This window comes from Anabrus simplex, chromosome 8 (assembly GCF_040414725.1).
Source record: "Anabrus simplex isolate iqAnaSimp1 chromosome 8, ASM4041472v1, whole genome shotgun sequence".
Taxonomy (NCBI): Eukaryota; Metazoa; Arthropoda; class Insecta; order Orthoptera; family Tettigoniidae; genus Anabrus; species Anabrus simplex.
The window spans coordinates 177,225,872-177,297,960 of record NC_090272.1 but is presented as its reverse complement, the minus strand read 5'-3'; positions in this window follow the sequence as shown (position 1 = coordinate 177,297,960).

The window sequence follows — 72,089 nt, the reverse complement described above, 5'->3', positions numbered from 1 at the left end:
TCAATATGTGTGAAACATATAATAACTTAATTAATACGTATCATATAGATCTTGACTTTGCTTATGAATATGACACATGTGTAAATATATTAAAAGAATTTTACTCGTCGAAGTGATTTGTTTATATGTATAATATTTACGCCGGCCCCGTGGTGTAGGGGTAGCGTGCCTGCCTCTTACCCGACAGCCCCGGGTTCGATTCCCGGCCAGGTCAGGGATTTTTACCTGGACCTGAGGGCTGGTTCGAGGTCCACTCAGCCTACGTGATTAGAATTGAGGAGCTATCTGACGGTGAGATATCGGCCCCAGTCTAGAAAGCCAAGAATAACGGCCGAGAGGATTCGTCGTGCTGACCACACGACACCTCGTAATCTGCAGGCCTTCGAGCTGAGCAGTGATCGCTTGGTAGGCCAAGGCCCTTCAAGGGCTTTAGTGCCATGGGGTTTGGTTTGTATAATATTTACATGATTTGGTTGCAGTTTTTTTTGTTTGATGTATCAACAGGCTTCTGTATATGAGATATTGTTTGATCCATTTCATATAGAGCATTATCATCTCATTTACATAGCATTACCATATTTTCTTCTTTTTGGTATTTCTGTGTTATTTGTGTTTAATAATTTGTAAAGGTCACCTATAATTGAAGTGCGTCTCTGTTGGTAGCACATTTATTTAAATAAATAAATAAATAAATAAATAAATAAATAAATAAATAAATAAATAAATAAATAAATAAATAAATAAATATTGTTTCCCCGTCAACAACGTGTACTACAGCTAGCTCTTATTATATTAGTTCGATGGGAATGAGACGTTATTGGCGCTTTCAACGATAGCGACAATATTGTACTTCATCGACCTCAAAATGGGGTGCGTTCTTCGTTAGATTTTTACCCACCCTTTGAAAACTCCACACGCAATTTTGGACTCAAGAGTTCGGTCACTTCCTCTGATCCAGTCTGACATTCTACAGTATAGGCCAGAGGTAGAGGTGATTTTAGATACATTTTTCTACCTCATGCGGACAGCTACATGGGCACAAAGTCTGTTAGTACATCAAAGGCAATGAATCCCTTCAGTATGCGGCGGCTTTTGTGGCTTTATGACGGTAATATGGGAAGCCCAGTGCTGGCGGAAGAACTACGAAAGGAGATTACGTGTCACATCCGTTCGGCCAGTGTTAATCCTGGCCTCTTCTGCACCCTCACGATTTGCATATTTCCTGCTTTCATCCGCTGATCATACTACGAAAATAACTTCCGGATTTCCTTCGTTTATTTCTAGCAATTACGGGTAGGATATGCCTAAATGATTAAGATGTCTCCCCAGAGAATGATGGCTGATATCCGGAGATGCTATTTTTCTATTACTCATGGTGCAGACAAACCTCCATGGCGGCACAAAGTGAAAGGGTGCTACTGACACGTCATGACGCCTTATTTATTTTGTACAGAGATTCAATAATTATAAAGTAATTTCTTAATTAGTCCATTGGGGGAAATATTAATTTATAGGAAGGGGAGTTAGGGATTGGAATAACTTACCAAGGGAAATGTTCAATAAATTTCCAATTTCTTTGAAAACATTTAAGAAAAGGCTAGGAAAACAACAGATAGGGAATCTGCCACCTAGGCGACTGACCTAAATGCAGATCTGTATTGACTGATTGATTGATTGATTGATTGATTGATTGATTGATTGATTGATTGATTGATTGATTGATTGATTGATTGATTGATTGATTGATTGATTGATTGATTGATTGATTGATTGATTGATTGATTGATTGATTGATTGATTGATTGATTGATTGATCTGTTCATTACTTATCGTGTTGATTGTAATGAATGTTCTTTAAAACATTTGGGGCCGGTTTCTTCAATGAATGTTAGGTGTTAACACTGCTGTTAAGTAGACTTAACACACAATTTAACAAAATGACCGTCTCATCAAGCAAACAGAAAAAAAATCAAATAGGTTAGAGTTTTTCACAGTGAAACTTATTAGTGTCTCCAGTGCAGGATTAATAGTTCTTAGATATTATGATTCAGACTCATTCCATGTAACTGTAGGCGATTACGCTCATGAAAGACAAGAGAGTGTAGAATTGTACAAAGAGTTTCCACAGCATAGGCAAGGCATTACATTATTTTTCCCCTCAGTAAAACAATGCCCGAAAATCATTCATGATGTAGATCAATTATCACATTTTCCCAGTGTTGTAGGATCCTTAGATTGCACTCATACAAGAATATATTGAATGTTGTGGTATAACAGTCCTTTCTTTTATTTTTCAAGCACATAATTATAGTTGTCACAGGCCTCCTACTGCACATGTTTACGTCTTAGCGGTCTCCGCTAACCACAACGTATAATTAGAGCCCGGAAGTTAGGCAAAATGCCATTTTTGTCTGGGTAGATATATCGAATATATATATCAAAGGGTCACATAGAAACAATCATGTTTCCGACCGTTTGGGAACGGTAGGGCCAGTTATTATTTTGCCTATTTTTTTTCTCTTTGCTTTACGTTGCACCGACACAGATAGGTCGTATGACGACGATGGGACAGGAAAGGCCTAGGAATGGGAAGGAAGCGGCAGTGGCCTTAATTAAGGTACAGCCCTAGCATTTCCCTGGTGTGAAAATGGGAAACCGCGGAAAACCATCTTCAGGGCTGCCGACAGTCAGATTCGAACCCACTATCTCCCGGATGCAAGCTCACAGCTATTTTAGCTTCCGTAGCCTATTTGAGATTTTAATGCTTTATTGCCCTTATTAAGTTGCTCTGCCTTTGCTGGCAGGACGTAGTGTTTACAGTGCACTATGTCTTCTAGTATGGGCTAGAGCAATATTGTTACTTTCATTGATCTGTCTCAGCTTTATCCTTGGCTGTGACAAGATGAAAGTGACTGAGGTATGAGTGATGCCAGTAATACAGTTCCTTATGCAGCCAGTCCCTGCTATGAATGGTGTGAAAATGTTGCTCATAGGGTCAGTTGGTGCATGCATTTCAGTGGGCTTGGCAGACTGATATGTAATAGCAACTTCTGGCTCGGTGAGGAAAGCAACGGGAAACTACCTCACTCCTCATTTCCCTAGTACGCCTCTTCAGTGATGCCTAGGCCATTTATGACAGCTGATGGCGGAGCTGTTGAGGATCCAACCAGCCTTCGGGCTGAGGACTAAACATAACATTAAGTTCCTGTGGATATTTTCTGTACTTATTTATATATTAAAATTAATCAAGGGAAAGAAAAAAATATATAATTCCAACGTGCTGTATTAATAATAAAGACAAAATAATTAGAGCTTAATAGATAAAAAATAACATTTACACAAAAATAATTTTCATATTACTAAAATCTCTACTGAAATCTCCACGAGCCAAATGGCCGAGAGGGTTGTCCCGTTCTTGATGCGTAAAATTTAGTGCTGGTGGTGATTATTGTTTTAAAAGGCAAAATAACTTGGTCCTCTGATAACACTAATTAAAAGTAAACTGGAAGAGGTCCGATACTTCGAAAAATAAAGGTATCGGCAAAAGAAAGGGAAGGCCGACGAAAAGATAAAAAATGACAGACTCCCTGGGCCTCGCAAATCTAATACCGTCGGGGTCGGAAAAGAACAAGAGTTGATCAAGGGAGGTCAGACAGGAAAGGTAAGAGCGAGGAACCAGACACAAGTGGACTCAGCTAAGGGAATCGTGGTCGCCAATCCACACTCGCAAGTTGAGGGATCCTGGTCCCACTTATAGTCGCCTCTTACGTCAGACAGGGGATACTGTTTACGTAATTCAGTCATCCTCACCCACAGAGGGATGTAAGACTAAGTGCTAAAACGTGATGCAGATGTGTGTTACGTAGCTTACATTAGAGCATCTTTATTACTTTAGTGGCCATTTTTGTCATTATAAATATCAATTTTAATTATTTTACTGCCTACTTCCTAAATGTTAAGTACATGTTTGCCTGCCTATTTTTAAAAAAAGAAATGTCTGAACATCCGGGCTCTACTTATAATAATGTCAACGATGTGTGACAAAATACTATTCCACCATACCGCTAAGAGCGCTTTGTGTAAAGAAACAAAAGACGCCCGCTGCCAAACGCGTTCAGAAATCTGACGGAAACGTATTAATTTGTCTTTCGTAACAAATGTTGGAAATATGTCCGTGAATTAACCAACCTGTTAAATTATTAACAATGGTTAGTTAACATTTGTTAAGTAAAATGTAACACAAAGTTGAAAAACCGGGCCTAGGACATTTTTCGGCCTATCATGTTTGGTCATCTTCAGCTGTATTCAACATTGCTCTAAACACTTTCAAGAATGAAGTGACTTTACAAAGGTACACAAATAATTTAAAAAAAAAAAACACATTGATTTTGCAATGAAATTAGTGTCCACGATCTCGCTTGATAACAACAACATCGAGGGCTGGAAGACAAGACATTTATCAAATATCAAGAAAATTATTAGAAATCACCCAGTTTATCTACATGTCATCAAGTTCCGAACTGGTATCATAATCTAATACATTGCCACAAAAAGCTTATCAACGTTCTAAAAATCCAATACTTCCACTCTAGTCACGACAACAACATGCCAGAAATTTATTAATACTCAAATGATATTGACTTTACGTTCTACTAACTACTTGTTCAGTTTTCGGAGACGCCGAGCTACTGGAATTTAGTCCTGCAGGAGTTCTTTCACGTACCAGTAAGTCTACCGACACGAGGCTGACGTATTTGAGTACCTTCAAATACCACCGGTCTGAGGCAGGGTGGAACCTGCGAAGTTGGGATCAGAAGGCCAACGCCTCAACCATCTGAGCCACTCAGCCAGGCAGAAATTGATTAGAGTGACGTCTTTACATTGTGTCATTCGATTTGCAAGGAGGAATCTATAAGAACATTGTTTATCTTACAAATCAGTAAAGAAACGCCCTTAAACAAGCGGGCACACATTTTATTGCAAAAATCAATCTGTAGATTTAATAATTTTTTATTCATGTATCTTTCTTATGACATTTCACTTTTGAAGTGTTTAGACAGAGTTCACTGAGGTTGTCTTTCTTGTACCTAGGCTTCAGTCCTGCTTCTGATGACAATGTGGCAGCTCAAAATTATGTATTTATTAAATTAATTTATCATATGACATACAGTGTACAACGCTTATAAACCAGACCAGACCAAACTAAACCCCATGGTGCAACAGCTCCGAAGGGCTATGGCCTACCAAGCGACCGCTGCTCAGCCCGAAGGCCTGCAGATTACGAGGTGTTATGTGGTCGACACGACGAATCTTCTCCGCCCTTATCTCACCGTCAGCTTCTCAATTGTAATCATAATCACGTAGGCTCCGTTGACAGCGAACTAGGCCTCAGATCCAGGTAAATATCCCTCACCCCGGGCTGAGTGGCTTCTGGTCCCAACTTGGCAGGTTCGACCTTGGCTCAGTCCCGTGGTGTTTGAAGGTGCTCAAATACGTCAGCCTCGTGTCGGTAGATTTACTGGACACGTAAAAGAACTTCTGCGGGACAAAATTCAGGCACCTCGGCGTCTCAGAAATCCGTAAAAGTAGTTAGTGGGACGTAAAGCAAATAGCATTATTATTACTAATATCCCTCACCTGCCTGGGAATCAAACGCGGGGCTTCCAGGTAAGAAGCAGGCACGCTAGACCTACATCGCAGGCCGGCTCATACAACGCATACATATAATGTAAAATTGAAAAGCAGTTACAAAATGCTCAACAAATGCAAATGCGCCGTGGTGTAGCAGGCTTCACAGCCGACAATCAAGGTTTTACCAAGTGGTGACATCAATCAAGTCTTCTCGTTGCCTGCATAATACCTGACAGGACATGCGATATGGCTGTTTTTCATTCCCACAGTCACAGGCGGCTGACTGCTTTAAGTCCCACTTTACCATCGACATAGCACAGGGTCTGTGATAGTTCGTATCTTGTTAACACGAGCCCTAAATGATAGAGACTGTGAAATCAAGGGCATCAGGCTTTCTGCTTTGTAAGGGCCTGCCACTGTGGAGGCATCTTGGAGGACCATTGTTCTTTCCATTTTTGCTTCAAATAGAAAGCATTTGCAGACAAAACGAAACCTGGAGATATTGAGGACTTTCTTATTGTTAGTCGAGATGGATGGTTACAGGTAGTCGTGTGGATGTGGGTTGCACTATGCATTAGATAACATTAGTTTTGTAGATTTGTTCTTCGATAGTTTCAACCAGTGTTGTCAATACAGATAGCCTGCAATCTCCAGTTCTCCATTCAAGGAAACTGACCAACTCATTGTCAGTAAAGAAATGTCAAAATAACACAGTTTATAAATAATAAGTAATTTATTCTGCCAAGACGAGCGCTGGTCAGCCAGATGTCCTGCAGTAATAGAGTAACACGTCGTCAGCGTGGAAAAATCCTCAGCCATGTTGTTTGGCTTTCTTGATCGGCTGCGTTGCCTTTCAGATCAGGCAACACTTCATGTCGTCAGGTGGTACAATTCGTGTTGCTGTAAGCTTTTATCCAAGAGTCTGTGTGTTCGAGCCCTACCATCAGTAGCTCATGAGATAGTTTTCCGTGGTTTTTCATTTACACCAGACTAACTTCAGAGTTGAATCTTAATTCCAATTAACTTGGTAACATTCGTATTCACGTAAAATCTCACGACCGACTGCCACACCGACTTCCTTTTAGGGACCAGTTTCAACTACAGAGTTAACCATTGTATCCCACTTACAAGAGGCTTGGATACAATTTCCAGATCATCTTGAGATTTTAATTCTGGACTGGGGACAGGAATGGGATTCATTCAGACTTATGAAAATAACTGACGGGTTCTTTTTCTTGCAACTATCAGTTCATTACTAGAGGCATCTGTTTTTCGCAAAGAGCAAAATCGCGAAAGTTTGCGAAATTTTGCAAATTCGGCTCAAAACACGAAGCTATTTGCCTTCAACCAAAATCGCGAAATAATTGACTAAATTATGTGGATCCATGAAGCACGATGAAAACTGATTTAGGAAAGGATGAAATCTCTTATCTAATAAATGTTCTAGAAATCTAGAAATGTTCCTTACAGTAATTTTCCATCCTACGAGAACGTTCAACATCACAATATATTGAACCATACACAGTGTTTAGAGATCTAGTTTGTAGTTCATATAGAGCAGGTAAAGATATTGATGTGGTGCCATTCTTATTTCCCCGAAATCGGAAAATGAGCATTTTGGAAGCTGTAGTGAAGGATCGCAGCCAGTAATGTAATGTTGATAGTACTGTCAACTTATTTTTAACATAATATGTGATAAGAGAACTTCCCTAACTCCCAGTAATACGGAACTCATGGCATCTCTGTCTTTCTAAGACTGATGAGTAAGTTATGTACATAGGCTGAGCCCCACTTGTTAAAGTTCATCATCATCATCATCTGTTTACCCTCCAGGTTCGGTTTTTCCCTCGGACTTAGCGAGGGATCCCACCTCTACCGCCTCAAGGGCAGTGTCCTGGAGTTTCAGACTCCTGGTCGGGGATACAACTGGGGAGTATGACCAGTACCTCGCCCAGGCGGCCTCACCTGCTAAGCTGAACAGGGGCCTTGTGGAGGGATGGGAAGATTGGAAGGGATAGGCAAGGAAGAGGGAAGGAAGTGGCCGTGGCCTTAAGTCAGGTACCATCCCGGCATTCGCCTGGAGGAGAAGTGGGAAACCACGGAAAAAACACTTCTAGGATGGCTGAGGTGGGAATCGAACCCACCTCTACTCAGTTGACCTCCCGAGGCTGAGTGGACCCCGTTCCAGCCCTCGTACCACTTTTCAAATTTCGTGGCAGAGCCGGGAATCGAACCCGGGCCTCCGGGGGTGGCAGCTAATCGCGCTAACCACTACACCACAGAGGCGGACTTGTTAAAGTTACAGGATGAAATACTTCCAAACAACCAAGCTATGACATATGTAACATGTGTTTTTAACAGGGGCTGCCTGGCCGAGGCTGTAAAGGCGTGTTCGGTTCGCCCGGAAGGACGTGGGTTCAAATTCCCGTCAGGAAGTTGCAAAATTTAAGAAACGAGATTTCCACTTCCGGAGGTGCATATGGCTTTGAGGTTCACTCCGCCTACACCAAAAATGAGTACCAGGTGACGCAGAGGGACGATACAAGTAGATCGTGATCGAAACTGACAGGAAAGATTTAGTAGCTGAACTTGGCTTCCGATACCAATATACCAAGTATAGGAAGCAACACTAAAGGAAAAGGCGGCCAGGCGTAGAGGTAACCACTCTACCCCATCATGTGCCGAGGTTAACAATTGTGGAAGCCTTTACCTTCCACTCCTCCAAGGGCCTTCATGGCCTGTACAGAGGTGACTTCGCTTTTGCTTTTGTGTTTTCAACAGAAGCATAACTGGAATGTTTCTCGTATATATGTAAAAAAACAAAAAAGCAATAATGATGTTTTACTACAAATATGCTATCAGCTTCCTTTTTGTTCAGCTTTTATTGCTGGATATCAACATTCAGCGAAATTACTGACGAAATATTACTGAATCTCCACACCCCCTCCCCCCTCCCACATAAATAAAGGTAGCAACGTGACGCAGAGGGACGATAAAAGTAGATCGTGATCGAAACCGACAGGAAACAGTTAGTAGCTGAACTTGGCTTCCGATACCAATAGACCAAGTATAGGAAAAAAACACTAAAATGGATACACATATATGAAGACTCTGACAATCTTAAATGAAAGGGACTTCATTTAAGTGAAACGAAAACACATAATAAAAATTGCCTTACCCTCGTAATAAAAAAGCAAGTAAAGCAAAGCAATCTCCGTATAGGCAATGAAGGCCCTTGGAGGGGTGGGAGGTAAAGGCTTCCACTATTCATAACCTCGGCACTGGATGGGATAGAGTGCTTAGCTCTACGCCCGGCCGCCTTTGCCCCCAGGAATTAACCTGGTACTCATTTTTGGTGTAGGCTGAGTGAACCTTAGTGCCATATGCACTTCCGGAAGTGGAAATCTCATTTCTTAAATTTTACGACTTCCTGACGGGGATTCGAACCCACGTCCTTCCGGGTGAACCGAGCACGCCTTTATCGCCTCGGCCAGGCAGCCCCTTATCCTCATAAGAGAGAAGAAAAGAATATAATGGGGTATGTTACTTACGTACTGTATAACATAGCCTACAGGTACATCAGAATATGTATGGTTGAGCCACGTAAGGCTCTCTCTCTCTCTCTCTCTCTCTCTCTCTCTCCCTTTTTTACAGTATCATCAGAATGAATTAAGAATGCCACCGAATTAGGAAGTCATCTCTCTCATGCAGAAAAAGGCTATTGCAACAGGGTATTAGAGTATTACCCTTGTATATTTTAGGTCAATGAAGTGACCTCGAATCAAAGTGTCTTCCTCCTTTTTTACCACATTACCTCCCGTTTTTTTGTTTTTCTTTGTTTTCGTGGGGACAACAATCCCCAAAGAAAAATCTATTATCCTTGAGGCACAAGGAAAACATTAGCAAATAAGAAGTCAGGTGAGGGCACGTGAGCGAGGTAAGGAAGTATGCATAGAATACATACATGGAGAAAACATAACAAATACGAAATGTCCATGGTTACCTTCAAAATATACAAATGAAGTTAAAAGATGGCAGAGCCAAAAATAAAACGAGAGAATGGCTGGGGAAACCAGAAACAAGAATGAAGTAAGAAAAGATACAGGACATCTGACACAAAAAAATAAAAATGTAGATCCAGATATCAAACTCATTCACACGAACACACTTAGAGAGGGCGGAGGGACAAGCCGATAAAGCATGTCGTAATAGTTCACAAGTATAACCAAAACAATCAATTTGCTCGTGAATCCGGTCTGGTAAAACAAACACAGAACGTGCACCACACCAGTAACAACGTATCATGCAGTCAAAGCCCACGTTATCAGTACACATCCATACCACACACCAAGAGTGGACGAGCAAGAAAACACCAAAGGATGTCAGAATCGAGAAAAATATAGAATGCCCATGCGTACACAAAATAGATTTCCACACATGTATACATACAAACGAACCAATCAAACTGAGCAGAAAACATAACGGGATCTACACTGTCCTTGGTTTCCGAATAAAACATAAAAATTGGCAGACATACGAGAATATAAGATCAATGAGAAACAAGTCTGCAATAAAATTACAGTAGAACTAATACGTAGCCCCAGAAAACGCTTAAAGACATCCACGGCAAATCTTGGTAGGAACAAAAATAGCAAAATAATAAGTAAAATAACATAATTACCTGATGGATAATAAGAACAAGAAGTCTCTCGACAGAACCGAGAGTTTCACAATACTATATTTTAAAACGGTTAAAGTATCTTTTATAGGATAGAAAAGCCATGTCAGAAACCTCAGTCGCCATTTCCTTTTTCAAAACTGAACAAGAATAAACAAGAGGGCAGATAAAAAGGACAAGACTAGGCAGAGATAAAAAATGACGAATCTCAGAGTGAGAGTCGCAATCTATCGACATAGAGATGAGTTGTTCGATAATGCAGACATACACTTTGGATGATCAGCGATATTGAGCCGATACTATAGATGGCAAGGCGCGATACATGTCAAAGAAGGGAAATAGTATAATGAATAGTAAGTGTGGTTGAAATAAAAATAGCGAAAAATATGCAGTACCTAAATAACTTATAAAATATGGGTTTTATGTCTTGTCATAATGTATACGGCAAGGGATTATAATTATTGTACATACATTGTATAACTTACCGATGTTTAGAATTATAAGGCTGAGGATGACCCCCGGTTGAGTTGAACGGGTCCCTTAAATAGTGAAATGATGTCCAGAATACATGCCAATGCGGATAAAACAATGAAGTTCTTACCTTACGATACATTATTGTTTCTGTGAAAATACCTTTACAACAGTGAAAAAGCCTGTAATATTCAATAACCAAAACGTACGACACAAAGAACTGAGAAATGCAACAGCCCTCAAGACGAAACACGTACACTTTTATCACAGTGTATTCAATCTGTTCTGTAAGAGTACTGTACAGTACAGTACATAACAAACGGAGAACTGTTCCCTTACAGGTATTGTTCAAAATATCAACCGCCATGATCACGGCATCATTGGCTTCCGGTGTTAAAGACCTCCTGCGGGACAAAATTTTGACACCCCGACGTCTGTCAAACTAACATTTTCAGCGCAATACATATACAAAGCTAACTGGAGCAACAAACCAAATGAAATAAAATTACCCTGTAACGAGCGGCTGGAGACCACGGATTCCTTACCCCTGAACAACTTCCGAAAGTTTGCCGGTGGAATTCAGGTTCATCCAGTATATCGCTAACTTTCGTAGTAGTGGAAGTATCGGGCGGATTGGCCGTGCGGTTAGGGGCGCGCAACTATGAGCTTGCAACCGGGAGATAGTAGGTTCGAATCCCACTATCGGCAGTCTTGAAGATGGTTTTCCGTGGTTTCCCATATTCACACCAGGTAAATGCTGGTGATGTACCTTAATTGAGGCCACGGCCACTTCCTTCCAATCTGTGTCAGTGCGACGTAAAGCTGATTGTGGTAATAAAAGTGCAGGGTGTAAGAATAGCAGGGGCGGGTCAAGGCATTCAGTTGACAAACAGATTACACTAAATGTAGGGTGAAGCAGTATTTATTCAGGAGATAGCGGGTCCAAACCGCACAGTTGGCAGCCCTGAAGATGCTTTCCCACAGTTTCCCATTTTCACACTACGCAAATGCTGGGGCTGTATCTAAAATCAGCCCACGGCCGAATCCTCCCTACTTCTAGCCTTTTCCTGGCCCATCGTCGCCATTAAGGCCTATCAGTGTCAGTGCGACGTAAAGCAACTTGTAAGTAGCCTACTGTACTTACGTAATAATGAAGGTTAGTGGAGGGTATGATGGCATGAAGAGCTACATCGAACCAGTACGAATACTGACGGCCAGCAACATCAACAACTTCATATGCTGGAATGTACGTATTTACAAGAACACTACGTATTTTGTACTTCTACTGATAAACAAAACTATTTGTGGACAAAAATTGTGGGATCTTACGATCTTGTAATACATTTAGCAAAATTAGCTGAAAACCAAGTTATAACAAAGCTTGGTTTCAACACTGAGGAAGCAGTAGTGGATTTCGTCAATCGACAATGATTGCATGAGTTCCTGTAACTTTACGTAGAGTGGAGGGAAGGGTTTTTGTAGCATGGCGTCACCAGACTGTGGGCGGAGGACTCGTCTACAAAGCCCTTTGATAGGATACAAAGCCCATTCTCTGATGAAATACAGGGGTAGGTAAAGAAAGCACAACTTACTTCACAAACACCATTGTATTCGGAATGCTTCCATTCAATTCCATCCCCACCCTAGGTAAAGTTAAAGAAAAAAAAGAACACACCAGCCGACGGGAGACTGTCACCAATGAAGATGAGCTTTTATCTTTCCGTACAAGTTCATTGCTCGCAATAAACAAAAATTTTTGTTACAAATTAGAAGCTATTTGACTGCCCTTCGGTGGACGGTAATATTTTTCTTAATTAAGGAAAAAATAAGCGCGAAGTATGCATGTTCCTCACATTTAATATTTTATAAGCAAAGCAAAGGCAAAGGCAAAGGCCCTTGGAGGAGTGGAAGGTAAAGGCTTCCACCATTGTTAACCTCGGCACGTGATGGGGTAGAGTGATTAGCTCTACGCTTGGGCGCCTCAGGGTCATATGCACCTCCGGAAGTGAAAATCTCGTTTCTTAAATTTTACGACTTCCTGACGGGGATTCGAACCCACGTCCTTCCGCGAGCACCGAGCACGCCTTTACCGCCTCGGCCAGGCAACCCTTAATATTTTATAAGACTTAATCTATATATAACGCTAACGTGTAGGCCTATATTTCACAAAACTCGAGCTTTTAAAGCAGAGGGAGTTAAAAGGTGCAAATCTTGCAAATCGTCTCAATAGTACAGGAAAAATCTTGCATTTTCCGAAAAGCCAACGGAAATAAGATTTCTGGGGATACACTAAAGACGATGGGTTGGGATAGAGTACCGTATCTGAAGTACTTATTTGATTGTTGTTTGGTTGCAGGAGCTATACCAAATGAATGGAGAGTTGCTATAGTAGCCCCTGTGTATAAAGGAAAGGCTGATAGAAGACAGTTCGGTTTTAGGAAAGGTTATTCCACTGAAGCTCAACTTGTAGGATTCCAGCAAGGTATAGCAGATATCTTGGATTCAGGAGGTCAAATGGACTGTATCGCGACTGACCGGTCTAAAGCATTGTATAAGGTGGATTATGGGAGACCACTGGCAAAAATGAGTGCAAGTGGATTAGACAAAAGAGTGACTGAATGGGTTGCTATATTTCTAGAAAATAGATCTCAGAGAATTAGAGTAGGCGAAGCGTTATCTGACCCTGTAATAATTATTAAGAGGGGAATTCCTCAAGGCTCTTAAAGCTCTTGGACCTTTATATTTTCTTATATATATATAAATGATATGAGTGAAGAAGTGGAAACAGAGGATGATGTTATTCTGTATAGAGTAATAAATAAGTTACAAGATTGTGAGCAACTGCAACGTGACCTCAATAATGTTGTGAGATAAACAGCAGGCAAAGGTATGTTGATAAAAGAGGTTAAAAGTCAGGTTGTGATTTTCACAAATAGGAAAAGTCCTCTCAGTTTTAATTACTGCGTTGATGGGATGAAAGTTCCTTTTGGGGATCATTGTAAGTATCTAGGTGTTAATATAAAGAAAGAAGGGATACTCACATAAATGGGATTGTAAATAAAGTCTACAGATCTCTGCACATAGTTATGAGGATGTTTAGGGGTTGTAGTAAGGATGTAAAGGAGAGGGCATACAAGTCTCTGGTAAGACCCCAACTAGAGTATGGTTCCAGTATGTGGGACCATCACCAGGATTATTTTATTCAAGAAAAAATCTAAAGGAAAGCAGCTTTGTCTGGGTGATTTCCGACAAAAAAAAGTAGCTTTACAAAAATGTTGCAAAGTTTGAGCTGGGAAGAACTGAGAGAAAGAAGACGAGCTGCTCGACTAAGTGGTATGTTCCGAACTGTCAGCGGAGAGATGGCGTGGAATGACATTAGTGGACGAATACATTTGAGTGGTGCCTTTAAAAGTAGGAAGGATCACAATATGAAGGTAAAGTTGGAATTCAAGAGGACAAATTGGGGAAAATATTCATTTATAGGAAGGGGAGTTAGGGATTGAAATAACTTATTAAGGGAGATGTTCAATAAATTTCCAATTTCTTTGAAATCATTTAAGAAGAGGCTAGGAAAGCAACAGATAGGGAATCTGCCACCTGGGCGACTGCCCTAAATGCAGATCAGTAGTGATTGATTGATTGATTGATTGATTGATTGATTGATTGATTGATTGATTGATTAATTGATTGATTGATTGATTGATTGATTGATTGATTGATTGATTGATTGATTGATTGAGAATAGATTTACAATAATTAATAATAATCTATCGTGTAGTCACCGGGATTAAATGCATAGGTTCACTGTCGCTAGGCAACATACATAAGATAGGCAATACAAGTGAAGGAGCCATTCTAAGTCCTTGGCAAAGAAAGTCATTTTCGGTCCCCAACACGAGGAGCCATATTTAGTAGGTAATATTCGGAACTGCTTATTTGCGTGTTCGTGTGCGATGACAAAGAGAGATTTGAAATAGTATCCTTAGATAATTTTTTTTACATGCCTTCATGAATTATTTCATTACATTTTATCGTTTCGATTATGTATTTTACCCGATAGTCGTTTCATTCACTAAAAATTTTCACGCATGACTGTGTCAAAGAGCAATTCTTGCTCCGAGAAATTAAGCTGTGAACATCATCAACAAGCAACTTTTACTCGAATTACTCGGTGTTCTGAAAATGTACAAGTCTATCAACACGACATGTAATACACATGAGGCTATCAGCTACACGACAGAGCTTTTGAACAACTGGAGTACCCTCGAACATCTATCTTGGAGTTCAAGATTGTGGCGCCATTTATCCTTCTCAGGAATGCGAATCCTCCTTCCCTTGCAACGGAACACGCCTCTCAGTCAATAAAGTGATGCCGAATATTATTGAAGACACTATCATGACTGGACATGCCGTGGGCGATGTAGTATTCATTCCTGAGATAGGCTATACATCTCTGCTCTAAATGGAAGGGCACTTAATATAGTTTATCTGGAAACCCCATAGGGAAGAATTAGTTTGTTTTTATGCAATATGGTCTTTTACACTGTTTTAATATTATTTGTACCATCCACCAAAGCGGTATTCTAAGCACTGAAGGGAACAATACAATTGAAAATAATGTAATTCATGCAGTTTATGTAAAAACTGTGTGTCTTAATCAATATAGGCCTAATGCTCTTCTACTTTTAAAGACATGGTTTTAAAACATTTAACGGTTGAATTAATAAACGCGGGCGAAGCCGCGGGCACATGCTAGTTTTAATTATTATCAAAATATAATTCACCTTCCACGTAGATACAAACCCCGTGCATACCCACAACAAATATTATATCTCAATTGCTTCTGAGAAAAGTAGCCATATACCAGCTAGGAACCCATACAATACCATATACACATCTTCTTTTAGTGCGACTGTACATTGCACTGACATCCATTTAGAGCTTGCATCCGACATTCAATAACATTTTAGAACAAATTGTTATTTAACAACTATTCTTAATTTCATTTTTCAAATTACAAAAACTATCACTGAAAGAAGCTGTAAGTGTATATTTTACATGAAAATATTTCAAATGAGCAAATGTACCCGTGCTTCGCTACGATATTCTACCATGTATACGGATTTCTACGTAAATTACGGTACAGTACGCGCTGTGAGTACTGCTTGTCTCTTAGCGCTATCCGAAGGAAACGGGGAGAACGCCATACGTTTTTTACGATGTAAGATGGGCATTGGGAAAGTTTTGACGATAATTGCAGCCCACATTTCTTACTGCCATTCACAATCGAGTTCGGGAGTTCCTACTATAACGGCAGGCCCACTTGCCAACTGTCATTCACAATAAAGATGGACAGTTTTCATTATAAATAAAGGCCACTTTTTCTAATGACAGTCACAGTAGTGGTTAGTGTGATTAGCTGCCACCCCACGAAATTTGAAAAGTGGTACGAGGGCTGGAACGGGGTCCACTCAGCCTCGGGAGGTCAACTGAGTAGATGTGGGTTCGATTCCCATCTCAACCATCCTGGAAGTGGTTTTCCGTGGTTTCCCACTTCTCCTCTGGGCAAATGCCGGGATGGTACCTAACTTAAGGCCACGGCCGCTTCCTTCCCTCTTCCTTGTCTCTCCCTTCCAATCATCCCATCCTGCACCAAGGCCCTTGTTCAGATTAGCAAGTGAGGCCGCCTGGACGAGGTACTGGTCATCCTCCCCAGTTGTATCCCTGACCTAAAGTCTGAAGCTCCAGGACACTGCCCTTGAGGCGGTAGAGGTGGTATCCCTCGCTGAGTCCGAGGGAAAAGCCAACCCTGGAGGGTAAGCAGATTAAGAAGGAGAAAAAGAAGAAGAGTGCGCAAATACATAGTGCGAATATACAGTACATTCCTACAGTAGGGCACAGAAAGGTTCATTTTCCTTTACACATCAGCACAGTAAAATGAGCACAACGAAAATTTCAGCAATGTCTTTCTGTATGTTAAGAACGTGTTACAGGTATGTTTGTCAGTGATTCTTCCCTGTATTGGACAATAATGCTAAACATACCCACATTTATTTCAAATCCCGGTCACTCCATATGAGATTTGTGCTGGACAAAGCGGAGGCGGGACAGATTTTTCTCCGGGTACTCCGGTTTTCCCTGTCATCTTTCATTCCAGCAACACTCTCTAATCTCATTTCATTTCATTAACCATTGCCCCAGAGGAGTGCGACAGGCGTCAGCAGCCCAGTCGGCACAATTCCCATCCTCTCCGCCAGAAGGGGGCTTCATTCATTCTATTCCTGACGCCGTCAAATGACTGGAAACAGGCTGTGGATTTTCGTTTCCATACCCACATTTATCACCGAGTTACAACAATAAATTAATTACGGATACAACAGTCTTAACTTTACAGTTTCTAAGAAACTTTTTCAGTTCACTAAGGCATGAAAAATAACATTATTAAATCATTTCATATCTGCCTCTGTGGTGTAGTGGTTAGCGTGATTAGCTGCCACCCCCGGAGGCCCGGGTTCGATTCCCAGCTCTGCCACGAAATTTGAAAAGTGGTACGAGGTATGGAACGGGATACACTCAGCCTCGGGAGGTCAACTGAGTAGAGGTGGGTTCGATTCCCACCTCAGCGATCCTGGAAGTGGTTTTCCGTGGTTTCACACTTCTCATCCAGACAGATGCCGGGATGGTACCTAATTTAAGGCCACGACCGCTTCCTTCCTTCTTCCTTGTCTATCCCTTCCAATCTTCCAATCCCCACCAAGGCCCCTGTTCAGCATAGCAGGTGAGGCTCTCTGGGCGAGGTACTGGTCATCCTCAGCAGTTGTATCTCTGGACAAAATGTCTCACGCTCCAGGACACTGCCCTTGAGGCGGTAAAGGTGGGATCCCTCGCTGAGTCCGATGGAAAAACGAACCCGGAGGGTAAGCCGATTAAGAAAGAAAGAAAGCATTTCATACACATGTCTGTTTTTGTACGTTCATATTTTCCCCCAAAAATGATTTTTTTGTGACACAGCCAAGCAATTTTGCGGCGCGGCTCACCCTTCGAGAACTGTTGTACTGTGATAACATCTAAGCCTCAAAGGCGAATATTACAATAAAAAGTGCTCCGGAGAACTTAGTTTTATTCCAGAGAGAAATATAATTTATCTAACAACCTATACCGGCCTTAGCAGTAAACTAAACCGTCAGTGATGAGGTACACACTGTCACAACTAATATTACTTTGAGTATTCAATTGATACTGAGCTTTCAACACATTGAATCGCGTATTACAGATTTTTATAACGAATAAATATTTCGGTAGCTACAGAACAAATCCCTCTGCCTGATCGAAAACTTGCTTATTGATTGCTGGCCTTAAATACAGTCCGCTTCAATGGAAAGCTTCACAAAGCGGGTAATCCACGATAATCTATTCATCGGAACTCATTCATAACATTAGAATTTAACTATTGTTTCGTAATTGTGCGACCTGAAGGGAATTCCATAAAGTATTCTGTTTATACCACCGGCGATATTGACAGGGAGAGGTTCAAACAGCTTTTGTTCTCTGGCTATCCATTGTAAAACAGGTATGATATCGGCTGACAGCGTTTCAAAACATTTTATGAACAATTAAATATGCTTGGAATCCTGTCTCCCACGCACTTCACGAGGCAGTGGATGAGATACACTCATTTGTTTTATCTTGAGGAACACAAAATGTATATACGTATATAAATTCCCTTATTCTGTCTGTCATTCACAGCGATATTGAGAAAACCAGAAGGTTTTAACAGCTGACATTGCTACCAGTTATAGATCGTTATGTCTTCTTTACAGGGAAAATACAATGAACCTCTCGATACCACGACTTTTGTAAGTTTTAAAAATATATTTACGTTTCTATCAGTGAAATCGTTGTCGCATATTCGCCATGATGATGTAAGTTTTTTTGACATGATGTCGAACTCTGTACATCGTGGCTCCTGTTGCCTGTCACAGATATGTTTAAGAGACTTATGCCCGGCTGCAGGAAGGTCCACCAAATCAGTCCTTAATGACAGATCAGCTGATTGCCAATCAACTTTAATTCCAGAGTGCGTTGCAGAAAACCTAAGCCTCTATCAACTTTTTCCAATTTACTGATTGAAGATCCGAGAAGGAAATAAATCTGGCAACAGCGCAATTAGTGACCACTGCCATGTTGATTCCTTAAGGATGGTGTCTATTTTATCCTCTTTGATGTCTGGCAAATACATCAAAGTGGCAGTGAAGCAGGGAACAGCTGACCCTGATCATGTTTGAGTAAGGTGAAAAAAGAGCGGATTTCGAAGCTTTCGTTTGATTTAATTAATTTTCGACATTATGAGTGATATTCACACTAAGAAAGTGAGAGGGCCTAATTTTTCGTTGAATGATAGAGCCCTCTTACTTAATATGGCTGAGGGATACTTGCATGTAATTGAAAATAATAAAGAAATCGGATGCTGTGTGGGCAAAATTTCAAAAAGAATAAACAACCATGCTGCGGATAGGTTGAAGTTTTGTCATATTGGCTTATTAATTCTAAGAAGTCTGAGTTTAGATGGATATTAATGTTCCAGAGATAAGTATTTATTTCAAGATTTGATTGATATAAATTAACTCGTTCCATGTTCAAGATTCAGGTGATAGACCTATGTGAGAATAATGAATACGTAAAACAAAATAGTACGTCACTCAAATCGCACTTTCTACATGAACTTGAATTTAGTCATCATTGGAACGTTCAATCAGATGCGTTTAATGAAAGAAATGCATCCTTGTGTTTAAAGACTGACTGGAGAATCAGTGATCGATCAGCATGAATTTGCTGGTCAAATCTGATGGTAGATTGACCGCCGATCAAACACGGATTGCTGTTTCTGCAACCAACATAGGATGATTGCCAATCAAACCCACACTGCCAATAAAACTCCAGTCAAACTTTGATTGGTTTTTCAGAAACTTGGCTTTAAACTGGTACCGGTTATGGGTTACAAGAACAATGTAATGATGACCATCATACCCGAACCGTTCAGTGAAAAATACTATCTTTCAGTGAAATGAATTAATAAATTGTCTGTCCATTCTAAGGTTTATCTCTATCAATAAGTACAAGACAGAACATCGCACCTTGTGGCCGTGATCGTTAAGGAGAGAAGTCTATATGGTCTGTCACCGTGGTAGCGTCCCGTTTGTAGAAAATATTGTTACCGTCAGAATGTTGGCCGGAATAGTAGGGGAGTTGGTGTTATAGAATTTCTAATCACTAAATTGCGTGCCGAAAGCTTGTATTAAACTCCAAACCTCTCCTCAGTGTACATATATATAGAGTGAGGGCATATGACGCTGTTGATGGTGGTTCGTTTTCGACAGCTGTATGCAGCTTTCTCAAGAATATGGGATCCATAGACGTCAAATTACAACTCCGAGCTACAACTGCACTTAATATGTTTTTTAAGGAAATACTGCAATACCTGTTTTGATTCCATTCGAATGTCGTATAACCTCCAGAAGCCTGGCGTCCTTTTAAGAGGACACTGTTCAAATATGGATCTTTATTTATATTTATATTTATATTTATATTTATATTTATATTTATATTTATATTTATATTTATATTTATATTTATATTTATATTTATATTTATATTTATATTTATATTTAAAAAACTAAATAAATAAAAATTTAGCAAGAGTTTGTATTACGAATTTTCGGAAATTCATTGACCTTGGTGTGGTATGCCTTTCACTTAACTATCCCCCACCAAGGCACTGTTAGGGAAGTAAACACGTTTATGAGATTTGACCAAAAGAAAATGGTCTGGGACTCAGGAGGATAAAACCTGTAAAATGTAACCTTTATTCACGAGATACATTGATCGTCCATTTAGAATTTCAAATTACTTTATAGATACCTAGTAATTTCGATTGCTGAATACAGGCTTATTCACTAGTATATCGTCGTTGCCGGGATAAAACCTCCTTGTGATAATATTTTTGGAGATATACTGACCCGCAGCACATGCATTATGAAGAGCGAGAATGCCTTGACGATATTCACACAATACTGCACCTTAGATGACAGAACCTTACCGACCAAAGTTCTAAGCTAAAATATTCCACATAGGAGGTTTTGTTCCGGCAGCGACGGTATTATAATTGTCTTCTAAAATACTAGAATTTTAATAACTAATTGTGTTTACCACAAAGTTATCACAATAAAACATCACCCCAAAACTTTGAAGTTATGGCACTCAAGATCAGTCAGAGGCACAATTACGCATATCTTGGTCGAATTTGTCGATTTCTTCAACAAAGTCTAAATGAAAAAAGGATGACATTGATACCGTTGTTCTCGCAGCACTGAACGAATCTGTTAGGATATTGAGACACCATCATCTGCATTCGTCGTAATGTTAAGGCACATTATCCGCAGGAAATTTCAGACTGCTTTTAGGTGTTTATATTTCACTTCCTTTATTTACAATTGTTGTAGACTATTCATATATAAATTTGTTGTAGTGTTTTGTATTTCAGGTCCAGTCGTCATAGTGGTGAAGGTGTTGTCCAGTTAAAAGTGGGCCATCGTGAGTGATAGGCCTGGCATTATTGGAGGCTTTTGTGCTTCTCAGTGCGGTGTTTCAAGCTTCCTCACTGATTTTTGGTTTTCCCAGCATCTTTTTCAGACATTGGGCCTAATTGTTGGTAGCTACCATCCTCTCTCAGCTGAAGGCTTATGAAATGTGGGTGGAACACGAAATGTTTAAAATCCCATGGGTAGACCAAGTCACCAGTGAAGAAGTACTTCGTCGTGCAGGAAATTATGGAAAGTTTTAAACCCTCGCAAAAGGCAGGACAGCGGCTTATGCCAGTCAAAACGTTTGAAATGACAGATATAGTCTGATACAACTGATCATAAAAGGTAAGATAGAACAGACATTTTGCTGACAGCAGAAACGATTGTCCTTGGCGCAGAAACTCCGGCAATGGTTCACCATCGATGATTCGGGAAATGTAAAATAGGAAACATTGCTCCATCATGGGTACCAGCCCTCTCTGAAGAGTAGGCAACCAAGCAAGTTGGCCGTGCGATAAGGGTGGCGTAGCTGTGAGCTAGCATTCCGGAGATGGTGGGCAAGAACCCCGTCGTCAGCGTCCCTGAAGATTCTTTTCCGTGGTTTCCCATTTTCACACCAGACAAATGCTTGGGCTGTACCTTAATTAAGGTCATGGAGACTATCTACCCAATCCTTCCTCTCGTAGCCGTAAAGCTCCGATGTGTTGCTGCGACGTTAAAAAAAAGAAAGACATATCTGTACAGTTTCCACTATTCGTAAACTCGGCACTTGGTGGCGTAGAGTGTTTAGCTCTATGCCCGACCGCCTTTGCCCCCAGAAATTAACTTGGCACGGTACTCATTTATGGTGTAGGCTGAGTGAACCTCAGGGCCATGTGCACCTCCGGAAGTAGAAATCTCATAGCTTAAGTTTTCGACTTTCTGACGGGGAATCGAACCCAGGGTGAACCGAGCTCGCCTTTACCGCCTCGGCCAGGCAGCTCCTGCGACGTTAAACAAATACCACAAAAGAATGGAGAGGGAAGGAAGGCACTGGAAGAAGCCTTCTTCTCTTCGGCCGCTTGTTCCATAACGTGGTGGGATCGTGGATGCAAACTAAGTAGCATATCTGGATATGGCCCTGTTTTACGGACGTATACCCTCTTAACGCCAACCCTATTTGGAGGTAAGGTAAGGGTGTATTCTGCCCTAAGGCAGGTCCGAACCTCCGCAGAGGTGTGTCTTAGCCGTACGGTAGGGGATGTCAATTCACTTTCGCTCCTCCATTCCCTTACCCCTCACCAACAGCGTGTAGCAGCCCATCCAAATCTCGGCCACGCCCAATGTTGCTTAACTTCGCAGATCTTACGGGATCCGTTGTTTCAACAAGGCTACGGCCGTTGGTCTATTTGAAGGGATGTAACAATAATTATTGCATGTTTGTGTAATGGTTGGTAGTGTAGTGTGTTGTGAGTTGTGATAGTGGTGATTATTATTTTAAGAGGAGGTTTAAACGGGCAAACATCCCCTCTTAAAATTAAATGGAAGGGAGAAAGGTACAGGTTCAATCTTTCGAAGGATGAAGATATCGGCATAATAAAGGAAAAGGTCATGAAAGGGCTTGAAAATGAAGAACTCCGTGGGTTTCGCAAACCGAATGCAGTCGGGGTCGGAAGAGAACTAGGCTTGACCAAGGGAAGTTGGATAAGAATGATGACTGTGGAGAACCTGACACAAGTAAGTGGAAGCGAAGTCAGACTTAGTTCGGGCCCCTATGTTCGACAATCCACGTTCCCAAGTAGGGAGGCCCTCGGGTCTCCCTTTTAGTAACCTCTTACGACAAGCAGAGGATACCGTAGATGATTCTTACCATCGCCACCCACTGGAAGGAAGAAGAAGAACAAGTAGAAATTGAACATTTTAATGTGAAAATTTTGTCAGCACTATCTCTCCGAGAAATGCAGTTGAATTGTTTTTGTTTTTTTTCATCCCGTAAAAGCCCTACTTTCAGCATTTTCCCCAGAACTGATGGGAAAGCATAAATGTAGACTTGTTACCTTTAGTTTGAAGCGAATGAGTGAAGATTAAAATTCAAGGCCTTGCTCAATAGGTCGCATGAATATTCTCTACTGTGGTCTAAATACTGAATATTCACCAGCATGTTTGCGTTTTAGTGGGAGTCTGCTACGTGATGTGACCACATTGACGTTTCAATTTTTTGCATTGCGTTTATTGATAGTTTGCTTGCCACTGAAGCTGAAGAGTCCCTTATACAGCGTCTACATAATATACTAATTACATTAATACAGGGTGCCTCATATATACGAAGGTCGTTCGGGATCCCTGGGAACGATGTTTGAAGGGTGATTAGCTTATGAAAAGCCATGTCTCCACCAACGAACATGCTCAGTTGGAAAGCCAGCATTTCTATCTACAGCCTGACAACGTAATTTCTATTGCAGCAGACTTTTTCGCAGAGCTAGCATGTCTATCTTAGCCCACTCCTCCTGGCAGGCTTTCTAGAGGTCGTTGATAGTGCGTGGATGTACATTTTCCAAGGCCCTTTTTAGGAGTCCAAATGCACAGTAGTTCATGGGTGACCCATCCGGTGTCTTCACCGGAATGTCAGTAAAAGAAATTGCACGGATTCCAGTTTCCATCTCCATTCTCTCTAAGAACAGACAAGTCGAACGAGAGGTGTGGCTGGATGCTTCATCTTGATGTAACCATAGCTGATTTGTCACCCTCCCGTACAGTGCTGGGATATCTGCGTTGGAAATGGGATAACCTTTATACAGCCTTCTTGCGTTAGTGGGACGTTCTGAAATGTGACGAGGCAACAGCTTGTGAACTCGGCGCATATGCCACTTTTCTATCAGCGCCGCCAGTGGCCTTCAAACTCGTCACCAGAGGTCCCGAATGTCCTTCTGTAACTCATGCTTTCCATTTTACATGTTCATGAGGGAAAAAATCCAATGTGGCGGCTTTAATGCATCTTAAATGTAGAGTATATCTCAGGGAAATTAGTCTACCTTTATATTAGTCAGGAGCTGCCTGGCCGAGGCGGTAAATGCGTGTTCAGTTCACCGGGAAGGACGTAGATTCGATTTCCAGTCAGGAAGTCGAAAAAAATTAGGAGACGAGATTTCCACTTGCGGAGGTGCATACGATCTTGAGGTTCACTCAGCTGACATCAAAAGTGAGTACCAGGTTGATTCCTGGGAGCTGAGGAAGTTGAGTGCATAGCTGATTACTCTACACCACGAAGTGCCAAGGTTACGGATAGTGGTTGAAGCCAGTTCATTTCACGTCTCCAAGAGTCTTCATGGGCTGTACGAAGATGACTTCGCTTTTGCTTCTCTTTATAATCGTTCTATGTTTTCAGCCCTCAGCGGGAGAATCGAGTTACGTATGCACTTGATTACACGTATCATGTTGTCTTTCAACTCGTCCAACGTTGGAGTGAATGTAGCGGAGACTTCCTTTTTTTTACGTCGCTCGACGGCGTCAACTCGGCTCTCCAGAGGCCAGACATCTTTATTATTACCAATATAATGCTGTAAGTCCATCTCTGCGGTGTAGTGGTTAGTGTGATTAGCTGTCACATCCGGAGGCACGGGTTCGATTCCCGGCTCTGCTACGAAATGTGAAAAGTGGTACGAGGGCTGTAACTGGGTTCACTCAGCCTCGGGAGGTCAGTTGAGTAGAGATGGGTTGGATTCCCACCTCAGCCATCCCGCAAGTGGTTTTCCGTGGTTTCCCACTTCTCCTCCAGGTAAACGCCAGAATGGTACCTAACCTAAGGCCACAGTCGCTTCCTTCCCTCTTCCTTGTCTATCCCTTCCAATCTTTCCATCCCTCCACAAGGCCCCTATTCAGCATAGCAGGTGAGGCCGCCTAGGCGAGATACTGGTCTTTCTCCCCAGTTGTATCCCCCGACCTAATGTCTCACGCTCCAGGACACTGCCCTTGAAGTGGTAGAGGTGTGATCCTTCGCTGAGTTCGAGGGTTTGTGGAGTAGGGGCTGCCTAGCTTAGGCGGCAAAGGCGTGCTTCATTCACCCGGCAGGACGTGGGTTCAATTCCCGTCTGAAGTCGAAGAAACAACTGTGGCTTGGGAGTTCTTTTACGTGCCGGTAAATCTACCAACACGGGTCTGGAGTATTTGAGAACTTCAAATACCATCGGACTGAGCCGGGATCGAAGGGTCAGAAGGACAGCGCTCTACCGTCTGAGTCACAAAGCCTGGCTTCAAACAAAATGGAAGGACCCTGTCATCTCCGATCTTAGAGGACTGGTTTGGAGGAGGTTCTCATGTGAATGGAGAAGGTATATCTACAGCTTTGACTCCGTATCCTACTCAAAATCAGTTACTTATTTACTTACTAAATATCTCTGTGACCGGCAACTTGGACTTGCGGTTACGGGCGCGCAGCTGTGGGCTTGCAGCCGGGAGATAGTGGGTTCGAGCCCCACTGTCGGCAGCCCTAAAGTTGGTTTTCTGTGGTTTCCCATTTTCACACAGGGCAAATGCTGGGACTGTACCTTAAATAAGGCCACGGTCACTTCCTTCCCATTCCTATCCCAACGTCGCCATAAGACCTATCTGTGTCGGTGCGACGTAAAGCAAATAGCAAAAAAAAGAAAAAGAACTCTATGTACTGTTTCCTAGTTCAGCCAGTATGCCTGATCTACACTAATAAATTGAAAGAACATGATTTATACAAGAGGATGTAATTAGGAGGAAATTACCTTGATCACTCTTTCCTGCTAGCAAATGGGGCCTGCCACGACCTCGTAATTTCACCGTTTGAGCCTTTGCCAAAGTTAATCTCATTCAGGTCTGTTGTACTCCCATGAACATTCTACGTACTTTAACAGTATTTGTTCAGAGCTGAGGATGTTATTTAATTCTTCTTTCCATGCTACACTACATTGTGAAGCTTTACCATTTCTGCATAACTCTTGCATACGGTAACACATCTCTCTATAGAGCATACTAAATACCTTTTTCAGTCCTGAGGATGCCGGGCTGAGTGGCTCAGACGGTTGAGGCGCTGGCCTTCTGACCCCAACTTGGCAGGTTCGATCCTGGCTCAGTCCGGTGGTATTTGATGGTGCTCAAATACGTCAGCCTCGATTCGGTAGATTTACTGGCACGTAAAAGGACTCCTGTGGGACTAAATTCCGGCACCTCGGTGTCTCCGTAGACCGTAAAAGTAGTTAGTGGGACGTAACGCAAATAACACTATTATTATTATTATTATTAGTCCTGAGGAAAATTTTTGACAAAAAATACATGTTTTCATGGAAAGAATGGAAAACGGCAGGACGAATATCAAAAAAGAACATTAACGCACGATCTGAGAACATACATTTCGGCAACAAAATATTTTGACAGTTCGTCAAATTAAATAACATGATGAATTTGTCAACTGAATAGTGTAGACAAAGAGAATTTCAACAATAGCGAATTCATTAGCTATTTTTTCTCGTCCATAAATTGAAATATTTAGATGTGAATTGTAAATCTGATATAAACTATCTTTGCGTTATGTGTATATATTTTCAAATTATGGCTGATAGCACAGAAATTGTTCTCTCTCTACTGTACATTAGTACAAAATTTTCAATATTTTTCTTCCTTCACTTTTACAGTATAGGCTCATTGGTATATTGGTGGTCTCTCACACTGATTTTTTTACGGCTCACCACATGAAATTAGTCGTGCGGTAAGTTGTAATTTCGTGTCTTACTTTTGTTACAATATCTGTTGTAATTTTAGCTTTAGTTGTCATTCTCTAACATAGGCCTCCGATGGATTTCACTAGTCTTACTAAGCTCACCGCACAAAAAAATAGTTACCCCTGAAGATATCATTACAAGCCCTGTGTAACTCCACCTCTGCACTTGATAACCGTCTGGATTTGGTTAGGAAATGAGTTCACAAGGTTGTGCAGGTACCTCGCATTCAGGTTAAGCCACTCGATGTGAATTTGATCGAACAATTCCGTCAAGTTGCGTGGATGATGATGTCGGCATTTCATCCGTTGTTCCAACATGTTCCACAGATATTCTGTGGGGTTAAAGTCAGGTGATTTTGGGGGCCAATCGAGATTATAATGGGGTTCATAAAACCAGTCACATATGCGTCATATTGAAAAATTGGGGTATCAATAGCATACTCATCATGCAGATGTTGGCTGGGAGGTAATACCTGATCATCCAGAATGTTTAAATAAACATGTTAGTGGCACTTCAGTGAGCGGGCCTAATACATGATACGAAAAAAAAACCTCCAAACCATCACAAAACCACCTCCGGCTCGAACCTGATCTTGCACACATCCAGGATGAAATGTTCCATTTCGCCTTCGCTGCACACGACGACGTGCGTCATTGGAGTAGAGGCAAAAATGAAACTCGTCAGACCACATTACGTTCCGCCAGTCAGATACTATCCACGTTCGATTATTTCTAGCCCATTGAAGACTCGCAGCTTTATGCGCGTGTGTGAGCAATGGCCTCTTGCGAGGTGACAGACTCCAAATGTTCACTGCATGCAGTTCGCGTCGCAATGTTCTCTCGCTAACAGGTTGCTATGGACCTTCAATCACTAACTGCAGCAATGCCTGTCGGGTTTGGAAGCGATTTTGATTCACAAGCCGTGTTACGCTTCTCCGGCCCCTCTTAGCCAGGATCTTTTTCCGACAACAGTTCTGATGTCGTGTGATGTGGGCACGTGTAGAATACCACTGCTTGTAGACACGTTGAACAGTCCGCTGCGAAACACCGAACTTTACGATGCGAACCCGATTAAAATTCGATTAATCGATTAAAGTCATTCAGTTAACCGATCAAAATTTTTAATCGATCGAGAGCTTTAGATACAGCATCTGTCAACTCGAGGCTGATACATTTGACCACTTTCAGATACCATTGCAACTTAGTCGTGGATCGAACCTACCAAAAGCCGGCCTGCGTGGCTCAAACGGTTGAGGCGAACAACCAAAAGGAAGATACGATGTTCCTTTAGACACAAGAATCCAAGCAGGCCCACTCAGAAAGAATGAGCGAATTCTGGGCTCAGAAGGAAGTAAAGTTCACTGCCCAATATAAGAAAACGTGGTCCTTGATCGCCCCAGCGAATAAATAATAATAAATATAATAATCATGTCCAAGGTCAAATTCAGAGGGGTATTATCAAAAAGCTTCGAGATCAAAACAGGTGTTAGACAGGGACATGGTTTGTCCCCTATCCTGTTTAACTGTCTGCTGGAGAAGGTCATTCGGGAATGGACGAACACACTAGCTGACAACTCTGGATTAAAAATCGGCTACAAAAAAGACAAGTTAACAGTTACTTGCTTAGCCTTCGCAGATAACCTCACACTCTTAGCTTCAAGTATGGAAGAAGCTACGTACCAGCTATCCTCCCTAGAACGCAAAGCAGCTAAAGCAGGGCTAAAGATCGCTGTCAATAAAACAGAATTTCTGACCAACATCAGAGAAGCACCCAACTTCATTTCTTTGGGGGACAGAATAATACACAAGGCCAACTCATTCAAATATCTTGGAGAGTGGATAACCCCAAATGATAATGAGGATCTTGCAATGAAGAGTAGATGCACTAAATTAGAAAGAGCTTATCATCTTTGTAAGAACATATACAAGTCTAAATCCCTCTCCATGAATCTTAAACTTAGACACTACAACACCGCAGTAAGACCATCTGTACTGTACGCCTCAGAATGCCTAAACATGACCCGGAAAGGACAACTCAGAAAACTAGAACTGAAAGAGCGAAAGATCCTCAGAAGGATTATGGGTCCCATTAAAGAAGAAGATGGCTACAGAATCAGGCACAACAAGGAACTGTACAGTAAAATAGACAGCATTACAACAGCTATGAGGAAGAGAAGACTAATCTTCTATGGTCACGTAGTCAGGATGGGCAGCCAGAGACTCACTTCAAGAATCTTCAACACTGTATCTAGAGGGAAAGCAACAAATGCCAAATGGACGAATTTAGTGCGGAAAGACCTACAATACCTAAACATTGATCACATTGACATTTACAACCGAGATAAATTCAGGAAGTTAGTCAAGACATCTGACTCTCTCCAGTCACTAACAACTAAATCACTGCGTCCAGGAGTAGGAGTGAAATGGACTCAAGAAAGAAAAGACATCCATAGCGCTAGAATGAAGGAATACTGGGCTAAGAGGAAGAAAAGAGCTCACCAGAGTTAAGAACCACGTGGTCCATCGTAGGCCTAAACGAATAATAATAATAATAACAATAATAATAATAATAATAATAATAATAATAATAATAATAATAATAATAATAATATTAGGTAATTTCGTGAAAGTAGCGAGAATGATTTCTGGCAGAAACAGGTGGCATCAATAGCAGGATGGAACTCGAAATGAGGAGGTAAAAACTGTTAAGAATAATCTTGATGGATTAAGCTGTGTATATACACCGGCCAGAGCAATAGGTTAATGTGAGGCGAATGGAGAAGGATAGGTTACCTAGGATTGTAAGGGACTCGGCCATAGACGGTAAGAGAAGTGGAGGGAGACCAAGACGACAATAGTTAGACACACTTTTAATTATGTAATTATAAGAGGTGTCGAAAAAAATGAGACAACAAAGCTGGTTACAAATAGAGTATTGCAGAGGCAATTAATTAGTTCACAGAGGCTTGCAGACTGAACCGTATAGTTTATCCCTCTCTGCGCATAGACCTCATATTTATGAGGTTCCTAATTTGTGTCTTATTCAATGCGCACTTTAGTACAGAAACTATTTTTACGAATTCATACAAAATAGTGACTCCACACTCCACTTTAGACCTGAAGTTCACCTAGTTCACCTCAGTCCAAGAGATGAAAGCAGAAAATCTTGTGGTGGCTTCTCGAACTGTTGTTTACCAAGCGTCACACTTGCTGAGTTTTATTTATTTATTTATTTATTTATTTATTTATTTATTTATTTATTTATTTATTTATTTATTTATTTATTTATTTATTTAATCCGTTTACCCTCCAGGGTTGGATTTTCCCCCGGATTCAGCGAGGGATTCCACCTGTACCGTCTCAAAGGCAGGGTCCGTGAGCGTGAGACATTTGGTCGGGTATAAAACTGGGGACGATGACCAGTACCATTCCCAAGCGGCCTCACCTGCTATGCTGGACATGGGTCTTGTGGGAGACGGCAAGACTGGAAGGGATAGGCGAGGAAGAGGGAAGAAAGGCTCTGTGGACCCCGTTCCAGTCCTCATACCACTTTTCATATTCCGTGGCAGAGCCGGGATTCGAACCCTGGCATCTGGAGGTGGCAGCTAATCACACTAACCACTACACCACATAGGGTGACACTTGTTAAGTAACTGGGGGTAATCGGTAAGTAAAAATGTTTTCTAGTGTAGAAATAATGTGTTGTTTCCATTGATACTACCATATGTATCGTGTATAAATCACAAAATCTTTTTTTTTTAATGAGGCCCTTAAAATTTTCAAAAACATTACATGCACATTTCTTTAAAGAAAATATGTTGTATTTAATTAATAAAATTTAGAAAAATAATTTTTGCCTTGAAATTAAAATGCGTGCTGGAGAGCGTGCATTTTCAGTTTCACTTAGGCTTTGTGGTTTGAATTCTTTTAACGATGCAAAACTGTTTCAGTTACTGGCTTTTAGTTTTGTTTTAATTCCCTCTCGCATTATTAACTGTCATAAGGATCGTTTTGAAATACCTAAAACTCTTACATTTCTCATAATGACATCGACATCCAATTAATTGTACGGAGCGACCTTCTTCAAGGTTATCTGTAATGAGCTTGCACCAGTTCCAGTTCCGGACGTGACCCAGCACACGAAGGTCTATAAAAGACGTCATTTTGTATGACACTCAACACGCAGATTAGAATGTCATAATATTCATAAATTTCTTTAATTACCGGCACTTCAGAACTAGCTCATTCTGTGGAATAGAAGTAGAAAGCCGACAGTCGAATCTTAAGATCACAGCTTTAAATTTAACTGAGGAAATCGGATATTTAAGGCCGGACGAAATGCCCATTGTACACTACATATTTTATAATACCGCCATGTAAAAGTTATCTGGTGACACATTTGGTGCTTACTTGACAAAATTAATAGAATCTCAACCACAAATCACCGAACAGAGATCCATTTTTCTGTCAAGGCAGCGGCAAAAATGAGACTCAGGCAGCCTAAATTACACCAAAACAAAATGCCGCACATGCTAGCTGAGACTTTAATAACATCTTTTATTCCTTAACTGTGTAAAAATGCTTGTAAAATAGATGAAATTTAAATAATTGGTGGGTCAATACGGAGGATCTTCTGACCTCTGAAAACCCTCCTGTTATTATTATTACTATTTTCTTTTGCTATTTTGCTTTACGTCGCACCAACACAGATAGGTCTTATGGCGACGATGGGATAGGAAAAGCTTAGGAATTGGAAGGAAGCAGTCGTGCCCTTAATTAAGGTACAGCCCGGGCATTTGCCTGGTGTGAAAATGAGAAACCACGGAAAATCATCTTCAGGGCTCGAATCCACTATCTCCCGATTACTGGATACTGGCCGCACTTAAGCGACTGCAGCTATCGAGCTCGGCATTTTTATTATTCTTATTCTTATTCTTATTCTTATTCTTATTCTTATTCTTATTCTTATTCTTATTCTTATTCTTATTCTTATTCTTATTCTTATTCTTATTCTTATTCTTATTCTTATTCTTATTCTTATTATTATTATTATTATTACTGGCAAATGTACCCATGGTTCGCTACGGTATTCTACTTTGCATGCGGACTTCTACGTACACGCAGTGAGTAAGATTACATTAAATTGCATGTCTCTTAGCGCTGTCCGAGAAACACCACGGGAATGACCCCAGTCGTTTCTGACATAAGGTGCGCGTTGGGGACACTGGTGATAATGGAAGGCCACGTTTTCTAATGCCATTCACAATGAAGTTCAGGAGATTCTACTATAACGGCAGGCTCGCTTGCCTACTGCCATTCACAATCGAGATCGGGAGTTTTCATTATAAAGACAGACCCCATTTCCTAATGCCATGCACAATCCAGTTGGAGAGATTCGATTATAATCGAGAAATGCAGCTCTATCTAACATATAATGGATCGAGATACGACAAAATGCCATTGGACCAAAGTTGTAGATATCTCCATATTGAGCAACGGTTGTGCTATCTTTTTTATGATACGACTTACCATTCAGCAACCAATTACCCCGAAACGAAGATCTATACCTTCATTAAATTGCCTCTATATTTCGATACTTTTGGGGGCCAAAATGTTACACATTTGAACAGCTTGGAATTTTTCCTCGAAGAAAACAGTGTCCAGGTTTCGGGATTAGTACTCGCATACATACGGAGAAATTAAGGAAGATAATAATACAGATAAGAAAGTCGACATTAATTGAAAATAGGATAATAACTGAGGACAGTCGGATAAGACTAATACGTAAATACCAAGTGGATGTATTGGAAGAATGGAATGTCCCTCACTAAATTGTAATGATATGAGTACCGGATTTAAGAAAGCGGAAATTTATGCGCAGGGATTCTTAGGTAAACAGAAAAGGTGACTAATGGTGTTATTACTTACGCCTACAGAGGCAAGACAGAGACAAGAAATTAAAGCAGAAAACATAAATAGAAGAGAAATGCAGTAAAAATTGTAGCATATGCCTCAAAACACCTTACGGTGTGAAATAACGGACTATGTCAACAGCCACCCTTAGTGCTATTCGTAGACGATAGTAACCTCCAACGGTATTCCGCAAATATACCACAGGATGGTAGCTTGACCTCCCTCGGTGTTGGATTGTCCTTCTGCTTTGTTGATGTTAACAGCAGAAGCTGGGATGACGAGGAACTCTCGCCGCTTAAGTGTGAAAAGTTAAGTCTGTGTGACAATGAAAATTAATTTGACTATTCACTCACGCTTTCATATTATCTCAGTCGTCTCACAAGTTAGTGATCAGTAATCCATCCTAAATTATTATTATTATTATTATTATTATTATTATTATTATTATTATTATTATTATTATGTTACTGATTTTACGCCACACAAACTATTTTTACGGATTTAGGAGACGGCGAGGTGCCGTAATTTTCTCTTGTTAATACTAAGAGTTGTCGATTTAATCGATTAATCGAACTGATTAACCGATTAATCTAAAAATCCTATTAACCGATCAATGTGCTTTAGCCGATTAATCAAACCAATTCAAATTGTAGTGTGGTGAAAGGAAAAAGAACTGTTTTTCATGGCACGAAACCTTTGTATTGTGTTGTTATTTGCCACTTGGTGTTGCCGGCCTTGCGGTGTAGGGGTAGCGTGCCTGCCTCTTACCCGGACGCCCAGGGTTCGTTTCCCGGCCAGATCAGGGATTTTTACCTGAGTCTGAAGGCTGGTTCGAGGTCCACTCAGCCTACATGATTACAATCGAGGATTCGTCGCGCTGACCACACGACAGCTCGTAATCTGCAGGCCTTCGTGCTGTGCAGTGGTCGCAGTGCCCTTCGGGGCTGTTGCGCCACGGGGTTTGGTTTGTTTCTTTCCATTTGGTGCGCTAACGTCAGCTATTACATGCCTATGATTGACTGGTCATTAAAGTAAGCTGATGTTCATACCTTTCTTTCAGAAAAGTAAAAGCAATACTACCTCTTTTATTGCTTTCTAGGAAAACGAGGCTTATGGCCATTGCTTTTACAAACTATTGGAAAGGAAATACAGGTTAGGCTATTGTAGTATTTTTGAGGACCTTTACAAACCACAGTCTGATGGCATAATGGATAGATGTGGGGAAGGCACATGAAGAGACTGACGTTAGGGAATTTCTAGGAATGTCCAGGTAATGTGAAAATGGAGGGATACCAATTGCTGGAAAGACACAATACAAAATGTGACAACTTAAACCTCTTTACAATTTGCGTTTCGTCGCACCGACAGAGATAGGTCTAGAAAAGGGCTAGGAATGGGAAGGAAACGGCCATGGCATTAATTAAGGTGCAGCCCCAGTATTTGCCTGGTGTGAATATGGGAAACAATGGAAAACCATCTTCACGGCTGCCGACAGCAGGGTTTAAACCCACTATCTCCCGAATGCAAGCTCACAGCTGAGCGCCCCTAACCGCGCGTATCCTCGTATCATTACATAATAAAGAAACTGCGTCTAACCATCGTCGTCTTGGTCTCCCTTTACTTCTCTTACACTCCATGGTCCAGTTCATTATTCTCCCAGGTAACCTATCCTCCTCCATCCGCCTTACACTACCCCTATTGCTTTAGCCGGTTTATACGCACAGCTTCATCCTTCAAAATTATTCCTAACAGCCTTTACCTCCTCATTTCGAGTTCCATCTTATCATTGATCCCACCTGTATCTGCCAGAAATAATTCTCGGTACTTTCATGGAAGTAGCTGTTATTGTTGTTGTTATTATTATTATTATTGTTATTGTTATTATTTATTCGCCGGGGCCTCGAGGACCACGCTAAGTCTTGTTACATTTGGCAGTGAACTTTACTGTCTTTTGAGCCCAGAATTCCCTCGTTCTTTCTGAGTGGGCCTGCTTGCGTTTCCCTGTCCAGGGGACACCGTGTCTTCTTTTCGGTTGTTCGTTTCGGTTTAGCCTGTTTGCCACTATCCTTTTCGGAAAGGACCTCAGTTAAAGGCGTCCTTCGGTTTGATCTGTAGCACTTGAAGGTCTTCTTTGGTGTTTCTAAACCAAGGCATCGTGGTTTTAAATTTTGAATCAAACAAGTGGAAGATATGTTTGCGCAACCTGCTTCGTTTGAGGTAACCGTAAAATTGTACCCATCCTTAGGTGATCGTGTCGCTTAATGTTTTCTATTTTGTTATGGACTTCCTTATTGGATCTTTTTTGGTGGATGCCATTCTTGTAGTTGGGTTCTATTATTCCCCTAATGATTCTACATTCCTTTTTCTCCAATATTTCGAGGAGTTCTTTAATGCCATTTGGGGATATGGTTTCGGCTGCATACATTATTTATTTATTTATTTATTTATTTATTTATTTATTTATTTATTTATTTATTTATTTATTTATTTATTTATTTATTTATTTATTTATTTATTTATTTATTTATTTATTTATTTATTTATTGAAGCAGTTGCGAAGCTAGGGCTCGTGGCCTTCTCTTACACTTAACCACATAATTAATTTACAGATAATACATATATAAAAGAAATGTACTATTCTATTACAAAATCAAAGATAAGCTACAATGATCGATTTAGACAACATTTAATGAAGAAAGAAAGCAGAGTTCAACAAATAAAATGGAATAAAATAAGGAATTCGGAGCGTAATGATAATAAGAAAGTGACAAAGTCATAATGAAAAAGTAAGATACAAACTGAAAATATAAGCAATGCATAAATAGAACACAATAAGTGATAAAGTAAATTGAAATATAAGCATGGCCATAAAAGTGATCTATGTATATGAGTAAGAAGCTAAATGTTTTGTACATTACACTATAATAATAATAATAATAATAATAATAATAATAATAATAATAATAATAATAATAATAATAATAATAATAATAATAATAACCACAATCACACAACCTATCATTTGTCATCATACACACGAAACAATCAGCGGTATTCAACAGGTAATCTCTACATGCAGTAATATATTTTTGATTTGGGAAAGGCATCTTTTTGTTCTAGATCGTGCGTGACGTTTGATAGGTATTTCAAGTCTGCGTATTCCTTCCCTAAGTGCTCCCTTGTCCAGTCCATTTTTCATGATGATCTCACCCAGGTATTTAAAATTTCTACTCTTCCTAATGTCCCCGTATTTCGTCCAGAGTTTTCGTGTTGCGTCTTTGATGTTAGTCATTACTTCTGTTTTTCCAAATGATATTATTATTATTATTATTATTATTATTATTATTATTATTATTATTATTATTATTATTATTAGCGTATTCTCCCAATAATGGAAGCCGTTAAGCAAACAACTCAATCAAGCTTTCTTTGGGTTCTTCTTGTTCTTCCAATAGGCTTTCATTCTCTCTGAGAAGGCTTGTTTACGTTCTTCCGACCATTTCGGTCTGCACTGTTTTTGCTTTGGTTGCTCTGATGTAACTTCCCACTTGTTGACTTTGTGTCTGAAGATGTCTCTTTCTAAAATGTCTGTTGCACATATGTTTGCGTTTTTGAGGTCCTTTCGAAGTTCGTCCAGCCAAGGTGTTGAATTCTTAAGTGAGCTAACATAATTTAATATTCTTTTTGACAGTCGATTTTCTGGTAATCTTGTGAGGTGTCCAAAGAATTTCATTCGTCTTTTCTTAATGTCAATTTCAATGTTTGAAACTTTTTCTGTTGTTTTGATTGATTGTAGCCTGTAACCATCTTGGGTATATCTTGCTCCTAGGATTTTCCTGATGATCTTCCTCTCTTGCTTTTTTTATTTCTTCTAATTCTTGTTTACTGTTAAGTGACAATGTTTCACTTGCGTAGAGGACTGTTGGTTTTATGACTGTGTTGTAATGCCGAATTTTTGTCTGTCTTGACATGCATTTTTTGTTGTAGATGTCTTGAACTAACCCTAATGCCTTCTTGACTTTTTGGAGACGGTTTTGCTGTGAGATCTTCTCAAGGCCTGCCGGTTCGATGAATTCTCCGAGGTATTTAAAGTACGAGACCCGATAGATTTTACCGTATTTTGTTCTCAGGCTCGTGATATCTTATATTATTATTATTATTATTATTATTATTATTATTATTATTATTATTATTATTATTATTATTATTATTGAGGTGTCAGGGTTAGACTGTTTCAGGTATGAGGATATATGGAAGGAAAATCGTGCACCAATCTAAACAGGTGAAATAAAAACCTCAAAATAAGAAATGCCAGAAATACCATAGAATGAACAGAGCGCCAGTTAACACAATTATGAGACGGCCTGTGCTAGTGACGTAGTCTCTTAGATTTACGAGCCAGTCTGGCGCACTCTAAATCTAATCCCCAGCTCAAAAGAACTCACGGCCGTCTGTTAATTACAGGTAGACACTCAGAGTGTCGCCTTGAAGCTCGCTCGAGCCCACTCAGCAGGTAGAAATAGCTTGGACTGCAACGAAAAATGTGATGTACCAGGCCATTCGCATCACGAAGTACAGTATCTGAAACTACTAATATCCTCTTCTCAAAGTGAGCACATCGCGGGGGGATTACTTCATAAAGGAAAAAAATTATAACCAATGATTTCTTCTTCATCTTCTTCGTGCATCACATAGTATTTCACTTATGAGAATTCATCAATCACTAAAGACGGACGGAATAAATGCTTTCCTAGGACTAAATTTGGTAGCAGTAGATTGGGAAGGGGTCTAAGAAGATTAATACTAGATTAGAAAAGACAAAGCTGAAGTCACTTCAAGTAGTTCATACATGAAGTATTTTTAATGCAATCGTTTACCGTCTAACACATCAAATGTTTTCGACAACGCATAGCTGAAGAAGGGCTAGCATTGGGCAGGTAGCGTCCATGGTGTAAATTAAGACACAGTCCTAGAATTTGTCTGGTACGATACTTTGACACCACGGAAAACTATTTCCAAAGTTGCAGATGGTAGGATTCGAACCCATCCACACTCGAATTCAAGCTCAAAGCTACACAACTCGAACCGCCCTGCCAACTCCTTCGAAATATACTACATACATCTTGAATATAGTCCGGTTTAATGGCCAAGTGGTCTGCGTGCCGTCCTTCGGACCTCGGATCCCTAATTCGATTCCTGGCTGGAACGGGGCGTTTGAATTGTTAACGGTGAGTAGAATAGTGACTGATCGGGTTGAATGATGAAGTGAAGGATTATCATGCCAATGTCCGGCTCCTTTGCTGAATGGTCAGCGTAGTGGTCTTCGTATTAGAGGGCCTACGGGTTCGATTTCCGGCCGAGTTTGAGCTTTTCACCTTACATGGTTAATTCTCTTTGCTCTGGGACTGGATGTTTGTGCTGTCTCCAGCATCTGTGCAACTCATACTCCACACATAACACCATTCTCCATCACGATTACACACAGCAGATACCACCCAGCCTCGTCGGAGGGTCCGCCTTATAAGGGCTGTACCAGTCTAGCAATGGCCACACGAAATTATATAATATAATGCCAATAGCCTTCTCTACGAGGTACCAAACCCAAAAGGATGACTACCATTCAATTCACAGCTACATACTTTCAAATTATCCTTGTCTGAATTTTTTTTTGTTGCTATTTGCCTTACGTCCCACCGACACAGATATGTCTTATGGCGACGATAGGATAGGAAAGGCCTAGGAATGGGAAGGAAGCGGCCGTGGCCTTAATTAAGGTACAGCCCCGGCATTTGCCTGGTGTGAAAATGGGAAACCACGGAAGACCATCTTCAGGGCTGCCGACAGTGGGGGAATTTACATTAAAAATTATTCTCTATGAATTGACAACTTTTTCTGCATTTCCATATTTTCTGCCACTGAAACTGATAAATGAATCCCGGATTTCCATGCACTATTAAGTCTCAAAATATGCATAATAAACTGGAAAATACCCACTATGAAAACTCAGTTCAACATGGTTACATTTTCAGCTTCTTTTGAAACATTGTACAGCAACTAAGTTCTCCAAATTGCCTTGATTGTCAGCACATTCTTAAACACAGAAAATGATCCTTCTACGTCACAAGAAGTGACAGGTACATGCTTAAATGAAAACATTTGGGACAAAGTGAGGTCAAATTGTACGTCTTTTGCATTTTAACGCACAATGCGTCTTATTTTATGTTTGACCAATTCAAAATCATGATTTGAACGGAACACTTTGTAGAGCTTATCTCTAGCTGCCACAGGTACTTACTGTGCGATGATTTTAGACACATTTGAATGTATTCAATAACTGCTAATCGTTCGACAAGGGGTAGATCTGTAGCTTCCAATTTTGATATCGCAGGAGGCAAATAGCCAAAATTTGACTTTTTGTAAATTAGCTCTTGCTGCATATTCTTTTTTTCTGAATTCCACTTGCTCATCTTTAATGCAAGCAACGTCATCTTCTGGAAAATTGGAAAAAAAATTCAGTTACGGTAAGTGATAAGTTGCAGGCGGACAGATATTTTTACATCTAATTCTGTATATTAACTTAATGCAGTTGTCACCGTGAGGCAAAGGCTTTGTAACATCAAAACTTAATGCAAAGAGGTTGCTGCAGCAGAAAGCTGAAGGTTGGACGACATGTATAGGAAAGCAGTTCATAGAATGAAAACCAAATGTGAGCAGTGAGCATTGAAATCTGTTGCTGCTACCAATCAGTACACGCAGATGTGATAAGAACGGCGACTCCAATGTGCTGTATATCGGATCACTGTATCAGTTCAGTAAAGTGAACAGAAACAATTGAGTCGATTCAGTGAAATGATACCTTTCGTTGTCAGGTAGGATGCCAGGAATACATTCCCTCTCCATCTCTCAATAACAGACATATAACGTTAAACGATCCCAAATTCTGCAACCTAACATTCATAAAAGACAATATCACGGAACTTTGGCATTATATATCGCCGAAGTCAGATGAGAGGTCATATTATGCAATATAAACGATGTAAACGTCCAAATATTCGCTATTAAATCCAAAATCTTCAAAATATGCATTATGCATGACTCCTATAAAGGCCCAAACATTCAAACATGCACGAAAAACGAACGGTAATTTGGAATCGTTAAGTCATAAAACGAATATTTGCAAAGTTTGAGAAGTGAAACCCAGTTTATTTAAAAACATGCATTTGCATGGAAATTCGGGCTCTGTTGATAACATTTCTGGTTGGTTTTACTGCAGAAAAAATGTGAGTCAATATTGCATTAAAAATGCTAAATAAGGAATAATATTAATTTCCCACATTACTGTGTGCTAAATTCAGAACATGATTGATAAATTTTAAAAATACTATTATCTTTGCGATAAACAAATGTGTATTCATACATAAATCCTAGCCCGCCTTTTGATTAAATATCCTGAAGTCCTCCAGCTGAAGAAGTAAATCATCATAATGATGATGATTTATTTGCAATTTGGTTTACGTCGCATTGACACAGATCGGTCTTATGGCGACGGTGGGATACGAAAAGTCTAGGGGTGGAAAGGAGGTGGCCGTGGCCTCAATTAAGGTACAGCCCCAGCATTTGCCTAGTGTGAAAATGGGAAACCACGGAAAAGCATCTTCAGGTCCGCCGATAGTGAGGTTCGAACCCACTATCTCCCGAGTACAAGTAAAACTGTAAATAATAATCTTCTTATGCTTCAGTGTTTGTCCCTCCTGGTGGCGGGGTCCGCAACAAGGATACGTTGTCTCCATTTAGTTCAGCTCTTCAGATCTTTGTCAATAGTATCGGTCCATCGCTGCATTGGTCAGTCTTCTGCTGACAACTTCTAACACGTAATTCGTCTTCGCGATATTATCGGACCCTCTCCTTAGTACCGTCGTAGATCGAACTTGTGGTCCAGCCTGGCGCAGGCTTCGGCAATGGCAGTGGTGTTGGACAACATGCAGACTGCTCGCTGCACCTTGGCCAGATCTCCACCAGGAACAATAGTTGGTGGCTGGTAGTTGATACCAACCTTAGAACCAGTAAGACACCAGTCTACAAACTGGATGGTACGCTTTGTCTTGATGGTGGCAATGGCAGCATTGACATCCTTTGGCACTGCGTCTCCTCTACTCTCGCTCATTTTGGCTTGAGTCGGTGCTACGCCAAATCTCTTCCTGAAGGTTCCATTCGATATGCGATCCACTTTAGTGTCGCCAGCTGTCCTCATCAGCATATTCGTCTCTATAACGCCCAGACGACGATCTGTCTCAGTTATAGTAAACTTTCGCGGCCATGCAGTAAACAGGTCGGATGACACTACGATAGATTTTTGATTTGAGATTATCTTTCATCCTCCGGTCACAAGTGACACCTGTCGCTGTGCGCCACTTCATTCAGGCTGCGCTTATCTTCGCGCTGACCTCTTCAACAAGGCGGCCATCATCAGCGATCGCAGAGCCAAGATACAGTACTTGAATCTTGTCACACGCGGCAGGTCCTCACCTGGTGATAGGTAACTTCTGTGGGACAAAATTCCTCCATCCTAGTGTAAAAATATTTAAAGTAGTCACTGGGACGTAAAATAATTACCTTCTTCTTCTTCTTTACCATTTGCACCGACATAGATTGGTCTTATGGCGACGATGGGATAGGAATGTGCTAGGAGTGGGAAGGTAGGGACCGTGACCTTAATTAAGGTACAGACCGAGCATTTATCTGGTGTGAAAATGGGAAACCACGGAAAGCCATCTTCAGAGCCGTCGACGGTGGGATTCAAATCCATCCTCTCTCGAATGCAAGTTAACAGCCATTTGACTCTAACTGCTTGGCCAACTCGCTCGGTCGTGTTAGAATCTATTTAAATACTGTAGTTGATTGAGATCAGGTGGCATATTATTTATGTATTATATTTGTAAGGTGTTTGGCATTGTGAAAGTTGTTGTTTAGACCCGATAATTAGGGAGGAAGGAAGTATTAAGCGCTTGGTTTTTTATGACTCAAATGGATAATTTGTTTTATGCAAGCGCAGATGCACTGAACGCTTGGCTTTGCACTAGCTAGCTCTGCGAACCCAGGGCGTGGCCAAGCCTGCAGTTATACAAGTAGGAGCATACAGGCCTAATCAGCAAGAAACTTATGATATTGCAGCAGTGAATGAATAAGTTTGTGACGTAGCTCGCACAGTATGTCCTGTGTGAAACATTGCAGGAAATACAAGACGGTGATTATGTCTAGCAGCTATTATCTTGCGAAATGATATTACTTTTCAAGCATATTAAGCATAATCTAACTCCACAGTGTGGAGATTAGTTTGTTGCTACCAGTTCTCATTTAGTGAGATATGTAGTGTAACGGTAGTGTTAACGGCATTTCGTCATCATTCATCTTCAAGACTAATAGCTCGTTTCGGGACAACAGTCTGTATGCTGTTCAATGAGCTCAAGTCCAGCTTATCAACAATTTCATCGGAAGCTGCTCGAGTTACGCAGATGGAACGTGAAGCCAATTATTACGAATCGGGCGTGGTAAAAATTCACAAGACGACTCGGTAACCTAATTAAGTAATAAGAAATGTGGGAGGAAAAATGTGGGCGTCTTAAAGTGTCGAACAGACAGACATCAAGACAATTACGACGGAGGAACAAGGGAGAAGTGCTTGAATTATTGCAAACAGATGTAATGAATGCCGTTCTTGTAGGATTTTCTTGTGTTTTCATTTTGGTATAGGCCTATTAATTGAGTTGTCCTGTTAAATATAATCATTCTTCAGAGTTTATTTGTAGATTCTTCGTAGACAAATCCTTATGACTTGCTATTTCACAATCATTCTTTAGTATTCAAGGGGATGTAACGTAAGGCCCAACAGAATGCCAGATTATGGCCGCTAGTTGGAATGAGACTTCTATTTGCTCTACCACTATTATTATTTAAAGTTGAGAGAACCTCTGGTGAAGTCTGACGCCCATTAACCAGAAATTACATTATTATTATTATTATTATTATTAATAGAAAGAAGTAAATGAAATGAAATGTCGTATGGCTTTTAGTGCCGGGATATCCCAGGACGGGTTCGGCTCGTCAGGTGCAGGTCTTTCTATTTGACTCCCTTAGGCGACCTGCGCGTCGTGATGAGGATGAAATGATGATGAAGACAACACATACACCCAGCCCCCGTGCCATTGGAATTAACCAATTAAGGTTAAAATCCCCGACCCGGCCGGGAATCGAATCCGGGACCGTCTGAACCGAAGGCCAGGACGCTGACCGTTCAGCCAACGAGTCGGACATAGAAAGAAGTAATTTTCGTGTAGCCGCCTCTCTGACCCTGGTTATCATCTATTATACCGCAACCTCCAGAGGTTTTATCTTCGTGCGAATTTTAATTGTTATTGATTACACTAACGAGCCTCTTTGGTTCAGACGGCAGTGCGATAGCCTCTCACCACTGAATTCCGTGGTTCAAATCCCGGTCACTCCATGTGAGATTTGTGCTGGACAAAGCGGAGGCGGGACAGGTTTTTCTCCGGGTATTCCGGTTTTCCCTGTCATTTTTCATTCCAGTAACACTCGCCAATATAATTTCATTTCATTTCTCAGACATTAATCATTGCCCGAGAGGAGTGTGGCAGGCTTCGGCAGCCGGAACAATTCCTGTCCTCGCCACTAGATGGGGGCTTCATTCATTTCATTCCTAGCCCGGACGAATGACCGGAAATAGGCTGTGGATTTTCATTGATTCCATCAAAATCCTCATTGATCAGTTTCTAACAACAGCCTCAAAATTTAAGGCTCAAATTGCTTTAATCTGTACAATGGAAACACTAATAAATTTTATTTGCCAGTCTGAGTGGCTCAGACGGTTGAGGCGCTGGCCTTCTGACCCTAACTTGGCAGCTTCGATCCTGGCTCAGGCCGGTGGTATTTGAAGGTGTTCAAATACGTCGGTTTCGTGTCATTATTTACTGGCACGTAAAAGAACTCCTGCGGGACTACATTCCGGCACCTCAGCGTCTCCAGAAAACCGTAAAAGTAGTTAGTGGGACGTAAAACAGATATTATGATTATTATTATTAAGTTTTATTTTGTTTATTACTTTTAAAAAAATGTTTGTTCTCAACTTGTCAGTAATAAATACATATCCATTCATCCATTATTTAAAGGCTAAGCCTTGTCGCTGCAGCCACATCCCACGGTCTTCAGCAGTCCTTTTCATCGTGACATAGGAAGCAGAACCCAGATGAGTGATTATGTTCCTAAGGTATGAGAGACCTGGTCTTCCTCCCGACTTCTTCCCTAGGACCTTTCCTTCGAAGACATTCTGGAGAAAGGTGTCATGTCGTAGGACGTGTCCAAGAAATGTAGCTTTCCTCTGTTCTGTTGAATAAATTAAGGTCCGCTTCTCATTAACGTCATTAAATACATGTAGGATATTCAAATATAATACGGGCATCGCGCTTGTCACCCCTAGAGTTAAACACATTATGGAAATTAGCTCTTCAATCTTAAAAGATTGTGTACCTGTGCGAAGAATACGAACCAACATTCTGGATGTGAATCTGCATAATGTAAGGTTTGTAGTGTCTCAACAACTTTACCCATCCAGTTGTAAATTGCTCATCACAGCTACCCGTTTTTTAGTGCCTTATTAGGATCCTCGTCTGACCGTCAGCCCTTGGTAGAGACGGTAGCGCGACCTTGTGCCAGGATGATAAACACTAATCTTCACGTCAAGGAGCAGTGCTTAATCATGTGCCTCCATAAGTAGAGTCTGGTAATAGGTGTTTAGTGAAGCCATTAGACAGGAGGTCAGGCGGCCGTGGAATGTGAGGATGACTCAAGTGTGCGTGACAACACCGCCACAGGACGTTGTTTACAAGAACTAACATGGACGGCACTGCACTAACATACATTGCAGTGAAACCAGGTTGCGGTGAGTTCAATGAAACTACAGTAGTTTCAAGAAATTGAACTGTGCACGCACTAGTTACAGAGTATAATATCCATAACAAAGATGGCGGTAGAGATGATTATTATTTTTGGAGGGAAGTGTAATTAGCAACATCGTATTACCAAATATAATAGTTTCCCCTCTAGGTCAGTGGAGTAGTTTCGGTCTGCGGGATCAAACCCGGTGGAGGCAGTGGGATGTCTCATGGTTAGAAGGAAGTCCATTCCGCAACTCCATTGCGTTTGATGTCGACATGTAAAAAATCTCTTGTAATACACTGGAATTTCTTTCTTTGTCCGTTTATCGTCCAGGGTTGTTTTTTCGCTCGGACTCAGCGAGATAGCTCACATCTGCCGCCTCAAGGGCACTGTACTGGAGCGTGAGACATTTTGTCGGGATAAAACTGGGTAGAAGGATCAGTACCTCGCCCAGGCTGCCTCACCTGCTATCCTTAACAAGGGCCACTGGAACACTGGAAGGAAGAGGGAAGGAAGCGGCCGTGGCCTTAAGTTAGGTGCCATCCCAGCATTTGCCTGGAGAAGAAGTGGGAAAACACGGAAAACCACTTCGAGGATGGCTGAGGTGGGAATCGAACCCCTTCATTCTGTTGACTCCCCAAGGGTGAGTGAAGCCCGTTCCAGTCCTCGTACCATTTTCCAAAGTTCGCGGCGGAGCCGGGAATCGAACTCGGGCCTTCGGGGTGTGGGAGCTAATCACACAAACCATTATACCTCAGAGGCGGAAACATTGGTACTTACACACCAAAATGTCCCTGGTTCGATTCTCGGTCGGGTCGGGGATTTTAACTTTCATTAGTTAATTCCTATAGCTCGGGGACTGAGTGTCTGTATCATCTTCCACATTAGATTTGATCTTATTTGTACTCAGGAAATGTGGCACATAATCATTCCTCGGGGATTTTTTCGTCCTGGTCAGCGGTATTCTCCGTATCTTACTGCTCCCGGGCATATGTTAGTTGCCCTCTTAAATCTACGTCAACATTTGCACGTTTACTTCTAAAGAACGGGACGCGTTTGGTGGACGTATCAGCTGCCCGTCTGTCCTTAAGCGTCACCTGCTATTTGTAAATCCTCTCTGGTATTTCAACCAATTCTCCCGGCCACGTTTTGAGCAGATTAAAGCGCAGGGCAGGATATAGGCCAGGGGAAGACGTGGGTGAGAGGGTATGGACCTACTCCCACATGTTAGAAGAGGAGCAAGCGGGCGAGGGTTTCATGCTTTCCGTCAGCAGGAGCTACGGCAATGGTGTACCCATTGCGGAGCTGCCATATTTATTCAGTAAATTCATCACGTTTGTGCAGTTACTATCATATTACGTTTAAAACAGCAGTGGCAACTGACACGTTAATGCGTTAATTCTTTCAAATGTACTCAAGTTACAACCGGTGAACTGTGCGGTGTTGTCGTGATGGAGTACAACTATCAATCGCGCGCCGGTCCATTTGACAACCAAGGCGAGTGTGATGAGCCAATGACGTTACTTCCCCCTTAGTCTGTTCAAAAGGTGGCCTGGAGCATAGACTCTAGACCAGGGATGGCGAACCTATGCCACGCGTGTCACCTAGTGACACGCGAACACGATTTTGGTGGCACACCACGTGCACATATTACCGTAATATTTTTATGTACGTCTTGTACTGTAGACTATATGTATCTCGTGCACCGTATCGTCATAGTGTTTCAGGTTTAAGCAATAAATACTGAAAATATAAATTCTACTTCCATTCGGACGTTATTATGGCAACACTGCAACATTAATAGGTCCGAAAGCCAAGTGAAATATACGTCAGACGCTGATCTATATAGGTCGATTAGTGAAGTTTGGCATGTGTGTGGTTGCCAGCATCGCGTAATTATTCTTAGTGAGTAACTGTTTATTGTTTTCAATTTAGTAAGACAAATATTTGCAAGAGATTATCCCAATTTCGAGATTTGGAGAAACTGTCGCACTTAATTTCAAAACCTCATATTACACATATGAGTGATATTAGGCCTAATGTCAATTTTTTTTGAGTGGTTAGATATTGACAATTTTGAAATGGAGTTAACTGAATTTCGAGAAAGCAGTGCATGGGTAAACAAATTCGTACACCTTGGTGAAGCAATGGTAAAAATCGAGTGAGCTGTTGATGGTGAATATTCTCTCAGAAACCGGAGAATATAATACTTGAACAGTGGAACAGCCTGCCACAAATGTTTTGGGCCATGAAGAAAGTAGCTAGTTATCTTGTTTGGGCCAGCATACGCCTGCGAGCAGCTGTTTTCTACAATGAATGTTGTGAAGTCAACAGATAGAAACCGTTTTGCTTCAGATCTAAGTGCTTCTCGTATGTTATTGAAAACAGGAAGTGAAACTAACATAAATGATATGGCTACTAGTGTAAGTATTTTTGCGGTACTGGCAAAATACGACCACGAAACATGCAGTAAAATGTATTATTTTACAATGTATACATGTAGGTACAAGTAATAACATGAAACACAATTTTGAATTAGGGATGGAAGTCGGTGGTGTTGGTGGTGGTGGTGGGGTGGGGGGCAGGTGGTCATTAAAACCGAAAATAACAAGTGGCACAGTAGACAGTTGAGAATAATAAACCAGTCTTCAAATGGCACACTAGTTGGAAAAGGTTCGCCACCCCTGCTCTAGACTATCCATATTGTTTCCCTTCCTTACATTTTACTCCCGTTTCCCGTATCCTCTAATGATTTTATATTGTTTATAACTTCGAAATCTCGGAGACCTGGTGTGCACGGGAGTTTTTTTTTTAAATCAGCGCTGCTAGTTTATAGCCGTTTTGGAAATATTTTCAGAGTACGCACGAGCGGAGAGGAAGTCGCTACATGTTCACAGTCCACCGATAACATTCACGAATGCCAACTACTACTACTACTTCTACTACTACTACTACTACTACTACTACTACTACTAAACGTTTTCATTCCTCCCCTGAAGGGGGAGGCGGGCCTCTTAGACAGTGACGCCGTCTCTCAGGCCGGGAGATTTGTTACGGTGAAGGAGATGTGCGGAGAAGGTGAGGGAGTGGGCGGCCGTGGCCTAGGCCTATACTAGGAACTGTCCCGGCATTCGCCTTAGTGCAGGAGAATGGAAAACCACGGAAAACCATTCTCAGGACAGCCGACAGTTGAGGCCAGCCGTGAGGTCCAGCCCTGTCTCGTCTCCCGAATGCAGATGCGTGGAGCCACGGTAGAGCCGTGGCCACCTCTCCTCTGCTCAGTTGACCGGTCAGAGTACAGAGCTGTTGGACCACGGACCAGCCGTGGACACTTAAGGGACGAACCCAAGGGCCAAAACCCACTCTGCATCTACCGACCACGAATGCCAAAATGAATTCTGTAGAAAAAGCTACAGTGTTTGCGTTACGCATTCGAGAAAAGTTAAGGAAGAAAATTGGAGATCCATCCTCTAATAAGCCAAAGGCTCTATGCCGATTTGTGAACATATCCTAAGAATTTTTTGGATAATTTTAGAATGAGCAAGAATTCAATTGACCCGTTTTTACGCATTAGAAGACTTTTTTCGCATTAATTTATGTTCGATTTCGCGAAGAGAAATAGGAATTGACCTATCGCCTGAATTTCACTGTAATCATTTTCTAAAGTTATTCGTAAACAGTTCCCTTCAAACGAGTTTTGAATTATTTGTCAACAGTACCGATAATCATTGATTATTTCTTATGTGATCTTTTAACGTAGCCCCACACAGACATCCAAGAGCGTCAGATCGGGTGATCTTGGCCGCCGAGATATCGTACCAAAATGTCCAATCCACGTCACGGTCCGATTGAGGTAAGATGTAACGTCGTAATGGAAATGTGGAGGTGTACCGCCCTGTTGAAAAACGAACCCTCTGTTCATGTCTTCTTGCAATCGTGGAATTAAATTGTTATGCAACATATCAAGATCATTCATTCTAATTACCATACACTTTGGTAGAACTACAGGCTCTCTCATATAAACTCAGACCGAACGGACGGTGTTTGCACTCTGCGCTACGCCAGCTGCCTCAGCCGAACGTATGTCGCGCGCGGCCGCCCTGCTTTAAGCGTGTATACAATCTTATATGATATCTTATCGCATTAATGCTGGGTTATACAGGCATTGTATCTCGTAAGCACCTTCTGGCTGAAGCAAGTGAGTTCTGCCACTGTAATGTTTCTAATTTAATTCGTAATGTTTTCCTTAATTTCCTCCAATTTGTGAAGATTTGTTCGATACAGTTTTTCTTTCAGTTTACCCCACACACTGTTAGATCTGCAGAACGAGGGGCAAATAGACAACACTGATCACTCTGTCTGCAAACACTTCCGAAATTGTAAGAACGGAATCTTCTGCTGTAGGAGCAGGGGCTGAATCTTGTTGAAACCACCCACACGATTTTTCTTCTTCTGTTAACTGTTGGAAGAACGGCGTCCAAATGTCATCTTGGTACCTCTCTGCGTTTACTGTTGTCTCGAAAAAAGGCCCAATTATTCGTCTTGCACTAACAACACACCAAACACCAATCTTCCTGTCATAATGAGGAACTTCATAAACACCGTTAGGATTTTCTACACACCAATAGCGAGAGTTATGGCAGTTCACACGACCATTAAGATGAAACCAGAACTTTTACTTACGAAAATACGGCAATGATAACTGTATCACCATGTTAACAGCTGAGATTCAGACTAGAGGTGGGGACGGAGCGAGTAATACCGATGAGTAATCCGGTTGTAGCGCTAGAGCGCACCACCGATCCCCTCCGCTTACAACTGCGAGTACTCGCGGAGGACCTGAGCACAGTGTAGCGCACAACACACGTACGAAAGTACCTGTATTCAATCTGTGTTGTTTCGAATGTACGTATATATTTCCTACGCTTGTTATGTTTTGTAGATAATGTAAAGTCTGTTAGATTATATTTGTGGTGTTAGTGTGATATTTAAACATATTCGTAGATAGTAGTTATATTTTTAGAACATTTAAAGGAATTTAAAGAAATTTTTACAGAACGTTGTTCCACAATGGCCACGAAAACCGTCGGATGCCTGGCAGTTTTTTGACATCACTGACAATAGGAAACACGCAAAATGCAAATTTTGTGGCCGCACATACGCGACGGGTGGTGGCACATCATATATAATATAATATAATATAATATAATATAATATAATATAATATAATATAATATAATATAATATAATATAATATATAATCATATAATAACTGTATTTATAGAAACATTCTACTGATAGCTGTTTGGCATTGGGACGTGTAGTAGTATGTTGTCAGATATGTTTTGTAATCACATTTGCAAAGAAGGACATTCCAGTCAACGTTCATTTACGTAATTACTTTTGTCATCCTGTAGATGAAATTATGTCAGTGTTTTTCATTATATTCTGATAAGATTCTTTATATTCAGGTTATTCTTCTCATTAACAGTGTACCGTATCACATGAACTTACGAAATAATTGTTAATACATTACTTTTCTGTTAATTTCCAATCCCCTTGTATACAAACCCTTTCGGTAGGTATGCGCCATACTTTGTTTCACTATTCGAATGAGTTAACTATACGAGTAACTAACATTTATTCCACATACTACCTCCTACTCCCTAGCAGTTACGTATATAACAATTATAGTGAATATATATGCAGTTATTTACAGTTGTTACGTTGTGAGAGAAGGGTATTAATAGAGGGATGCAATACCTTCGCAGTGCATACCTATAACGTGTTTAAACGTCCCGCGTCAGGACATTCACTCGGTAGTTCACTCGGTACTACCGGGTGATGACGTCACAACAACTGCTCCGCTCCGCTCCGTCCCCAGCTCTAATTCAGACTGGCGACTCATGCTTGCCAGGTCGAGCAGGTGCAGGCTGCTTGCAAGGTCAAGAACTATGAGTGCGCCTCTCATACTGCAGCTGCCGTAGCGAAGAGTACAAACACCGTGCGTTCGGTCTGAGTTTACATATGAGATACCGTGTAGTGCACAAAATGCGTGTAACTTTGGCCTCTCAGGGCCAGAGAGAGCCAGGAAACGATAACGTCACGACAAGCCGCTGACAGGGAGAGGCTGTCCATATACAGTCCCTCAGAATGTAGCAAGGTAATCATACACTTCGACGACGGATACAATAGTTCGATATATCACTCTCTCGTTGTCAGGCTATAAAATAAAGTTGATCCCTGGTTCGAACAATTCTTTCAGTGCTTTAAGCCAGTCAAGACTTCTATGTGTAGGATGATGGCTTGCAAATATTGGAGTTATAAGTGGTCAGAGTGACTATTCCCTTAGCCTTTGGCGGAAGCGGAAATCAAACCGAGGTCTGCAAGATGCTGCCAAGATGTTGCCAACTACAGCACGCGGATGACACACTTCCAATTTCTCACCATTCATTCAAAATAGAGCAGACCATCTCATTAATCAAGATCCTTCTAGAATTACAACTAAACTGCTACCTTTGATCTGATTTACATAATCATGGCATCTCTTTTACAGTAGGAATCTTCTTGTCGGCTACCTGCCATAACACGCATTCTTATGGCCAAGTGCACGAACCCTGTTTAGCGTAATCAGCGTTTAAGATTCTTCTTAAACCTTGTTTAAATGAAACTGCGGAGCATCATTCCTGATTAATACTTTAATCCCTGATTATTGTCGATTAAATTTAAACAGTCAAGTTCGAGCGGTTACCAAACACAAACAGTGATTAGCAGTGAAGGCAAAATGGCTGCCAGATTTGGAGATGATTTTGAAGATGAACTGTTATATTTGGAATATCTGGAGCAGAATGGAAATGAGCGCGAAGGTATAATAGTGGAGAGAGCTGATCCTTTTGAAGAACTTAGTGATAGGAAATTTTTGGAAAGGTTTCACTTATCTAAACAAACAGTTTCATTTCTTCTGGAAACAATGCAAAATAACCTACAGTTTCCAATGCAGAGAAATAATCATGTTTCTACTATCAACAGACTGCTCACTGCATTGAGGTATTATGCTACTGGTTCCTTTAACATAATTGTAGGTGATATTACTAATATACACAGAACAATAGCAGCTCGGATTATACACGACGTGAGTAATATTATAGCTTCCTTCAGCCAACGCTATATTTATTTTCCAACATCGCAAGCAGAAAAGAGGGAGGTAATGGAAAGCTTTTTTAATATTGCTGGATTCCCTGGTGTAATTGGAACCATCGACTGCACCCACGTTCGCATCCGATCTCCAGGTGGAGAAAATACCGAGATATTTCGGAATAGAAAAGGTTATTTTTCCATAAACTGTCAGACAATAAGTGACAGTAATTTACTCATGAGAGATATTGTAGCTAGGTGGCCTGTTTCTGTTCACGACAGTACAATATTTCAGAACTGCAGTAAGAGGGCACAATTCGAGAGAGGTGAAATACAACATGGTTATTTATTGGCAGATAGTGGATATCCGTGCAAGCCATTTCTCTTTACACCTCTGCTGAACCCGCAAACCAGAGAAGAGCGTATGTACAATAGGGCACATATTAAGACCAGAAATACCGTAGAAAGACAGTATGGTGTATGGAAGCGGAGGTTTCCTGCTCTTTCTGTTAGTTTGAGGTGTGAAGTCCATAAAGCTTTAAATATAATTGTTGCTACAGCAGTATTGAACAATATTGCAATTTCAACAAGAGAAGAAAACCCTCCGGATGATTTAATGGTTCAGCACATTATCGAAGAGCTCCAGCAAGCTCGAGGTCCTGATATCGAAGATGGCGAACAATTAAATCCAGTACACCAAATGTACAGATGTGATGACAATGCTGGCAGAGCAGTGCGCCAGGCTTTAATAAATGGTCATTTCAGGCGAGTGAAATTTATTAACGTTTATAAAAACCATACACTTTAGCAAATTAGTATTCTATCGACCGGTCACACTCCTCATCGTCCTAACCTACTAGGACAAATGAACCTGACTTTTACAGAAAATGAAAATAAAAGTACGCTAATCTTAACACTCTCTGCTTTACAAAACCCACTTAGTTTGGCCTATCTTCGTTCTTGTTCATATGTTGCCAGTATTTTAGTTTTTCTTTCACAATGTTTAGTTTTAACTCTCTTATTTCCATTTCTTTCTTATGTTCCTTTGTCATTACTTCTAACTGATAATCCAACACTGAAATTCTTCTTTCACAGGCATCTGTAATTTTGTCTCTGGGTTTTGAGAGTCTACGCCGACGAGATTTAGCTCTATTTGATAATACAGTATCAGCTGATGTTGAAGGTTGTACTGCTGTATGTGAGGACGGTAGGCATGCTGGTTGAGTCAATGAATTTATGGGAGGTTTGAGTAAGGGATTCAGTGCTTCCGCTTGACCTTGACTTTGAGTACAAGTTTCTGCCGCGTCAGCAGATGGTGCTACTACAGCTGGCAGTGTTCCTGTTTCGTGTGCTTCAGTTTCGGTACATCTTTCTTCCAGTTCAAACGGAAGGACTAAAACTGAAAAAAGAAGAAAACGTGTAATTAATATGTTTAGTTGGAGGTTAACTGTTAAATGCCTGATACAAATTGTATTAGTGTACTCTATGTTCATACACTTACCTTCATTCACATGTCCTTGGTATAAAGCATCTGAGTCATGAGCGTTCATAAGTGGTGTGATAGTCGGTCGTATTAGGGCCATAACCTTTTCAGTAGTTTTAGACAATGTGGGCTTAAAGTTACCACCACCAGTTGCGTTCATCATTACTTTATTGTCTGCACATGATTTTCTTGTTTTCCTTTTCAAGTTCTCATAACAGGTCTTCAAATTTCTTGCACTCCTGCAAGAGACACCTGAAAAAAAAGAAAGGAAAAAGAACTATAACATGCTGGAGTGATAAGACTATTTTGCTTTCACTATTTATGAAATTAAGGAGCATCTACTTTTAATTATATTTTTGTAGTATTGTTTTTGAAAATAAATCTGAATTTAGAAGGCTTTAAACCGCAATAGCACAGATAAATAGAATTATAATATTCGGGTGTATTAATATTGTTTTTTCGTACAATTTTACGGGAATAAATAAACCCAAGAACTTTTAGTTGTAGTTTTGTAGTATTGTACAGGAAATAATCTGCCATACTATATATTCTGTTGACAGATTTTCATAACCTAACTCGAAACACTGTATTAATTCACAATAGTACAGAGAAATATAATGCTTACCTGCAATAGAATTGAATTATTCTGCGATTTTCTCCCATGTATCATGTTTCTGCTTTACTGTAACTCCATCGGTCTTTTTATTTTCTATGACATCTTTGTGTCTGATCACTAATTCAGCCACAATATCGGTTTCAAAATCCGAAAAATTGGACGACCATTTCCTCTTTTGTTCATCCATGTTTCTAATAAGTACTTCCAGCTTCCAACAAAGAATAAATTAATATTCTTCCTTCTTCTTCTTCTCCTTCCTGAGAGGTGTGGTTCTAACAAAAGTAACACGAAATCATCGAAGCGCGTTCACTATTCTTCGCTACCAAGTTAAACATCAGGGTAGTGTTTAATTCTACTGCCAGCTAAACATGCTTAACCAAACATTGATTAAGAATGGTGCTCCACACTTCCCTCTAACCAGTCCTTAAATTTAAACCATGTTTACGTACACACTGGTTAGCTGAATCTTAAACGAGGTTGGTGCACTTGGCCGTTAGAATATTATAGCTGAAACCGGGAGAGCGGTTCCAATTAGACTTAACTTGTGAAACTCATCCTGTCTTGCACCCGTATTGTGTAAATTATTATCAGACATTCCAATCGTGATCACTGGTGTTGAGAAATATACTGTCTGTGTGCAGTTTTATATTTTCAATGCAGCCGTATATCTCAGTAAAGCGTAGTAAGCGTAAAACATGTTTCATGCTAAATTATGATGATTGAAGGATGTTTTCTCATGCATATAGGCCTAAAGTCGAAACCGTTTATTGCGACGTCGATTTTAACGACGTTTTGGAAATAACGGTGAAATCTAACGGTCCCCTCTAAATCCCATATAAACAAAGCAAAGCAAAGCAATCTCTGTACGGGCCATGAAGGCCCTTGGAGGGGTGGAAGGTAAAGGGTTCCGCTATCCGTAACCTCGGCACTTGATGGGGTACAGTGGTTAGCTCTACGCTCGGCCGCCTTTGCCCCCAGGAATTAACCTGGTACTCATTTTTGGTGTAGGCTGAGTGAACCTCAGGGCCCTGTACACCTCCAGAAGTGGATATCTCGATTCTTAAATTTTACGACTTCCTGACGGAGTTTCGAACCCACGTCCTTCCGAGCGAACCGAGCACGCCTTTACCGCCTTGGCCAGGCAGTCACTCCCATATAACTACTGTATTTAAAAATCGCTTAGTACGGATTTTGAACACATTCTTCGGAGAAATGTATCGGCTATAGGCCTAACGTCCAGTGATTATTTGATATGTATTTAGGGACTGCTGACAACAATATAACGCTTATTATTGTAGATTTCAAATCGGTCCGTGTGTTAAAATTTTCAAGGCAAGCTTCGCTGTGAAGAAAAGGGAAGTATTTATTATATTGGAGAAAAGTCACATATAATTTGGCGATTGGCAAACCAGGAAACAAGCGTTAACAACGCGAAGGAATTGGGTGTAACATACTGAACGATTTCTACTATTGGGAATAACAGGGAGAAAATAGTATCTTTTCTAAAGTATTTTAAAAATATAAAGGAGGCCATATCATCTTTACTTAGATCGTTTAAGCAGAAATGATAACAAATATATATATATATATATATATTCTTCTATTTGCTTTACGTCGCATTGACACAGATAGGTCTTATGGCAACGATGGGATAGGAAAGGCCTAGGAGTTGGAAGGAAGCGGCCGCGACCTTAATTATGGTACAGCCCCGGCATTTGCCTGGTGTGAAAATGGGAAACCACGCAAAACCATCTTCAAGGCTGCCGACAGTGGGACTCGAACCCACTATCTCCCGATTACTGGATACTGGCCGCACTTAAGCGACTGCAGCTATCGAGCTCGGTAATGAACAAATAATGTGCCGATCAATGGTCTTATCGCCTTTGCTGGCGGGACCTAGTGTTTACAGTGCACTATGTCTTCTGGTGTAGGCTAGAGCAATTTTGTTACTTTCATTGATCTGTCTCTGTCTTATCGTTGGCTTTGGCAATAGGAATGTGACTGAGGTATGAGCGATGTTAGTACTGCCGTTCCTTATTCAGTCAGTCCCTGCTATGAATGGTGTTGAAATGTTGCTCATAGGGTCGATAGTTGCATGCACTTCAGTGGGCTTGGCAGACTGATATGCAATAGCAACTTCTGGCTCGGTGAGGAAAGCAACCAGAAACTATCTCGCTCCTCATTTCCCTAGTACGTCTCTTCAGTGATGCCTAGGCCATATATGACAGCTGTTTGCGGATCTGTTGAGGATCCAACCAGCTCTCGGGCTGAGGATTAAATATACCCGTCTCATTCCACAAATACTGTACTGTAAATACAGTACATATTTCAGTTACGTCTTTATAGTTGGGTGCATATAATTAACCATGTCAGTGTGCATCCTAAAACTTACACGTACCTATTACATTTTTAAGCAATAAAAAATAGAACCGGTTTGTGCGACTATCGGCTATAACGAGCGTTAATTGCCGGTCCCTTCGGTGTCGTTATAACCGGTTTCGACCGGATTTCAGTGTTAATAGCTAGCGCATCATTTCTTATGGCCAATAGAATTTCCGGGGTTTCTTGACTTTGGTAGAACACGTAACATACAGCAGACCATCTTTAATTGTAAGATAATAAGGGCAACGCTGTGTGGAATGTGCAGAGTGAAACCTTTTGAAAGTGCCTCATGCTGCCAGCAAAAGTGGACGCAGCTGGTGTGAAACGTAGCAATAACGTGAAGCAAGAAATGGGAAACGTCCTGGAGAAGAACAGCGGACTTGAGAAGCTATGGGATTTTAGCGAAATCCTTCAAGATTCTGATGATAATGTGGTCATGAACTACAGCTTATCGCCCGATTTTTTGTCCCCTCGCTTCGTGTGAAGCTGGCAGGACATATTCTGTACGTTATTATATAGTATTTTTGTGGATGCCGGCCCCACGGTGTAGGGGTAGCGTGCCTGTAACTTACTCGAAGATCCCGGGTTCGATTCTCGACGAGGTCAGGAAATTTTACTTGGATATGTGTGAGGCGTTGGCTGAATGGTCAGCGTACTGGTGTTCGGTTCAGAGGGTCCCGGGGTTAATTCCCAGCCGGGTTGGGGATTTTAACCTTCATTGGTTAATTCCATTGTCCAGGGGCTGGGTTTGTGCTGTCCCCAACATCCCTGCAATTTAAACACCACACATAATACTATCCTCCACCACAATAACAGGCAGTTACCTATACATGACAGATGCCGCCCACCCTCATCGGAGGGTGTGCTTTACAAGGTCTGCACTCGGCTAGAAATAGCCACACGAAAGGATTATTATTATCATTACATGGATCTGAGGGCTGGTTCGAAGTCCACTCAGCTTACGTGATTACAATTGAGGTGCTATCTGACCGTCTAGAAAGCCACGAATAACGGCCGAGAAGATTCGTCGTGCCGACCGCACGACACCTCGTATTCTTCAGGCCTTCGGGCTGAGTAATAATTGCTTGGTAGGCCATGCCCCCTGGGAGCTGTTGCGCCATGGGGTTTGGTTTGAATTTTTGTGGAGAGGAGGGATAAGCTGCAAACATTAAATTACGGTCACAATTATAGACTGGTATCGCAGAGTTTTACTACATCAAATTTGGTTGACTGATAAGAAAGGGTAGGAATAATATGTTTACCTTCACTTTTACAAATTTGAATCATTCATGTTATGTGGTTGGTGATTGTTTTTCACATATTATGTACAACAGAAGGAATGTAGATTAGTGTATGTATAAGTGCATATTTGGGCATATTATAATGCATATTCGTACATTATTTTTATAGTGCATATTTATATGCGTAGTTTGAGATCTTGGGTGCATATAATTCTCAATACTAGTGATCAAGGTGAAACGTTGAATAGTTCGAATATCCACCCTAAATTAAATTAATTTAATCATTTTATCGCCGTTCATTGTAGCTGAATGGAACATCTTTAGTCACGTGTGCCGAAAAGCCATGAGTTATTCTCACTGGTTCGTTACATAACAACTGCCTGGAAGAACATAAACTTACTTCACTTGTAACAGTGTTTTGTTAGCCAAAGATCTTTCAGAGCAATTTGCAAGTCAGCATCTGCGTGTCGTAAAGTGAACATTTGCATTTTAAAGACCATTCCAGATTACATATTTAATATAACATTAATTAATATTGCAGACAAAGTAGAGGCCCCCATACTACAAAAAACGTAAAATAACAATTTCGTCAATTATGCTGAAAGTTGAAGGGCTAAAGGGCCAAGACATGCTTCAAATTGTGAGTCTTGGATAGCTCTATCAAGCTTTAAAAACAAATTTCGAAAATCAGTTACGGCTTAAGTGCAGTTCCGGAAAAACTGCCTAAAATCGCTTTTTTCTTTGTCCGTTTTCTTTTTATTCAAATCGTAGCCTAATTAACTTATTTACATACTTCTTCCTGTAATGTGTTCCTTGGTTCAATGCCCTCAGGCGTGCTTTTTTAATGTCCACACCGAATATATTTATAAGGGCTTAACTCGCATTAACTCACATTAGCGCTCGTGCTAATCTAATCGACCGGTTGATTAAGAAAAGGATTGTAATTTTTAGGAATTCTTCTTCTTCTTTTTCTACCGCTTTTTCCCACACCTGTGGGGTCGCGGGTGCGAACTGCGTCGCACATGTGGATTTGGCCCTTTTTTACGGCCGGATGCCCTTCCTGACGCCAACCCTGTATGGAGGGATGTAATCGCTATTGCGTGTTTCTGTGGTGGTTGGTAGTGTAGTATGTTGTCTGAATATGATGAGGAGAGTGTTGGGACGGTCACATACACTCAGTCCCCGAGCCAGAAGAATTAATCACAAGCGATTAAAATCCCCGACCCGGTCGGGAATCGAACCCGGGACCCTCAGAACCGAAGGCCAGTACGCTGACTATTCAGCCAACGAGTCGGACATTGTAATTTTTAGGAATAAATAAATATATTCTTACACTTTATTATATTTTATTTTCCTAAAATTCGTAACTCGTATCCCTAGCATGTTTTCAACATTGAATTGCTTGCCTGAAGGGCTAGATTTTCCTAATTGAGTGAAATTCAGGTCTGAACGCCTTAAGTGCTTTCCAATATATGTACATTAGATTTCCTGGACAGCAACTTGATATGGAATGCATTTAGTGTTAAGGCCTAGCGAACTAGCTCTCTAAAAATCACGTGATGCAGAGAGTTGTGTTCTACTTGGTATCTTTCTTTAGTGGCAAACTGTACCGCCAGTGACGTAACACTCAGCCGCTGAACCACTTTTACTACTACGTAGCGTACTCTCCCCCTACCCTTGCAGCCAACAAGTATTGATTTTCAACCCCTGCCCGACTGCAGCAAGCTTCCTGTTCACAGCCCCTTGCTACCACTGCAACTTGCGCTACAGCTTAGCTCAGCGAGGTGATTCCCCTCTGGACCGGCCCCAATCACGTGATCGCACAGCCTGTCCTGCAGCCATCGCTCTTTCGAGATAACTGGGTGTTGCTTCATATCTTAACATCCGGTTTTCATCGTCTGAGAACAAAGACCATACTTATGTCACGCTTTTATTAGTCAGTTAAAATCGGACTCCGTCAATCACATCAGTTATATTATTTCCTTTAAAGCAGTCTTCCTGCTTGCTTATAAAACGAAATATTATTTCAGTTAGATGATGGGGTAATTATATTCTTCAGAACTGCAGCATTCATTCCTCCATTGTTTATCGCTCATTTAGGGTATTAGGGAAAAGTTGGTCATCAGTAGGGCCCGGATTTTTTAAAAATGCATATGCGCATATGTAATTGCATATTTTGACATATTTTGAGGGTTAGTGCATATTCTAGACGTAACAGCATATTCCGGTATATAATGTCTGAATTTAAGGATAATTACAAGAACTACTAAAATAAATCTGTTTTGTACATCCCTAGCTAGTTGCCTATTTTATGTGTATCCCTCGCTAGTTGGTATTTTCGACTGTCTGTGTAACGGCACTTTACTTTCACAACTGACAATGGCAACAGATAGCTTAGGTGTGGGTAGGCAGGCTGGACTTCCTTGAATTCCTTTCTCTACCACAGCAGATAATAATCTCAGGGAGCTGGGCACTTGGTCAGGACAGAAGTATCTTCAGTTCACTAGTTACGTTCCATTTTAATGCCCTGCATCTCATTTCTAAAAGTGTTAGTTTTTAAAAAATGCCTAAGGAAAAGAGCAGCAGAAGAGATTTACTAAATCAGTGGATGTCGGGTAACAGGGACTATTCAACAGATGGTGTCATCGTGTACTGTCAAGTTTGCTTAAAGGAAGTGAAATGTGAAAAGAAATTTCAGCTTGAACAGCATTCAAAAACAACTGCACATATTAAAGCAAATGAGGAGAAGAACAGCACACCACAACAACTACTTCTTACACAGGTAAAGCCCAAGTCTTGTAGTCTTAATACATTTTCAAATGATCTTTGTAGGGCTTTCGTATGCAGCAACATTCCATGGAATAAATTAAACAATCCAGTTCTGCGATCATTTCTCGAGAAATATTGTGTAAATCAAAAAATACCAGATGAATCAACTCTTAGGAAAAATTACCTACCTCCGCTATATGAATCTACCCTGGAATTGATCCGTTCTGATATCGGAAGGAACTGTGTCTGGATATCGGTGGATGAGGCAACGGATTCGTGTGGCCGTCACATAGCAAATTTCATGGTTGGTAAATTACATCCAGACGAACCCGGTAAGCCACATCTTCTTGCTTGTAAAGTACTAGAGAAAACCATAGCACAATAGCAAGATTTGTAAATGATTCTCTGCGACTATTGTGGCCATCTGAAATTGAGACTAATTGTTGTAAAGTGCTTGTACTGCTCACAGATGCAGCTTCGTATATGTTGAAAGCAGCAAAGGCCCTCCAAGTATTTTATCCAAAACTCATACACGTAACCTGTTTAGCGCACGGATTACACCGCATTGCAGAAGAAATACGCGCACAGTTTCCAGCTGTTAACAATTTAACTGGATGTGGGAAGAAACTGTTTCTGAAAGCACCAGCTCGTGTCCAGTTCTACGAAGATTGTCTACCTGAAGTTCCTTTGCCACCTGAACCTGTCCTGACTAGGTGGGGGACATGGTTATCTGCAGTATCATTTTATCAGGAACATTTTAATGAAGAGAAAGAAGTGGTTACAAAACTTGAAGATGAACATATTGCGTGTGTCCGTGATGCAAAAGGTGTGTTTGAAAACGCTACTGTTTATCAAGATGTGAATTTCATTCATGCACATTTTTCTAAACTTACAAAAGCCATTGAGAGCTTAGAATATTCTGGTACTCCCCTCCATGAATCACTTGGTCTCGTTGAAAAAGCTGCATCTTCGTTGAATTACGCTCCAGGCGAAATTGGAGAGAAGATTAAATGCAAGTTAGAAAAGGTGTTGAATTCGAACCCAGGACTGAAGGAGATTAAGTTAATTAGTCAATACTTGAGTGGAACTAGGGTATCCTTGCCAGATGTATGCTCCGAAACGTTGGTGCCCATGTATAAGTACTGTCCAATTACGTCAGTTGATGTAGAACGATCATTTTCAGCCTACAAACTCATTTTGACGGACAACAGACATAGTTTGTCTCCAGAAAACATTGAAAGACTACTAGTTACCTATTGTGATGCTTCTTTTTGCAATAAATGATACCTGTAAATAGGCAAGTGAATAAAATTGCATGTTTTTAAGAGCATATTTCCTTACTTTCCGTGCATATATTGTAACTTTTTAGTGCATATTTGCATGCATATTTTCAGGTTTTTTTAGTGCATATAAATCCGGGCTCTAGTCATCAGCACTGTACAATTGCTTCTGGTGTAAAAAGATCTAATAATGTGAGTCACTAAGGTGTATGACGTGATGATCTCGGTTTCGAAGAAATGCTTACCGGTATATCAAAATAAATACGGAAATATATAACATTAAACATTAAACTGAGTGAGGGTGAGAGAGGGTGTTTAAATCCTTAATTTCTCATTGAGCTAGAAAAGCGACTTAATTATGAATATCTTGACTGATCATTTACTTGGGCAAGGAAACCTCCTTTATTGATACCTCCACTGAGGTTAGTTTGTTGGTGGTTATATCTGGTGATTTCAATTACGTAACTAGTCAAGTTGGCAGCAGTGATGAGCCATTAAAAAACAGACAACAGAGCGGCGATATTTGCTTTTTAGTGTATAGCCTTACGTGCCAGAAACTGTACCATTAGGGGATGCCTAGTTTGCGGCAATCGTTCGTTGTCGTTGAGCTAGATCGTTCATACCGTCTACTGCACTTCAATTTACAATACGTCCTCCAACAGTGCCACTGTACTCCGACTTGAATGTCGGCAGTTAAATTCATTTCCCCGTTATGTTAGTTTTCTCAGCCACCAATGAATTACCAACCCTGCAACAAACCGAAAGCAACGATGAGTAGTAGCTACATGGTGAATGAATGCGTTTGATGTTGCAGTTCGATGGCTTTCTTTTAAAACCTCGTATGTCCCAATGCTCTTCCTACCTGTTATATTCCTTAAGACTGGTCACGCCTCCCATCCACATACTTATATGCAGTCCATCGGAATAATTTTCGTTGTTTCATTTTTTTCCTATGCCCATGTGTAAAGGGAAATGAACCTTAAACACAGTATACTGCAGGAGTGCGTAAATTTCCCATGCAAACAACATTCCTAAAATACGGAATAGTAAGGTCCATTTTCCTTTACACATTTAACATAGGAAAATGAACACAATGAAACTTATTCTGATGGACTGCATATAAACATATGGCTGGGAGGCGTGACCACTCTTAAGGAATATAATGGGTAGGAAGGTTTTAGAAGGAAAGACATCGAATTGTCAGTATTATTTGGAGTACCCAGAAAGAAATGTTCGATCAGCTAAAAACTGAAACACTAAGCATATGTCGTGCTGTCATTGAAACAAAACCCAATAATGGCAAATGACAGAACCTCGCCACACCTCCTTTCAGACGACCATATTAACTCTTTTCCGGTACTCTCTCCTGCATCCCGCTGGCGAGAGTACAGGAGAGAGTACCTAGACGACGCCACAGAAGATGACTACCGCAGCAGTAGTCGAAATGTCTGGAAGGAATGAGAGGAATGGATCACGCCATTGTATAGTCTGTTAAATATTTTCCGGGCGAATTTTATTTTGCCTACCCTGTATTTGTGCCATGCAATACTGCAAAAACTGTGACTGAAGACAAGCTGCCTGGTACAAAGAGACATGCCACTTACAATCCACAAATCTTTTTAAACTCTCAATCTCACATTCATTTTCTTATAAAATCACATGTAAAATCCGTCATTTAATCGAAATTGTATGCCATTAATTGAAGAACAGTAGCCTAAAATGTGCTTTCTTAAAAAATATTGCATTTATTTCGAATATTTGGTTATCATCAGATAACCTTTTTGTTTAAAATAAGTAATTTTTGTTGAGCACGCTGTGGGTAATTCCTAAAATAACTGAGGGTTTTATTAATAGTATTAGAAGGCTAAGAAAATATAGATGATGTTCGATTCGTTTTGAGACTATCATGTTGATTACGTGATTCTATCCAGCATAGCCTAATACGTTAATTAAGAGTTAAAATGCATTATACTACAACCGGTTTTATGAGCCAACCCCGTCATTTCACTTTATTTTATTTTATTATATTTTATTATAGTCTATGTCTGCCTGTCCCTCACTCAGAGGTCCACGGTTGAATTCCGAGGAAGTCCAATGAATATGTAGTTAGAGAGGGAGACAGATTGAGGTCTGAGACGGGATTAACTCAGCCTCATGCGATCAACTGAGAAGCTAGTTGATATGAGGGGCAGAGGAACCGGCCGCAAAGGCCATACAAATTATGACCGGAGATCCTGTCATCTTGGTCACGAGGAACTCCAGTATCTGCAGGTCATCTGACTGGGCAGCAGTCATCTTGGCAGGAAAGGCCCTGATAGAGTGTTGCTCCGCAGATTTTGTTTATTTTATATGCCCTCTGTGGCCTCTCATAAAGTGGCACTCTCGTTTCTAATTTCTTCGATTTCTTGAAGGGTCATAACCGGCGAGTTGGCTGTGCGGTTAGGGGCGCTCAGCTGTGAGCTTGCATTCGAGAGATAGTGGGTTGGAAACCCACTGTCGGCAGTCCTGAAGAGGGTTTTCCGTGTTTTCCCACCTTCACACCAGACAAATGCTGGGGCTGTACTTTCATTAAGGCTACGGCCGCTTCCTTCCGATTACTAGGCGTTTCCTATCCCATCGTCGCCAAAAAACATATCTGCGTCGGTGCGACGTAAAGTAAATCGTAAAAAAAAGGAAATGGGTCATGGAACCCATGTCTTTCAGGATGAACCATGCACGCCTGTACCACCTCTGCTAGACAGTCACACAACACTTTGGATGTCTGTCTTGTTAGCCTTTCTTTCTTTCTTTCTTTCTTAATACGTCTACCCTCCAAGGTTGGTTTTCCCCTCGGATTCAGCGAGGGATTCCACCTCTACCGCCTTAAGAGCAGTGTCGTGGAGCGTCAAACTTTGGTAGGGGGTACAACTAGGGAAGAGGACCAGTATCCCGCCCAGATGGCCTCACTTGCTATGCTTGAGGGGGGAGGGAGGGGAGGGACAAGGAAGAGGGAAAGAAGCGGCCGTGACCTTAAGTAGGTACCATCCCGGCATTTGCGTGGAGGAGAAGTGGGAACCCACGGAAAACCACTTCGAGGATGGCTGATGTGGGAATCGACCCCCCTCACCCTCTATTCAGTTGAGCCCCGAGGCTGAGTGGACCCGGTTCCAGCCCTTTTACCACTTTTCACATTTCTTAACAGAGTCGGGAATCGAACCCGGACCTCCGAGGGGGGGGGGGCAGCTAACCACACTAACCACTACACCACAGAGGGGGACATATTGTTAGTCACCGCAGCAAATTTGAACTTGCTTACTCCCAGCCACTTCGCAATATATTACGGTGGAGACAAATCTAAGGCGCCACTCCGGTGAGAACCTAGTTCATTGGTTCCAGTCAAGGTGACATTAATAGCTGCAGAGAACAATGACCGGAAACTGATGAATGAATAAAAAATGGCTGTAATTGGAGTCATATATTTGTCTTTTGTATCGCAGGAAGTTCTGTGGTCCCTGTTTCCGAGAGAACTTACAGTATACTTGCACGCTCCCTCCAGAGTGCTGACTCATTACAGGCCTTTGTACACATAAAGTTTGCCGCTACTTGAGCATCACTCAAGTACTCTGACTTTAATAGCATTGGCTAAGAGGCTCTGCCTGCACGGAATTGCCACTTCTTCGGCTGAATGAGCAACTAAACTCTTCCCATGGCCGTATGGAGGATTTCTAAGTATTAAGTGCATTTTTCGCTTCTCTATCGGCATTGTATGTGAGCGAGTAATGACCAAGTAAGGAGAATAATTATGAAGGTTTAATTGGAGAGGTTACAGATGACAGGAGCAGCAGTCTTTACACAGACTATCCTCAACACAAATGTGGCCCTGATCCGGGTATGTAGGCTGTGCAGAGACGCACCGATAGGGTTGGTCCGTTGGTTTCAGACCGCCCCCAGCCGGAAACGAAAGAAATATATTTTTGTCATATTTTTATACGTCCGACTCGTTGTCTGAATGGTTAGTGTACTGGTCTTCGGTTCAGAGGGCCCCGGGGTCGATTTCGGGCCGGGTCGGCGATTTTAACCTTCATTGGTTAATTCCAGTGGCTCGAGGGCTGGGTGTTTGTGTTATCTCTAACATCCTTGCAACTCACACACCACACATAACACTATACTCCACCACAATAACTGGCAATTACCTATGCATGGCAGATTTCGCCCACCCTCATCGGAGGGTTTGCCTTACAAGGCTAGAAATAGCCACACGAATATATTTTATACGAGTAAACAAGGAAGATATAAGTATAAGGATTTTCATTTTGTATTCTTCATGCTGGGTTGAAAGTTTATGGATTACACAATGCAATACGTCGTTGAAAAGGCAAGAACTTCCTGAACAGCGTTCCCAGACGTCTCGGATTTTGCGGGACAGTACTGTATTCGTGTTAAATGTCCCTCGTTCCGAACAGTTATTATCCAGGAAGGCAATTGTACAGTATTTTGAACCTCTAGAGAAATACGCCTCTGATAAGTACCAAGAGTTTTTCTTTTTCTTTCAAAGAGGATAATATAGTACTTCATACTTTGGTTTCTTTATCTGGTGTGAGTTCGTAGATTTTTTAATTTTACGAGGGTTGAGTCATAAGTCATAGCAACTTTTTTTTTTCTCGCGAACAGGAGACAACACGGAAACTCTAAGATATGCATTTGGAAATATAGGGCATGTACTTATGCATAGTGCCTGAAGACAAATTCTGACTTCAGGAGATTCTCGTATGAAAGTGACAGAACACAGGCCATTGGTAAACATTGTTTTATTATGACATAGACAGCAAATACACAAGACTACGTACAAAGGACAGGTCTACATTGGTTACAGACCTTCGAAATAATCACCCAAGGTTTCCACTGTGCGTTGCCAGCGGTGGGGCAGGCGCTGAATACCATTCGCTGCATGTGTATCGCTAACGTGTTACACCAATCTCCGAAATGCTGTTAGGATGTCCTCATTGTTAGCAAACCATTGTCCACGTAATGGTTTCTTGACTTTGGGGTCACATGGGCTGAGATCAGGGATTAAGGCGGGTGTGGAAGAACCTACGATCGCTGCTCCTGCTTGTTGACTTTCAATTTGTGACGCTCTCACTCACACACTGAACTTGGGGGCATGCTTAGACCCACACTGTTGTTTACATACACCATCTAGTGGCATCGTACTCAAGTACATACCGTACGTTTCCAAATGCAAATCTTAGATTTTCCGTGTTGTCTCCTGTTCGCGAGAAAAACAATAGTTGCCATGACTTATGACTCGACTTACGTATTTTTGCAGTTCTCGGGTTGTCCATCCTGGCGAATAAGACGCGCAGCAGAGGACAGCTACCTGAGGTAGTCCGAGTCCACCGCATGTTCGTGCGAAATTTCAGCTGTGAGAACGATTACGTTCTGTTGACTTGATTAGGTCCGAGCTGTTCATTTCTGTAGACTACATTTTTCTTCAATGCCATGCAGAAATTTTTAGAAAATTGCTAAGAATGACAAAAACTGTTAACAACACTTCAGAGAAATGAAAATATATCGAATTTGAAAGAACTGCTATGAATAATTAAATAAACTAAGTTTTTCCTTTTGTTTTACGTCGCACCGACAGAGGCAGGTCTTACGGTGATGATGGGATAGAAAAGGGCTAGGATTGGAATCGACCGTGACCTTCAGACAGGCCACAGCCCCAGCATTTCCTGGTATAAAATGGGAAACCACAGAAAACCATTTTTAGGGGTGCCGACAGCGGGGTTCGAACCTATCGCCTCCCGAATACAAGGCCAACTTGCTCGGTACTGTAACTTTCACGCTGTGTATAAATGTTAAGGCATGCGTTAATAAACTGCACTATGATGTAAAAATAATAATAAGCGTATCATTTTGAAACGAAGTTTAAAACTTGTGGAATACGAGCCCGTTGATTTCTCTATCGCACATCTGTCCCGCATTTTGATTTCAGGTATCTGACAACCCTGCTTCTTTGTGAGATGGTAAACTAATGGACCTATGTATAAGTTTGCAATGTATCTCAGTTACATTAATGCACTACACGTTGACATTAAACATGCGGAGATATAGAAACATTGCGATACCCTCAACCCCTTCCTTCTAAGAAACGTCCTGGTGTTCCTCAGGGCTATGCTAAATTAATTACGAAATAAAAATAGAAGTATTCAGGGCTTGAACGTCATGGTTTAATTGGGCTTGTAGCTCCCAGCGTTTCACAAGGAACTGCGGCCTGTATTTTCAAGGTTTTCCTCTCTCCAAGGGTCAGCAGCTGCCCGGAAAATTTCTTCTTTATTCGTCGAGACGCCGGCCGTGAAAATCTCAGCTGTTAACATACAGAATCTGATTAGAAGTTTTCCGGAATGGAAATGCTAAGGAAAACTGTTTAACAGATTTCAATGAACGAACACTCATTTTAAAGCATAGGCTACAGTCTGATGGTCCTCATCAAAATACTTTTATAGAATCGTCGGTTTTACTATATCATTTTTCTTAGTTTCTGAAAATAGTTCCAATGTCTTCTGCTGGGTGCCGTAGGTTAGGTGGCATAATTCCAAGGTCTTCAGCTGCATACACTGACTGACAGTGACAATGCAACACCAAGGAGGAGTGGTTCGAAAGGGATGAAAGTTGGGGAAAAATCAGAGACGGCACGGACGAATAATTGATGTTTATTTCAAACCGATATGCAGGTTACACAATGCGCACGGCATCGACTCAGTAGGATGTAGGACCACCGCGAGCGGCGATGCACGCAGAAACACGTCGAGGTACAGAGTCAATAAGAGTGCGGATGGTGTCCTGAGGGATGGTTCTCCATTCTCTGTCAACCATTTGCCACAGTTGGTCGTCCGTACGAGGCTGGGACAGAGTTTGCAAACGCGTCCAATGAGATCCCACACGTGTTCGATTGGTGAGAGATCTGGAGAGTACGCTGGCCACGGAAGCATCTGTACACCTCGTAGAGCCTGTTGGGAGATGCGAGCAGTGTGTGGGCGGGCATTATCCTGCTGAAACAGGGCATTGGGCAGCCCCTGAAGGTACGGGAGTGCCACCGGCCGCAGCACATGCTGCACGTAGCGGTGGGCATTTAACGTGCCTTGAATACGCACTAGAGGTGACGTGGAATCATACGCAATAGCGCCCCAAACCATGATGTCGCGTTGTCTAGCGGTAGGGCGCTCCACAGTTACTGCCGGATTTGACCTTTCTCCACGCCGACGCCACACTCGTCTGCGGTGACTATCACTGACAGAACAGAAGCGTGACTCATCGGAGAACACGACGTTCCGCCATTCCCTCATCCAAGTCGCTCTAGCCCGGCACCATGCCAGGCGTGCACGTCTATGCTGTGGAGTGAATGGTAGTCTTCTGAGCGGACGCCGGGAGTGCAGGCCTCCTTCAACCAATCGACGGGAAATTGTTCTGGTCGATATTGGAACAGCCAGGGTGTCTTGCACATGCTGAAGAATGGCGGTTGACGTGGCGTGCGGGGCTGCCACCGCTTGGCGGCGGATGCGCCGATCCTCGCGTGCTGACGTCACTCGGGCTGCGCCTGGACCCCTCGCACGTGCCACATGTCCCTGCGCCAACCATCTTCGCCACAGGCGCTGCACCGTGGATACATCCCTATGGGTATCGGCTGCGATTTGACGAAGCGACCAACCTGCCCTTCTCAGCCCGATCACCATACCCCTCGTAAAGTCGTCTGTCTGCTGGAAATGCCTCCGTTGACGGCGGCCTGGCATTCTTAGCTATACACGTGTCCTGTGGCACACGACAACACGTTCTACAATGATTGTCGGCTGAGAAATCACGGTACGAAGTGGGCCATTCGCCAACGCCGTTCGCTACGTGCGCAGCACAGCGGCGCATTTCACATCATGAGCATACCTCAGTGACGTCAGTCTACCCTGCAATTGGCATAAAGTTCTGACCACTCCTTCTTGGTGTTGCATTTGCTCTGTCAGTCAGTGTATATTGTGGCAGCTGGTATCATCACTACTAGCGCCATAGCGAGAGAATCGCCAGTTACAAGCAGCAGTGGGTTAGCGTACTGTTAAGACGGTAGCGTGAAGTTACTAGGAGCTATGTCGTGAACTTACAGTACATAACATTTATTATATAATTCAATATACTGCTATGCTTTGGAGGGAAAGTCTCCGTAGGCGTAGCCGCTTCTAGAACGATTTGTCCGAGAGACATTCTGTCCAAATAATTTCGGTAAAATTCATACCTCAAAAATTATTGCAATTTCCCCCAGGTACCTTGGAACAATGATTTTTGTAACATATATGCACACGCCACTGGTTAATTCTTATCTTCATCACCTCAAACCCGGACACATAGGTCGCCCATGAGTGTCAAATGGAAGGACCTGCAGCAGGCGAATCGAATATGTCCTCGGACACTTCCGGCACTAAAAACCATATACTGTTCGAGTGATTCTCCCCTCCTCTAAGTCAACACTGGAAAACATGGCTTCATTTTTAACAAATCCCCTCCTCTATGGCAAAGAGCAAGGTAGTGATAGGAAAGATAACAACGCTACTTCAGTTCACTACAGTTTTTGTACTACGACTGCATGTTGCTAAACAATTGGGCATCCATGGATCATCTGATAATTCTGAAACAACTGTCAGTCCTTAGTAACAGGTATTCATTATCATAACTAGGTTTCAAATGTTTAGGGCCTAAAACTCGTACAATTATGCAGGAAAATATGCTCTTGAAAACAGCTAAATATGTCCAAAAAAGTGGAAGATATGACTAAACATATGTACTTCCAACGAATGATTTTTGCCACAAGTTCTGTAATATTAATATACAATTCATTATACAATATTTTGCACTGCATCAATTAAATTCATTGATCTTAATTTTAACCAACTTCCGCTATAGTTCTAATATTGAAAGAAACGTTCTGACTGCTGGCGTGGGAGCGAGGAAGTACTGCAGTGCCGCTGAGAAGTGAAAGGCCTGGAACCTCCAAGTGAAGAGCAGGTTTGTCCCCATAGCGACCGCAGTTTCCACGGCAACCATGCCCCTACTCACTTCTGTTCAGCCAGCCAGGCAGGCAGTAAACGAACCCTCCCTGCGCTAGATGTCAGAACGCTTCTTTTAATATTACGACTACAGTATAGTCTCCATTATAAATTCAATATCGATCTTGTGATCAGTGCCGAAGATATTTCAACTTAATATTGCAGTCTTACACAATGCCTGCCCCACGGTGTAGGGGTAGCGTGCCTTCCTCTTACTTAAGCGACCTCGAGTTTAATACTCGGCCGGATCAGGGATGTTTTCCTGGATCTGAGGACCAGTTCGACGTCCATTCAGCCTATTTGATTGCAATTGAGGAGCCATCTGATGGTTAGATGGCGGCCCCGGTCAAGAAAGCCAAGAATAACGGCCGAGAGGATTCGTCGTGCTGACGACACGACACTTCGTAATTTGCAGGCTTTTGAGCTGAGCAGCGGTCGCTTGTTAGGCCATGGCCCTTCGGGTCTGTTGCGCCATGGTGTTTGGTTTTATAATTTTGTCTTACATAATGTTAACAGAGACCATGCCGCTGCTATGCAAACCAAAGAAAATCGTATTAGTTATCGGTATCAAAAATGCGCCGACAGTCACCGTCAGCAGAAAATATCTACCAGGGCAAACAGTACATACGACGTATTCCCAATTCATCTCCGCATTTGTGTGTCAATCAGTGTTGCTATGCTGGTGGACATTAAAACGATTTAACTTCGCACGCTTTGCAGAAGAGGATTTCTCCTTCGGTAGAGAGTAGTTTTCCCTCGAACTACTTAACGCAATTTCTTAATTTAACACTCACTTTCACTACACTTTCTTTAAGAGGGAGCGAAATCTTTGACCGACCAGAAATACGATTTCTCAATTTACTTTTTTTCATTTAAAACTGAATTTTTCTCTGTACAAAAGTGCAAATTATTGTTTATATCTTCAATACTTTCAGAGTAACGACAAAAAATGTGAAGCCCTGTCACTCAAGCGAACCCTTTATCGGTACGTTTCTTCCTCGTTTCCCGTGGCGTTTGTTTTTCAGAAGCTCTTCCCTGTTAACTCTGAAAGTTTTTAAGACATTAAAATGAAATTTTGCTTGCTTATATATTTTATAGAGAAGAATAAGATATACTAGAATTATTGAGATAACTTCATTGGTGAAATTCAAAGAATATTTTCAAGTGAAAATTCA